The sequence below is a fragment of the Ruditapes philippinarum genome, unplaced genomic scaffold (assembly GCF_026571515.1).
Source record: "Ruditapes philippinarum isolate M1 unplaced genomic scaffold, ASM2657151v2 ctg5908_1_1_1_1, whole genome shotgun sequence".
Taxonomy (NCBI): Eukaryota; Metazoa; Mollusca; class Bivalvia; order Venerida; family Veneridae; genus Ruditapes; species Ruditapes philippinarum.
Genome location: NW_026866638.1, coordinates 5040 through 77128, shown reverse-complemented (window position 1 = coordinate 77128; position 72089 = coordinate 5040). Strand labels below are relative to the sequence as shown.

General features: G+C 32.4%; 7 protein-coding genes across 10 annotated transcripts; 4 read left to right on the top strand and 3 right to left on the bottom strand.

Annotated features, from left to right (window-relative positions):
• Nucleotides 1-2176: 2176 nt before the first annotated feature.
• On the bottom strand, nucleotides 2177-16065 carry LOC132733180 (alpha-tocopherol transfer protein-like). Of its 2 annotated transcripts, XM_060719778.1 has the most exons (8): nucleotides 15919-16065; nucleotides 15298-15441; nucleotides 5877-6116; nucleotides 5219-5295; nucleotides 4468-4584; nucleotides 3865-3975; nucleotides 3500-3601; nucleotides 2177-3190 (listed from the first exon to the last, which is right to left on the bottom strand). In XM_060719778.1, the coding sequence occupies exons 2-8, from the start codon at nucleotides 15434-15436 to the stop codon at nucleotides 3074-3076; spliced, it is 903 nt and encodes a 300-aa protein (XP_060575761.1). In that variant the 5' UTR covers nucleotides 15437-15441; nucleotides 15919-16065; the 3' UTR covers nucleotides 2177-3073. The 2 variants fall into 2 exon arrangements, with proteins under 2 accessions (XP_060575761.1, XP_060575762.1); XM_060719779.1 differs by lacking the exon at nucleotides 5877-6116.
• A 5763-nt stretch (nucleotides 16066-21828) lies between these two features.
• LOC132733170 (protein white-like) lies at nucleotides 21829-35138 on the top strand. Of its 2 annotated transcripts, XM_060719766.1 has the most exons (19): nucleotides 21830-21987; nucleotides 22525-22658; nucleotides 25086-25134; nucleotides 25345-25534; nucleotides 25975-26145; nucleotides 26411-26577; nucleotides 27106-27177; nucleotides 28120-28222; nucleotides 28434-28526; nucleotides 28810-28835; nucleotides 29689-29794; nucleotides 30311-30442; nucleotides 30807-30899; nucleotides 31535-31592; nucleotides 31909-31986; nucleotides 32268-32373; nucleotides 32674-32774; nucleotides 33110-33195; nucleotides 33405-35138. In XM_060719766.1, exons 1-19 carry the CDS (start codon nucleotides 21935-21937, stop codon nucleotides 33507-33509), a joined length of 1923 nt encoding a protein of 640 aa, XP_060575749.1. In that variant the 5' UTR covers nucleotides 21830-21934; the 3' UTR covers nucleotides 33510-35138. The 2 variants fall into 2 exon arrangements, with proteins under 2 accessions (XP_060575750.1, XP_060575749.1); XM_060719767.1 differs by lacking the exon at nucleotides 30311-30442 and having other exon boundaries at nucleotides 21829-21987.
• Nucleotides 35139-35757: 619 nt separating this feature from the next.
• Nucleotides 35758-39297, top strand: LOC132733171 (potassium voltage-gated channel protein Shaw-like). Its single transcript, XM_060719768.1, has 2 exons — nucleotides 35758-37545; nucleotides 37943-39297. Exons 1-2 carry the CDS (start codon nucleotides 37075-37077, stop codon nucleotides 38831-38833), a joined length of 1362 nt encoding a protein of 453 aa, XP_060575751.1. The 5' UTR covers nucleotides 35758-37074; the 3' UTR covers nucleotides 38834-39297.
• A 3924-nt stretch (nucleotides 39298-43221) lies between these two features.
• Nucleotides 43222-45701, bottom strand: LOC132733178 (potassium voltage-gated channel protein Shaw-like). The gene is made up of 2 exons (XM_060719775.1): nucleotides 44605-45701; nucleotides 43222-44401 (listed from the first exon to the last, which is right to left on the bottom strand). Exons 1-2 carry the CDS (start codon nucleotides 45073-45075, stop codon nucleotides 43583-43585), a joined length of 1290 nt encoding a protein of 429 aa, XP_060575758.1. The 5' UTR covers nucleotides 45076-45701; the 3' UTR covers nucleotides 43222-43582.
• Nucleotides 45702-51033: 5332 nt separating this feature from the next.
• On the top strand, nucleotides 51034-53940 carry LOC132733176 (potassium voltage-gated channel protein Shaw-like). The gene is made up of 2 exons (XM_060719773.1): nucleotides 51034-51736; nucleotides 52491-53940. The coding sequence occupies exons 1-2, from the start codon at nucleotides 51266-51268 to the stop codon at nucleotides 53388-53390; spliced, it is 1371 nt and encodes a 456-aa protein (XP_060575756.1). The 5' UTR covers nucleotides 51034-51265; the 3' UTR covers nucleotides 53391-53940.
• Nucleotides 53941-54892: 952 nt separating this feature from the next.
• Nucleotides 54893-58369, top strand: LOC132733174 (potassium voltage-gated channel protein Shaw-like). Of its 2 annotated transcripts, XM_060719772.1 has the most exons (3): nucleotides 54893-55786; nucleotides 55959-56454; nucleotides 57129-58369. In XM_060719772.1, exons 2-3 carry the CDS (start codon nucleotides 55978-55980, stop codon nucleotides 57960-57962), a joined length of 1311 nt encoding a protein of 436 aa, XP_060575755.1. In that variant the 5' UTR covers nucleotides 54893-55786; nucleotides 55959-55977; the 3' UTR covers nucleotides 57963-58369. The 2 variants fall into 2 exon arrangements, with proteins under 2 accessions (XP_060575755.1, XP_060575754.1); XM_060719771.1 differs by lacking the exon at nucleotides 54893-55786 and having other exon boundaries at nucleotides 55798-56454.
• A 4153-nt stretch (nucleotides 58370-62522) lies between these two features.
• Nucleotides 62523-65130, bottom strand: LOC132733172 (potassium voltage-gated channel protein Shaw-like). The gene is made up of 3 exons (XM_060719769.1): nucleotides 64626-65130; nucleotides 64516-64541; nucleotides 62523-64213 (listed from the first exon to the last, which is right to left on the bottom strand). Exons 1-3 carry the CDS (start codon nucleotides 65128-65130, stop codon nucleotides 63371-63373), a joined length of 1374 nt encoding a protein of 457 aa, XP_060575752.1. The 3' UTR covers nucleotides 62523-63370.
• Between the last annotated feature and the right edge of the window lie 6959 nt (nucleotides 65131-72089).

The following is a 72089-nucleotide window of genomic DNA, read 5'->3' as shown; positions in this document are numbered from 1 at the left end:
CGATACGCACCTGAACGTGACTATCTACGAAAAGTTTTCCTACAATTCGGACCAGCCGTGTAATTGTTCATCATGCAACATTAAAACGTGTTGCCACCTGTTAAGATTTTAACATTATGTACAGAATTTACATACCATAAACATAGTAGCTTTTTTCTGTTTCAGTTGAAGCATTTGCATCGTGTATATCAAGTTTTCCATATGTGCCGGGTACACAGAATATCAAAGTCCATAATGTAATATGTACTACATTTTTATTTAAGATACGACGAAACTTAAATGTCAGGTCGAAATTTATAGGAATGATCTTGAAATAAATTGCCAGGGAAATGTTTTGATGAGGTTTAAAGTATAATGTATCCGCAACCGTAATTCACCTCTTTCAGTTTGATGTAAATTAAAGATATTGGTTCATTTCCTTTCCGTGGTGCTCGTTTCGGCCATAGGATTGCACAATACTGCGTTATGTTTTACGATGCTTGCATTATAAGCACCAAACCGCGTGACTGCATTTTCAATGTCTTTAAAGGAAAAAAGAAACATTACTTTCTGACTATTTGGAAACAATGAAGAAAATAATACGTTAGCTAAAATGGGAATTCCATGGGCAGCAAAATCTTCTCGGACACCTTTAAAAACAAGAACACCAAAAGTTTTATGACAACTTCGTGTCACAACTGTGTTATTCATATTTTTATTCTCACTATGTGACACTTTAAACTCTATGCTGCCAAAGTGTTTAAAGCAATGTTTACATACCGTGCTACTGTTAAGTTATTCTGTGTGAACATTTGAAATGTTAAGTTTCAGTTTGTACACAGTGTTCACATTTGTACATCTTACTACAGTTAGTCATCTTGAAGTAGAGAAAAAGAGAATCAGGAATAACTGCTAATATAGCATAAACATTATCAAAAAGTTGATTTCTTTCTTCATAATTATACTCGTTGTACCAACATCCGAAAGGTCTTTTTCACCGAAAGCTTTTTGCGACGGATGCGCCCTCAGGCGCGTTCAGAGTTAAGTCATCTTCACATGGGATTTCGTCGGCTACAATCGCGCAAAGTGTCCTCAACCGATTAACAGCCCAAGAAATAGTACATGAATTTGATCCTTTAAAACTTCCATATTTAGCCTTTTCAATTTCAAATTAAGTTAACTAAGTTAAAATATGAACGTATATGATTGATAAAAACGTTGTAGTCCCGTAGTATCATTGCGCAATATGCAAAGTACTGCCGTAACGATTTACCGCTGTCGAAAAAGTAGGACAGCAAATTATACTATAATAAAGGTGTAAGCTCTGAGTTCCAAAGATCATTAGTAGGAAATAAATATTTCTACATTATACAAAACATTATTATTAACAAATCAATAGTTTTTCGTGACTCTAGAAAACTCGCGCATAAATAAAAGAAGACCTATTTTCGTGACTCATACTGCATATTCGTTGCCCATATCATTTTTGTTCCTCTTTTACATAGAACTATCTGCTGGCGACATGACTACCTATTTCAGGACAGAACTGCCTCTGAGTTTATGATAGATTGAAAAAACTATTTTAAGGATTTATTGTCGTGTAACATAATGAATCGTACTTTTATTCGACTAGACTATGCTTTGCTAAATTATGCTGTCCATGCGTTTTCTAGTTGATAGTTTCAGATAACCGATCTTTGGAAATAATCTCCTACATTTTACATATGAAGTGACAAACACTTAAATACAGTCATCAGCAGACTGGCAGGCACTAGATCTTTTCTTTAATAAAAACACGAGAGATCTCAGTCATTTCGGATAATCCATAAACTTTGAGTTTGCTAGCTTATACGTTTTAATAAGCCTTAAACAAACAGCACCATCCCGACATTTTCCGAATCATAATTGTACATATACATATAGTCGTACTTGACGCCAAACTAACTAAAATATAACATCAAAATAATAGATACATGGAGAAGTACAACACGTCAACATGTTATTTATTTTGTTTAAAACATAACATATCAATAATTTTTTAAAGATGTTATCCTAATCTCGGCAAATGCATGTTTTCCAAGCTAAACCAATGCTTCAAACAATATTTTACCTTAATATTGTTGCGTTCTATGGTATTCTATGTTCTTTAGATCTTTTCTATGGTATTTTAAGTAAACTAAAGAAAAACAATAACATATTAATTTTCATGTTTTATATTAACTAAATTTATTTAGGTTATCCCTTAACAATCATCTCTGAACATCTGTAACATTTGAGAACACGAAAAATTATCGCGATTTTCAATTAACGATCATGCTTGTATTTACAAAAAGGATCGCTTTAATTGAAATCGAGGCTGACGCTTGTGTAATGTTTATACAAATTTATTTTAGCTCGATTGTGTTGGAAGCTATATTTAGCTTATTGAAACATTCTCGAATCCGAATATGAATATATAAATGATGAATAAATTTTAGAACTGGAAAGTTTAAATGTAAAATTACCTTAACTCCCTTTTAACATAATTCACCTTGTAAAATATGAATCTTATGTAAGAATATAATAAGTTTAAGATGTTAGCTAAAGTTTTCTTAAATATATAGTCTGTCTTATAAAAGAGACATATTTTACTTTTGAATATAATATGTTCAAAACGTAAATTCGCTTAGTTTAATTCGTGAAGTTGAAATCGTGAATTCAAGAGGTTGAAATCATAAATTCATCAAGTTGAAATCGTGAATTCACGAAGATAAATCGAGAGTTCATGAAGTTGAAATGTCCCTACCGGTCTTTTTGTTCAAAGCTTCACCATGCACGACCATTCACAATAAATAAGTCAACTTCATTAAATTATTCGATTTTCGAAATTGAAAACGTTTCTTTCTTATCCCGGATAAGCTTGAAAAAACCCATTTTTTTCAGAGTCTATTAAGTAGAAAAAAACTTGCTTAACTACATGATATTTAACGAAGATACACAATACCTATGACAAAAATACGCACTAAGGATAACGTAAATCAAATGTTCTTTGAAGAAATGTTCTTTATAATAGTTAATTGAATTTTAAGGTATAGTTCATAAGCTAAGTGACGATCTAAGAATCTATTTTCCTGTATGTTCCTGTGGCATCTTTTGCAGGAACCTTAACAAGGCTATTTCGTGCTTCAGCATCAAACTCTGCGTCACAAGCCAAAAGAGTCTTCATCCATCGCTGTAAAGAAATTGACCAGTAATTTCGTTATATCAAGAGCTGAATATCAACACATGATTTAATATAAAGGAGATTAAAGACAATCGTACGTAAAATAAAAGAAAGATTTCATAATTACAAAACTTAATATCAAAAATAATTTTAACTAAGAGGCTATTAGTTCATCAAAATTGTCAAATAATGAATAAAACACCAAATCAACACCAACAGTAGCATTTTAAACACTATACGAAATATGTATCATAATACTTAGTATTTTTATAAGTACAATACTATTATCATATAATTTACAGTCACCGTGGTAAATACCTCATTGGAGTACTTTTGGCCTTTCCCTCCGTATTCCTCTGGTAAAAGTTCTACATCAAAATATTCAGCTAATTCTTCCAGGTTGTGTCCATGTACCTTTATCTAAAATTAAAAAGATGTATCTCTAATATATATGAAATATTATTATAATGATATCCTTATCAGTTTTTTTACTACTTGAAAAATAAAACCACCAACAACAACAATAGAATATATATTTTCTTAAACGCGTTTTTTTTATTTATAAATTTATTTATATGTGTTTTAAGAAACAATATTGTTAAATGTATAAAAATCTGCTGATTTATTCAAGGGTAGTTTTTAAGAATGTCATCTAAATTTAAAAGACAAACTACATCACTAACCTTATCAATCGTTTCTTTGCTCATAAACTGTTTGAGAATAGCAAATAAATAATCAAAAACTGCAGGCTCGTTAACGAAGTGCATAGCTTTCAATCTCATTGGAAAACTCTCCTGAAAATAGTCAATTAAATATTTACTGTACATATTCTAATATAAAGATAAAATCTGATGTTCTCGAAAGAAAAAAACAACTTGTCATCGTCTGGCTTAAAAGTTTGCGTTCTGAGTTATTCCAATACTGTTCTAGTGATAGGTCATCAAGAAATATCTCTTTTAATAATGAAAAAATACTCATTTTAAATCAGTGTCGTGATTGGACATATTTGGCTATCAAAATAATGCTAAAAATGAGAAATTCATCAATAGTAATACTTTGTGGCTCGAGTGTTGCATTGTAAACTTCGGCGCGGTATGGCCAGTAATTTGTAAATGTACTGTTAACCCAAAACAAACAAAGTAGTTGCATTGTTAAGATTATGTCACATATCCTAGTTTTTAACTCATATAACGTTTCCTGACTTTTAACGTAACAGAAATATTGTAAAAACAAATTAGATTCTTGGTTAATGTTCGTTCATGACATGTGAAATATTCCATACATACTTGTAATAAAGCCGTGATACGTTTTGCAAAGAATGGAGAAAGATGAGTCATCTGACCAAATCCTACACCATTCATGTCAAACAGCGCGACAACACCTTTTATCTGCGTCTCTTCTTCCTAAAGGTAAAAATTATTCTCATTATTATAAAGGATAAAATAAAATGTTAGTATATGGAAATCAAACACAAACAAACAAGTACACAAACAATAGCATTTTATGCGAACTATTTAATATTCTATTAATTACATTTTTCGAAATAAAGCAGATCGCCTGCATTTCTGTTTATGCAACATCCTGGATGCTTTGTATCAAAAATAATAAAAAAAAAGATATTTCTTATCTTGCTTCTTCTAATGGTGTATCAAAACTTTTCATATCTGGCTCTTTCTATAAACGTATTGAAACATTTCTTTATAATATGTGATTATTTCTATACAGTAGATGTATTAAAACATTTTTATCTGGTTATTTCTATAAATGTATAAAAAACATTTCTTTATAATATGTGATTTTTTCTATACAGTACATTTTGTGGATGTATTAAAACTTTTTTATCTGGTTCTTTCTATAAATGTATTAGAACATTTCTTTAAAATAATTATGTGAGTCTTTCTATACAGAAAATGTATTAAAACGTTTCTTATCTGGTTATTTCTATAGGTATACAATAGTTTTTCTTATCTGATTCTTTCAATCGTTGTATTATAACTTTTCTTATCTTATTAATTCTTTTAGTGTATTATTTCTAACCTCAACGAACTTGAAGAGTGTCATGAAGTTAGTTTTGAAAATGTCTGTAATTGAAAATTTACTGGTATCCCATTTCCCTGAAATAAATAATATCGATCAAAGCAATTAAAATAAACCGCTTATCATGAGATATACATATTTATCATATAATCATTTATATAGAAAAAACACTTACTCGATAGCTACAAACAAGAATGGTGTTTCTACTGGAATACTCGTTTATATATACTATAAAGCGCAAATATGAGGCATTTGTGGTCTTCTAAACGTGTTTCTAAGCAACCTGACATAACTTCACCAAACATATTGATACATATGTGTTAATAAGGTTAATGTCAATGATAGTTTCGTGTACATGTTCAAGTAAGTTTAATAACAAATGACATCTTTTATCAAACAACGATATTAGTAAAGAATCTGAAAATGTCTTTGAGTTGAGCGCAAGTTACATTCACTTATAACTTATAGTCATATACCGAAGGACACTCATTACGACAAGATTAACGCGAAACACAATTCCATCATTGCAAACCTGTTTCCTCATTCATCACTTTTCATCCATTAGATCAACTGCTTAACTTTCTAGGCGATAAAATACAAGCAAAGACAACAAAAACTGAACGTAATGAAGGTATTCATTTTAGTAAATTTGTCTGACCTGGTCTTATAACTATTACTCTTCTGCCAAGTTTATCACGATGATAATATTCTCCCGTTACACCTGCTTCAAGCACGTGCTTAATGGAACTAGGTCGCATATTGCTGAACAGTTGTTTGTTTCTCTCGTCTGCTTTCATCTCGAAATATTTATGAATAAGAGTAAATGCATTCTCGTGGTCAAAGCAGGAGGCTCTTAAAAAGCGTAAGAGATACGCATCATCTGTTTGGATTTTCAACTCTGAAAGAATGACACGGTCCTAAAATATTATTTTATACATTTTGTTTACATCTTATTTCTACTTCATGGAATTTGAACCAAATAAACATGATATTTTAAATTAAAAAATAGTTGTAGTGACTAAATGTAAATACTTGCCATGATTTCTATGAAAGAACCATGTTAAAATTAAGGCATTTTTGTCCAAAGAGGGAATAATTATCAAAAATGTATTTGTATCATATCCATAAAAAATGGAGTTCAATGGTATACCTATAAATGCACAGTGCTTTCACTGGAATGAATGTATTACTTACCTGCACTCCTGTCACCGCACTGTTTGTCGAGAAGACAGTGGGATATGTTTGTAGGTTGTCTATAGTTCTTCTTAGGTTAACTTATTGTGGCGACAGGGAAAAGGATAATTAATTACATAACGTATTACTTTCATTCAACAAATTAATTGCAAGGGAGATAAGTCCAGACATAATGTTATACATGCATCACAGAGTTATGCTGCTTTTTAAGTTACTTGCCGTTTCTGAAGTATCAAAGTGGCATCAAAAGATAACATTACACCATAGGTTAATATATGTTTATGAGACTAGTTGATTTATAAATGACTTCCTTCCAGAAATACCAGCTTTGTCACCTTCACCCTTCTTTATTTCTAAACCGTTTGTAAATTTTGAAGTTTAATTTGGACTTAAAGCGATGGTATTTATATCAGAAAACCATTACAAAAACGCTAACATAATAAAAAGCCACAATACATCCTTCAGTCGTAACTTTTACAAGAACTAAAGGAAAACATCGTTTTATTTTTAGAAAATTTAGTCTTATAAGAATTACCGACAAAAATCATTTGATACGAATGAATATTTGAATAAAAAGTTTTTGTTTTTCTACAAATCTTATGTTGGTATGTTGGTAAAGAGCATTTAATTTTACCGAGCCTGCAACATTTTCAATATTGCCATTTTAGACTTTCTTTAATGATTTTATTCTCTATTTTGTCGCCACATCGGCGTTGTTTGTGCAGTGTGGAGGCTGAAAAAAGTAGCCCCGTACATGCAATCAGAGATGTTATATTTCCAATCTTTAAAGATCGTTCGGCACGACATTATTGTTGTGTTTGTGGTACTTTAAGTTTTTACTTTCCGGCATTTTTTTAGAGTTAAATGGTTTCATTATTCCTACTTAAATAATGTTGAAACAACCCTAGGATGTGTGGCCTGCTTTTTAAATTTGTCTTTTGACGTTCAATCTGTGATATGTATGCTTCATAACCTCTGGTCCCCTTTCAAAATTCCATATTATTTAGTTCCGCCTATTGTTTTCTTGTTTAGGTACTTGGGGACCATACACCGCTTTTTATGGAATGACACGAAAGTGTCACATTGAAGGTGACATGGTAACCGCCGTATGAACACATCTGCGGATGTTACTTAATTCAAAATTTTGCCATTTTCATGTTTAATTGTTGAATTCTGCTAAAGCCTGTGCTTTGGGCGCGGACGGTAGTTTGCACTTTACTGTACCGTCCATGAACCGGCTCAATCAAACCGAGCCTGTTTTGGACGTTTTGGACTAATTTAGGAATTCTTATTTTCTTTATTTAGGTATGATATAGTGTATAGTATAATTATTTCATATAATTTACAAAATTCTATGTGTCTTTCAGCGGTATGCCCTTGTCCAAAAACGTGCTTTGATATTAAAATCACCGTTTTATAAATGTGCACCCTAACTAACTGCTCAAGTGTTTAGATAAGCATGTTATGAGATAACAAAGGGTTTGTGCAATTCTGTTCAGAAAGTCTCGAGAAACAAAATATGAAAGCATTATTTGCAGATAATCATAATGTTTTGCATTGTTAACTTAAAGGGACTTCACAGAGATAGTTTGAGTATGATAAAAAGGGCTGGACATAATTGTTGTCCAGGTGCATGTGCCATCTGATATAGGTTTGTAACAAATGAAATTATTTTCCAGAATAAACATCTCTTAAAACAAACCGTGTTATGAATCCCACAAAATACGATTTTCAATTTCAATATGTTTTATCGATTTCATATCATTCCGTTTTAAGTGTAAGAAATCTAATTTAAATTAAAAATTTAATGATTTTGTAGAGCAATGGCAAAAAGCCTATGACGAACTACAGTTGGAAAAATAATCATTGTATAATTTGAAATTGAAATCATAATCAAAATTAGGATTAAGTAATAAAAAAATACAAACAATACACGGATTATCCTGTCGGCGTCTTCGAATTTTATTTCTTAAATACTGCTTGATTCTAAACCCCGGCCTTAATAATATTATATAAGCATAGACGAATACTGTCACGTGTTTATGTAATTTATAAAACCGAAAGCCTTTAGTAATATCTTAAGTACGAGGATATCAGGTTGCCGAATGTTTTACTACTTTTTCTCGTTTGTAACATATGCAAAAATCAAAAAAAAACAAAAAAAACTTTCCTTGTCGTCACAAATGAAACCCTAGAATAAATGAGCCAATATAGGATCATCTGAAAGGGATTTTTCTATCATTATCTTCTTTTTAGGTAAACCACAGATACAAAATTTAGACAATCAACGAACATCAGAAAGACAAAGCTTTAACTTGAGTGCAGGTAACAAGAAATGGGTATCCAAACTATGATACAAGTCCTTATCATGATTATGTACGATAGCTTATCCAATGAATTAAAGCACAATTCAGTAAACCTAATTGGATAAACCTGTTTGTAAGTTTAAGGGTTTTAAAACTATATCCAATGAAATATTTTTCATACAATTTTTATTGTTGTTTCCATAATGATATGGAACATTTTGAAAGATATATCGCATGAAACATTTACAAGAATATAGGTTCGGTAATGCCTGTGTAATGTCAACGCACATTACAGGAATGTGTAGTTTTCACACATGGAACTCCTTACTCGGCATTTACAGATATTGTTTTAGGATAAGTGTTATGTGTGTTAAGGTTCGTTTACCCTCGTCACCCGAAAAAATTATCGTATTTTCGAGCAGAAAAATATCGTATTGGCGAGCAGAGGACTAGTAATTTTGTTGGCAGTAAAATATGACAAGATTTATTATCCTAACAAAGTGATATCATACATTTCCATTGAGCAGTATGTAAATTCAGTAAGAATTTAAACAAGAGGGCCATGATGGCCCTGGATCGCTCACCTGACACAACCGCATCCAAGCAATGTCTTAAACAAGCATCATGACCAAGTTTGATGCGACTGAGTCAAACATGTGACCTCTAGTGTGTTATAAAGATTTTTCCATATTTGGGCAATGTGACCTAATTTTTGACCGGACACGACCCATATTCAAACTTGACCTAGAACTCATCAAAACAACCTTCCTGACCAATTTTCAGGAAATTTTGATCAAAACTGCAGCCACTAGAGTGTTAAAAAGATTTTTCTATTTTTAGCTCCTGTGACCTAGTTTTTGACCGGACATGACCAATCTTAGCACTTGACCCAGAAAACATCAAAACAACATTCTTGACAAATTTCCAGAATATTTGAATCAAAACTGCAGCCACTAGAGTGTAAACAAGCTTTTTCTATTTTTAGCTCCTGTGACCTAGTTTTTGACCTGAGATTACCAATCTTCGAACTTGATCTAGACATCATCAAAACAATTTTCCTGACAAATATCCAGAATATTTGAATCAAAACTGCAGCTACTAGAGTGTTAACAAGCTTTTTCTATTTTTAGCTCCTGTGACCTAGTTTTTTGACTGGAGATAACCCATCTTTGAACTTGACCTAGAAATCATCAAAACAACCTTCCTGACAAATTTCAAAAATATTTGGATGAAAACTGCAGCCCCTAATGTGTTAACAAGCTTTTCTATTTTTAGCTCCTGTGACCTAGTTTTTGACCGGAGATGACCCATCTTCCAACTTGACTTAGATATCATCAAAACAACCTTCTTGACAAATTTCCAGAATATTTAGACGAAAACTGCAGCCATTAGAGTGTTAACAAGCTTTTTCTTTTTTTAGCTCCTGTGACCTAGTTTTCGACCAGACATGACCCATCTTCGAACTTGACCTAGAAATCATTAAAACAACCTTCCTGACAAATTTCCAGAATATTTTAATCAAAACTGCAGCCACTAGAGTGTTAACAAGCTTTTTCTATTTTTAGCTCCTGTGACCTAGTTTTTGACCGGAGATAACCCATCTTCAAACTTGACCTAAAAAACATCAAAACAACCTTCCTGACAAATTTCCAAAATATTTGGATGAAAACTGCAGCCCCTAGAGTGTTAACAAGCTTTTATTATTTTTAGCACCTGTGACCTAGTTTTGACCGGACATGACCCATCTTCGAACTTGATTTAGATCAAAACAACATTCTTGACAAATTTCCAGAATATTTAGATGAAAACAGCAGCCACTAGATTGTTACTAAGCTTTTTCTATTTTTAGCTCCTGTGACCTAGTTTTTGACCGGACATGACCCATTTTCCAATATGACCTAGATATCATCAAAACAACCTTCCTGACAAATTTTCAGAATATTTGGATGAAAACTGCAGCCACTAGAGTGTTACCAATGTTTTTCTATTTTTAGCTCCTGTGACCTTGTTTTTGACCGGAGATGACCCATCTTCAAACTTGACCTTTAGATCATCAAATTAATTTTCCTGACAAATTTTCAAAATATTTAGATGAAATCTGCAGCCACTAGAGTGTTAACAAGCTTTTTCTACTTTTAGCTCCTGTGACCTAGTTTTTTGACCGGACATGATCCATCTTCAAACTTGACCTAGATATCATCAAATCAACCTTCCTGACAAATTTCCAGAATATTTGGATGAAAACTGCAGTCTACAGAGTGTTAACAAGCTTTTTCTTTTTTTAGCTCCTGTGACCTAGTTTTTGACCTGAGATGACCCATCTTCGAACTTGACCTAGATATCATTAAAACAACCTTCCTGACAAATTTCCGAATATTTGGATGAAAACTGCAGCCTCTAGAGTGTTAACAAGGTTTTTCTATTTTTAGCTCCTGCGACCTAGTTTTTGACCCGAGATAACCCATCTTCGAACTCGATCTGTATTTCATTGAGACAAACGTTCTGACAAAGTTTGATGATGATCCAATCAAAACTGTGACTGCTAGACTGTTAACAACCCAATTGTTGACGACGCACGACGACGGACGCCGGACATAGCCCCATCACTATACCTCACCTTGACCACTTCGTGGTCAGGTGAGCTAAAAATGTTCTTTGTTCCTCAATGCCATTAAAGATCATTTATATTGTTACTGTGTGTATACCACACTTGCAAAAAATATATATGTATATAATTATGCAAATAAATTTTCAAACATCCAGGAATATGTAAAATGTGTACGGCAAATATGTGTGCACATTATATTTAATCAATACAAGCATTCATTTCTTATTGGAAATTTGACTAAGAATTTATAGAAAAAAATTGTGTTACAGGATCTTTAAAATATCACCGTGAAGCAACACGTCTTTCATGAATAAGAATACGTCAATAAAAACAATAAAATGGTTATGGAATTTATGAAATCTGGTCCTTTAAAAAGATAAAAATAAAAAAAGGCATTGACGGACATTAAAAGTCACTGACAACAACGGCTCGGAATGTATTATATGGCAAGCGGCCTTAACTGTTTCAATTTTTTTATTTTCTGATTGCAGATCAGGAAATACAATGCTGACACTGAATTTCACGACAAACCTAAAAACAATTAATTCTCAAAACAGACTAGAACTAGCGATGTAAAAGAAAGAAATATTTTTGTTTTGTTACAAGTATCCAACAAATTACAACGCATTCAATGTTTGAAAGTAGCGTTGGCTTATAGAATTGTCAAAAAATGCAAAATCACAAATTACGCGAATGAATATTATTTTAATCAATGAAAATGCTATTTTTAGCGATGTCAATTACCGAATACTTCAGAGCGTATTTCACAAATAAATCTGACTGTCGAGTAGTGGAATATATACATGTCGGGCTGTTTTGGCGAGAAGATTTGCGATAAATTATTTACATCATCGTTAAACAACCGGTTGATCGTAAACAAAATACCTCGAAATTAATAAGGATTACAAACCCGAAATGGAAATTCCAAATTTAGAATTATTTGATTTTATTCAGGCTTTCTTCGTATAACTTTTCCCTGGTGCAGGGGTCGCGCTCGTTTAGGGTGTGAGAGGTCTGGGGTTCCAAATCCCAGTCGAAGTCACTATTTTTTTCTAAGTGAAAACTGTGTTTTTTTTTTGTTTGTTTTTTTTTTAAAGGAAATAGCCACGATATGCAAGGATAAAGTGTGGCTGTCATTAAAAATGAACATAGATGATTTTTGATGCATTTTTACTCATGGAAAATTCCATATGTATCAAACCCAAACTGTTATAGTTAAAATCTAAACGCAGTCGCTGCATCTGGGTGCCCTTTAAGATAAATTATAGTATACAAAAACAAGCAAATTCGTTGAATTTATATCCCCCGCCGATTACTGGTTATTACTAACACAAGACACAAGGCTTTATTTGTATATTTATTATGACGTAAACAGTAATATTCTTTGTACATAATACATATTCAGGGCAATAACAGAGCCTTAATTAACTCGATGTTAAATAGTAATATCTGGACATGGCAATGCGATGTAAATTGCCTTTTTGTATCTATGGTTCCCATTAAGTTTTGTTGAAATCAATACAGCACTTACAAAGAAATAGCAATATTGCTCTAAATGCATACTACATAACTAATCAAGGGCCATAACTCTGTAATGAAGGGTCTGGTCTGAACAAGGCTGAACAACAAATTATGCACATCTCATCTTGGTATTAATGGCTCCCATAAAATTTTGGAATTCCAGCCAGTAGTTACAGATAAGTAGCGTTGAAACAATTATTGCTCTATATACATACTGCATAACTAATCAAGGTTAGTGTCTGACCAGAACAAGGCAATAATATGTGCATTGCCTCTTGGTATTGAATGTATCAAAAAGTTTGCCCTATATGCATACTGCATAACTAATCAAGGGCCATAACTCTGAGTTAAACTGTCTGACCGAAACAAGGCGTTGTTATGGGCATTTTCTCTTGGTATTGAAGGTTGCCATAAAGTTTCGTTTAATTCCAGCCAGTAGTTGCAGAGAAGAACGCGGAAATGATTATTGCTCTATATGCATACTGCATAACTAATCAAAGGCCATTACTCTGAGTTCAAGGGTCTTACCAGAACAAGCCGACGATATGCGCATTTCCTTTTGATATTGATGATTCCGATACAGTTTCGTTGAATTCCGGCTAGAAGTTGCAGAGAAGAAGCGCGGAAACGATTATTGCTCTATATGCATACTGCATAATTAATCAAGGGTCATAACTCTGCGTTGAAGTGTCTGACCGGAACAAGGCGACGTTATGCACCTCTCCTCTTGGACATCTCCTCTTGGTATTAATGTTTCCCATAAAGTTTCGTTGAATTCCTGCCAGTAGCTGCAGAGAAGTAGTGCGGAAACAAATATTGCTTATATGCATACGGCATAACTAATCAAGGCCATAACTGTGAGTTTAAGTGTCTGACCGGAACAAGCTGACGATATTCGCATCTCCTGTCGCTGTTGAGGGTTCCTATAAAGTTTCGTTGAATTCCAGCCAGAAGTTGCAGAGAAGTAGCACGGAAACGATTATTGCTCTTTATACATACTGCATAACTAACCAAGGGCCATAACTCTAAGGTATACTGTCTGACCGGAACAAGGCAACGATATGCGCATCTCCTCTTGGTATTGAGGGTTCCCATAAAGTTTCGTTGAATTGAATTCAAAACAAAAGTTGCAGAGAAGTAGCGCGGAAACGATTTTTCTTCTATATGCATAATGCATGACTAATCAAAGGCCATTACTCTGAGTTCAAGGGTCTTACCAGAACAAGCCGGCAATATGCGCATTTCCTTTTGATATTGATGATTCCCATAAAGTCCGGCTAGAAGTTGCAGAGAAGAAGCGCGGAAACGATTATTGCTCTATATGCATACTGCATAATTAATCAAGGGTCATAACTCTGAGTTGAAGTTTCTGACCGGAACAAGGCGACGTTATGCACATCTCCTCTTGGTATTGAGGGTTCCCATAATGTTTCGTTGAATTCCAGACAAAAGTTGCAGAGAAGTAGCGCGGAAACGATTTTTCCTCTATATGCATAATGCATAACTAATCAATGGCCATAACTAAAAGATCTGACTGAAACAAGCCGACGATATGCGCATCTCCTCTTGATATTGATGATTCCCATTAAGTTTCATTGAATTCCAGCCAGTAGTTGCAGAGAACTAGCAACGAAACGAAATTCGGACGGACGAATGGACGGACGGACAACTCCAAAACAATATCCCCCTCCCGATTCAATCGGCGGGGGATAATAAACTTATACAGGAAAATACATACGTATATACAGTCGATTAAGATTGCAAATATCAGAAAATACCACAGAGCTTGCAGTCCTTTGCTTCATAAAGAGAATAAATAAGCTTATAATTGGAGTGCCGATGACATTTCTTGACAGTAAAATTAAAAAGGGTATCACACATTCCCAGTAGCAAAAACAACATAGATGAATTCTCTGACATAGTTTAATTTTGTCTAGGGTTAACATTTGATACAACAAGGAAAGAACAAAAGAGAGGGAATGAACGTATTATTTTTTCTTTTATTTATGTAACAAAAATATGAACTCGGGTGTATTACCCTGGCTTGGCGACATCTCGTTATGTCTCTGCAAATAGAAAATCTTTGCAGAAACATCCTTCGATTCGCCTAAGCAAGTTTTATATCCTCGTAACAAACTCGTTTCATATACTAAAACTATTACTTAGATATCAATTAAGAGTCATTTCTATTTATTTTTATGCCGCTAAGCCGCACAATCTGTCTGGATTTCCAAATTATCTATTCCCTTACATTCGAATGCCCTGTTCTTAATTGAAAGGAGGAAAGCTGGAGAAACACTTTTCTCTCAATATATTTTATTATATTATATATCTTTGTTCTCTACAGTTACTAATTGTTTGGACTATATAATGCGTTAAATGTATTGAATGTCTTACATAATATAGTCAAGGGCATTTAAAAGTTAAACGATATCAATAAATAAACCAACCTGGGTGCAACTGAATTCTGTTTCTAAGTGTAAGTATGTCTTGTTGTCTTCTTTCAGGGTGTTCATTTACCTCGGCCCGTGCTAGTTCTACAAGTGCGTTATCTGTTGTTTTAACCCTTAACATTTCCTTGTAATCCATCTTAGCTTTATTATTGAAAATATTGAAACACAAATTGTATAATAATGTTCTGAATGGCGAAATAAAAAACCGAACAACAGTCAACAAACAAAAAGAATCAAGTAAACAAACAAACAGTATAAAAGCAAACACTCCACAAAAAAATAAATATGTAAATAAATGCATCAATAAAAATAAAACTAATAATTTAGTATCATAATTATTAATTGAAATATTGATATATTCTAACTAAAACAGCTTTATTTCCGTAAAATCAAATTGATAACAAAATGAAAGATGAAAACATATTTCTAATATTTGATTATCTCTGAAATGTTAACAGCAACGAATTGAGAAAAATTAGTTTAAAACACAGAAAAGTGACATTACGTTTGAAAATTTAAAATATATAATAAAAATATTTTGAAACACATATTTTGTTTTGCTGATCAGAAATTATGTAAATACTAATATGACATCAAACATTATAAAATATAACTTACCATACGTGCAATTTTCCAGATAAGAGTTTCCGTTTGTCCTTTAAAACTAGGAAGAGAAATTTGTCAGTGTAGTTAAGTGAACTTAATGTCTCATTTATCGAAGCATGTCCTTGCGTTACATCATGATTGTATCATAAATTAGATTAAATTTTTTTAGTGACTTTAACAATCAATAAAAAATTCGTTTGATTTTGATATAAAATGTCGAGTTGCACCAGTAAATTTATTATTCAGTAATACATGTATGATATATTTTCGTGCAAATTATGATCAATAAAGGTAGTTAAACATAACAAAATATAATATTATTTATTAAGAGATGATTTCAAAACATATTGAGAGATATAATTTTATTTTTGAATCTTAACATTATAGTTAATAATATATATTTATAGAATAATAGAAAATAATTTTGGTAGTTAAGGATGGGATTTGCACATGCAATAAAACAGGTCTCCAAAGAGTTTTTAACTATTTTGTGTATTATGTTTCTTAAAATAACACTGGTATTAGGTGAATTTTAGGAAATCTGTCGCTTTTCATCACAAAAGGTCTGTACAACAAGAATTACACAAAAAAACATGTCCTTTCTTGTAAATCTAGTATACAGCTTCGAACTCAAGAAATAGTTGCATATACACAAAAGATTTGCTTGTGATATACTTTGTATTTGTAAATCCTACCATCTACTGAGGTTTTTACGGTCCAATATATTTTGTTCCAAGGACGGGAAGTTAAATATATCATATCTTTTGAACCCATTTCGTTATCAGGAAGTTTTGAGTGCAATGCTTTTTTTTTTATTAAATTTGTAAATTCGCTTTGACAATGTTAACCGTAGGCGTTTATTAAAAAGCATTCAGTTGATTTGTAAACATGTTTATTGACAAAGAAGTATTTGGTCTGTATAAAACCCCACATTCAACGGCACCCGGAAGACATGGTGAATAAAACCTTTATTATATCAACTTATAAAACATGCCTTATTCAAAACTGTATTCATTGCAGGGATAATATCAATATTACAGAATATCAGTAAATATAAAAATCTTAATTCAAAGAAAGTAAACATTGACACTTTTAAAGTCATGAAACAATAATAAGATTACGTTGCTAAAATTGAAGGACGCTGTACATGTATAAAGAAGTTATTACTTATCACACCTGCATTATAAGTGTAGAATTTCTTTTTAATTTTCACATAGGTTTAATTACGATGGCCTAACAGTATCAAATTAAATAAGAAAAACCATTTGGAAAGGCATAATAAAGCGAATCAAAATGCGTAACTGCGCGAAATAAAAGGTATAATGGCAATAATTAAGGCGTAGTAACGTAAAATGAATGGTGTAAAACGCAGATAAATGGCCTAATTACTCGAATCAAAAGGCGCATTTGCAAAAAAAAAAAAACACAAAGTACGCAAAAACATAAAAATGCGATATGACGCGAATAACGCAAAAAACGCGGGGAAAAGAGTTAAATGCGGATCAAAGGGCGTTTCACCGCAAAACAGAAGACTTTATAACACGAACTAAAAGTCGTGATAACGCAAAACAAAAGGCGTTATTATGCCAATTTAAAACCATATTTGTGTTCATCAAATTTCCTGATAAAGTAAGAACGATAGAAAAATATTGATCTGAATAAATAGCTCAAGATATATGTGCGTCATATTTCAATTGTCTTCGTCTTTTTGTTTCGCGTTACTACGCCTTTATTTGCGTTACAACGCCTTTTGATTCGCGTAATAACGCATTTCTATTCACGTTATAACGCGTTTTGTTTCACGTTTTAACGCCTTTATTTGAGTTATAACGACTTTACATTTTTTTTATTTGATTTTATTCCACACTATAAGGTGTTCCTATTGATTTTCTGGAATCAGAATTATTACAATGACATCTTAATTTTGTGACGAACATGAGAATATGTCAATTACAGCCTTTATTTCATTTTAAACACAAATTTTTACAAAATAAAAGTTTTGCAAACGCTTGTTTTGAGTTTCACAAAACATCTATTGATTTAAATTGAAGTAAAATTATTCAAAATCAGAAACTAGAAATGTGCCCAAAGGTCCACACCCCAATGTTTTGTCAATCATCTAACTCTAACTCAAATTTGTTTTGGCTGCACGTGACACAAGTTGAAAACCGACAATCTTTTACTTAGTCAATGACATAGATTCTACAATTACTAAAAAATCCACAAGCAAACTCAAAGGTACATAACTACACATGCTGATAAACATTCTTGTATACTTTCACGACTACAGGTCAAATAATTTATGAGATATGCATGGAGAAATCTATAATTTATACTTAATCAAATACAGTTACTCTAACTAAATTGAAAAATATCTGGATGCAAATCTCCAGGTACACAGCTTCTCAGTGTTGTTGATGATCGGTTGATTCTAACTCAAGCATTTAAGGTACATTTAACATCTGGAATGGATTTTGCGAAGTCAAGTTTCACGAGTGTAGTAAGTCAAATACATCTTACGACACAACTTAAAATTGCAAATGTTTACTAATTCAAGGGCAATAACTCTATAAATACTGACTAAATCCACAACCGTAAACACTGGTACAAAACTACACATGCTGACCAACATACCTCCAAAGTTTCCTGACTCAAGGTCAAATACTTTTTGGGCTAAATGCAACACATATTGAAAATTGAAATTTTGTACTTAGTCAATGACAAAGCAGAATTAATTCACAACTAAAACACAGGTGCTCAACATCAAATGCTTGTCAACATTCCTGTAAAATATCATCACAATAAGTCATACAATTTTTGAGCTATGACACGAGATGAAAATTGAAAATTTTTACTAAGTCAAGCGTAATTATTCTACAAATACTGAAAAAATCTACAAGCATATCACAAGGCGCACAACTTTTGTCGTATTGGGCTTTGTTTAGGGACTCTGTTTTTCTCTATGTTTACATGCTGACCAACATTCCTCTTAAGTGTCATGACCAAAGTCAAATACCTTTTTAGCTAAGCACGACACAAATTTAAAATTGCAAATTTTACTAATTCAAGAGCCATAACTCTGACAAAACAAAAATTTACAAGCAAAACATAGGGTGTATATATCCTGAGCAACATTTCTGAACAATTGAATGACCCTAGGTCAAATACTTCTTGAGCTACGTGCAACACAAGTTGAAAATTGCAAAATTTACTAAATCAAGTGAAATAACTCTACGGATACTGAATAAATCCGCTCGAAAACACCCACGTGCACAACGACACATGTTGATCACCATTCCTGTAAAGTTTCATCACTATAGGTCAAATACTTTTTAGGTTACGCTAGACACAAATTGAAAATTGAAAATTTTACTAAGTGAAGGACCATAACTCTGATACAACAGAATAAATCTGCAAGCGAAACATCAGGTGTACATTTTCACATGCTAAAGAACATTCCTGAAAAGATTCATGACCCTAGGTACTACTTGAGTGCAACACAAGTTGAAAATTGCAAAGGTTTACTTATCTAAGTGCAAATCTCTATAAATACTTAATAATTCCACAACAGAAACCCCTGGTGCACAACTTCACATGCTGACCAGCATTTCTATTAAGTTTCATGACTCTAGATCAAATACTCTTTGAGCTACGTGCAGCACAAAAAGATTTTTTTTTATTTTTAACAAAGTCAAGGGCAATAACTCTGACAAAGCAGAATAAATTCACAAGGTACACAACGTTACATGCTGATTAACATTCCTGTGAAGTTTCATGACTTTAGTGAAACATTTTTGAGCTACGCGCGACACAATGTGAAAATTGTAAATTTTTATTTAGTCAAGGACAATTACTCTACAAAATTACTTAATAAATTCAAAAACAAACACCAGGTGCACAATTACACATGCTGATCAACATTCCTCTTCATGACTCTAAGTCAGACACTTTTTGAGACACGCAGGACACAAATTGAAAATTGCAAATTTTTACTAAGTCAAGGGCCATAACATTGACGAAACAGAATAAATCAATAAGTAAAAGATCAGGTGTACAACTTCACATGCTGAGCAACATGCCTGTTAACATTCATGACTCTAGGTCAAAAACATTTCGAGCTACATGACACACAAGTTCAACATTGCAAATTTTACTAAGTCAGAAGCCAGTAACTCTACAAAAACCGAATAAATCCACATGCAGACACCCAGGTGCACAAGTACACATCAACAAGTCCACAAGTCCACATACAGCCCTGCTTGGACGGACGAAAGGACGGACGGACACGGGTAAATCTAAATGCCCCCCCCCTTATAAGTGGGGGCACAAAACAACTGTAATCTATTTCGTAGACCTATGGAATATTAAAAAAATAAAGCAACACACTTTAAGGATCGCTCGATTATATTAAGTTTCAAACTGATTTTTGTAGTTTCCATTTGTTTCTCTTAGTGTGTGATGTACTTTATATGTTAAGTTTTATATATGATAAAAGCATATTGACAAGATAGAATAATTGGAAAGCAGATTTATAGCTTTAAAAACATTCTATCTTTTAAAGATCGTTTTATAAGCCATATGCATTCATTACAGTAATAATTATTCATTATTTGTTGATTTTAGTCAAGGCAGTTTTACAAAATTGATGTATCTACGACTCATGAACCATAAAACATCAAATAATAAAGATTAGAATTCTATTCAAATGACAGTCAATTTATGACATATTTCTCATTTACTGCACAATACCTCTTGTCGAGACAGGCGAAGATTTATTGATTTCCAGTGTAAATAACAAACATTTATACTGTTGTAAACTATACAAATAGTCATGCACCGAAAATTTATAAGCGTGCAATTGCAAAAAGAAGGACTTTGCAATAAAACCTACCTAAAAAGAAATTCTACATATGGCCGTTTTGCTTCTTTATTTTTTGGCTTTTGACAGAGGTTTGTAAGTATAAATATGCCCTGATGATAGTTTATCATGAAGATATATATTTTGTAAATTGATATGAGCCGTGTCACGACAAAACCAACATAATGCGTTTGCGACCAGCATGGATCCGTACCAGCCTGCGCATCCACGCAGTCTGATCAGGATCCATGCTGTTCGCTTACCAACTCTATTTTAAGTAGAGAAACTGATAGCGAACAGCATGGAGCCTGATCAGACTGCGCGGATGCGCAGGCTGGTCTGGATCCATGCTGGCCGCAAACCCACTATCTTGGTTTTGTCATGACACGGCTCATATTTATCCTAGTTTTACATTCTTTCAACCAGACGTTGTAAACAAAATTATGCGTTAATAACTCGCGGAGATTAATTATCTTGCCCATGTTACCAGCATTTACAAAGGCTTGTTATCTAATCCGTTGCAAGATTGAAGTATTTCAAGAATTTAGCTGTTCTTTATAAACGCAAGTCGAGGTCATAATAAGGGCAAAGGTTTATAGTAAAATTGAGTTGAAATCTTTTAAACAAAACTGATGGCCAGTCGTTAAGTCACTGGAGTCATGGGAAGGAGATATCTATTTGCCTTGCTGATATATTTAAGATACCTTGAAGTGTTTCTAGTTTTAAAATCTTAGAATGCAGCAGCTTCAAAGGGCTGACTTGATTGCCAGCATTTTACATACTTAAAACATTTTTTAATGATTAGATGAGAAGCTAAATTCGTATAAATGTAAAATACATATAATTTTAGATTATTTAATTACATTATTTTGTTGTCCTTTTTTTAAAGAACAAAAAGAACACTCCTAATATGATATATGTACATACAACAACACTTGGATATGGCAAAGAAAACATTAATAAGGATGTTTTGCAAATTCATCTGCATCACAGCTTACAATAAATCAAACAGACATGAGGCGAACGCTTTTAATGATTGCACGCTTCACAGAAAGCAGTTAGACGAGGTCGATATTACATAAGTTTTACACTGATCCAACACTTCCGGGTAGTCGTGCGCATAGCAATGAGGAATATGCAACATTAAATTGAAGCATAATAGAGTGGTATATGCTAAAATCAATGATGAAAAAGTGGCAGGATAGTGTTATCTGTATGACACGGTAAGTTTTTATTATTTGAAGCCTTACATTTTATTGATATTATTGTGATCCTTAGTTCTTTTTATTATAATCTTATTTTGAAACCTTACGTGGTTGTGATATATATATATATATATATTAACAAGCAAGCTATTGCCTTTATATAATAGATACTGTTTAAATTGGACGAGAAATACTTTAAACTAACTTAAGACCTTTCAACATATTTGAATGGTTATCTATCAAACAAAGGAATTATTTTCTTTAAAAATCACACGAAAGTGTATGACATGCCAAGTTAGTAAAGTCAAAGTGTCAAAATAAAAGTAAACAGTTTAAAACTTTGTACATCAGTCACTGCATATTTCAATTGATTTAAACTATGTTCAACAAAAGTAGGCTTATTCTATATCCAGATACGTTCTCGATTTCCGTTTACAGTAAAATAAGTTATGATCTCAATTGACTCGTTGAAAGTAAGCAAATAATAAAGCATCTTTTCAAATTAAAAAAATATTCAAAGAAACCTATAATTGTAAATATATATGATTTAAACAGGCGTAACGTGGAAGAAAAAGCAGATGGAGTGACGTTATCATGGGATAATATTAATGTTCATGTTAAACCAAAACGTCGTATATGCTGCAGACGACAAGACTCGATAGACCCTCCAAACCAAATTCTGAAAAATGGTGAGTATATTCGATGTCACAAATTCGTATTATCAAAATGTAACTCCGTGTTTCCCAGTCATTTGGATTTCACAGAGATTAATTTGTACTAAGTTATTTTTTAATTTCATTTTAATCACCGTGTTTATCCAGAAACGCCGGAATGTGGAAATAACGCACGATTCGTGCAATAAGTAACCCAGCATTGTGCAATAAATGGCGGATACCTGACAGGAATTTCAACGCGGTAAGTAAACTGGCCAATATATTTTTTACTTAACCGAACTGTAAAAACAGGAATAGCTGCATACGGCTGCGAGGACGATACTCTTTATTCCTCATCAGGAGTATTTCCGAAAAAAATGCTTATATTGCAAGATCATTCGTGAAATGATGGCTTGACCACCGTTTTGAGCAAGGTTTTGGCTTTTCGTCGATTGTTACAAGTACAAAAAGGCATATTGTACCGTATAATTTTTATTTTCGGTAGGCCGACATTAACTAAATTTCTGGTGATAAAGAAAATTTAAATAAGGTGATAAAATGTGAATCAAGCTGTTTTATGAGGTATTGCCGATGTGAGTGAAAAGTGCTTCACGGTAACGCCGGAAAATGTGTTTTTTTCATATATTGTACTGACTGTTACACAGGTTTAATGCCATTAATCACCGAGTATATTTTACTTTTCAAATATAATTTAATGCGGAAACTTTAATTCATTTTATACAGAATTTAATTTAGATTGATTGCGTAGAAAATAAAGACACAGTCTCGAATCCGTCCCTAAAACCACAGAGCTATAAGCTTCGTAATATAATTAATCTTTGTTGAAGTGAATACGAGGAATTTTTCATTGTTCTCACTCTTTAATTTTTAATTATTTGACGAAGTAAACACCGGGAATTCCACATTTAGACCTTCATGGCATGGATAGATAAAATATTCCCCAAACACATCTCTAGTAGCTCTCAATACACATGTACATTGAGTTAAGAGACCAAAATATATTCAACTTTGTCACAATTGACCTGGTGAATTTATGAAATGGTTTTGCTCAGCTGTGAATTTGGAACAGTTCATTCAAAGTCTGAGAGATTGGTATTAGATATTTAATGTATTTGTACAAATGAGTTACCTGAGTGAGCAAATGGTCACTCTGTATGCATGTTACCTGGCCCTGTACTGGTGGCCTCTTTAAGGGTCATTAGTCCTGTTAGTTTTGTAAACGTGTCTATATTAATGCCTAGCATAAGCTCCTGAGGCAGATTCATATGTTTTTTCCATACAAGTTAACAAATAATAAGAAACCCCAAGAGTAGGGTTAATCTTTACCTCAAGGGTTATAATTGATTTGACTTAAGCAGAGGACAGTAAGGTTATGCTTTTACAAGTTTTGGGTATTATAGTTTCTATGTAAAATATATTTTGAATACAAGTCACTTCCTTATATAAGAGAAAATATATTAGATAAATAATCCATTTTCAAAGAAGTAAACCAGCCAAAGTGCTACAGCCATATATTTGTTTTGGTTGGGTTTCAAATCACGCCAACACATTCATGGACATATGGAGACTTTAAGCTTTACAGGTGCATTATTTCAGGCATAAAATACACAGACACGTTTTCTCTTTATTTATTTATTATTTTTATATTCAACTTATTTGCAATGGAAGTTTATTGTTCTTATTTTCTTACAAGATTAGACGTGGGCAACATGTTTGCAAATATTAATTTATTTCAGGAAACAATTGTCAAGTTTGTCAAGATTTAATTATTATATATTTCTATATAAGTTACGAAGAAAATACATTGACTACGTCACAAATGACTTTATTATTTTCGCCGATAAAAGGCGTTCAACCTGTGTAGCAGTTCAGTGACATATATGAAAAAATCACATTTTCCGGCGTTACCGCGAAGCACAATTCACGTACATCGACGTTACCTCATAAAACAGCTTGAATCACATTTTATCAGCTTATTTTAATTTTTTTATATCACCCGTCGCTTAGTTAATGTCACTGGCCTACCGAAAATCGAAAGTATACGGTATAATATGCATTGTTGTACTTATAAGAGACGACAAAAGCCAAAAATACGCTCAAAACGGTGGTCATGCCATCATTTGCACGAATGATCTTGAAAAGTAAACAATTTCGTGGAAATAATCTTGATGAGGGATAAAGAGTAATGTCTTCGCAGCCTTATACGGCTATTCATTTTTTCAAGTTCGATTAAATAAAAAATATATTGGCCAGTTTACTTACCGCGTCGCAAATCCTGTCAGGTATCTGCCATTTATTGCACAATTCTGCATTACTTATTGAACGAATCGTGCGTTATTTTCTCATTCCGGCGTTACTGGATATACACGGTGTTAATAATAATTTAAAGCAAAACGTTTATTTTATTTCGATTCAAAGATACACATTTCTTACTTATTACAGTTTATGGAAGCATAAAGCCAGGAACGCTACTTGCTATCATTGGGGCGAGGTAATATTTGTTATACTTTCAAACTTCCGTATTGTACTGTTATTATTCAAGTTGTGTATGAATACATTATCGAAAAAAAAGAAAAACCAAAATGATATGCATTAGTTTATTGCAACAAAGAATGATTAAATAGAATACGATGGTTGAATTTACAGTACATTACAACGTAAAACCTTTATTTAGCATTTAGTTTATTTACTAATTTATTAGTGGTTCTGGAAAGACAACTTTGCTGAATACCCTGACAACAAGGGTGGACACAAACTCTCTATCAATCACAGGTGATATCAGAGTCAATGGAAAAGTTGCTGGTACAAATATAAGAGATATTTCTGCATACGTTCGTCAGGACGACATGTTTATTGCCACAATGACAGTAAAGGAACATCTCACATTTAGGGTAAGATAAAATCATTACATAAACAATACCCTAGGGGTCTCAAAACCATAAAACAATTTGATATTGCAGGAATATATATATATTTGTTCGGCAACAGGTGTTCATATGTACTGGATAATTATCCCTTCCCTGAAATAACAATGTAAGACAACACACCATTTCCAATCAAAATACCAATTTGCAAAATAGTTGAAATGTATAATACAGTTCCTTTACTGAAGAGCAAACATTTTGCAAACCTGTTTTATTTATCGCCAACATAAAAGTAAACAAATGAAAGCAATTTCTCTTTTTGAAATATTTTTAATTTTATACTTACTAGTATTGTGTTTTCACCATCTATCAATATCACCTTTTAATTTGTTTATTTCTGATAGATATATGAATCATTTTCTATAATTGTTAAATCAAAAAGCAGTTCGTCACCTAATGTTTTATAGGCCTTACTAAGGATGGATAGAACTTTGTCGAAGGATAAAAGGCTGGCTCGAGTACAAGAAGTTATTCATGAACTTGGTCTGCAGAAATGTATGAATAACATGATTGGGGATCCTGGCCGAATAAAAGGGATATCTGGAGGAGAAATGAGGCGACTCTCCTTTGCTTCAGAGGTTTGTTATAATAATTCAACCTTATGTTTTGATAATACATGTAGTTTGTTTCTAAAACAAAAAGTTAAGGACACTGACGGAAATACTTAGTATATTTATTTGTAATACAAACCTTGTTACAAATGAGTAAAAAAACAAATAACATTTTATGCTTACATTAAATACATTTAATTCGTGACAAGGCAACAAAACGAGTTGGCATGCATCAAAACGCCTTGTTGTGCTAAATGGGTAGTTAAGATTACCACAAATATTGTATTTTTAGATACTAAATGATCCACCACTATTATTTTGTGATGAACCAACATCTGGACTTGATTCATTCATGGCTGAAAGCATCGTTCAAAATCTGAGATCTATGACAAACAAAGGAAAAACGGTTATGTGTACAATTCACCAGCCTTCCTCGGAAGTTTTCTTTTTATTCAACCAGTAAGGGAAAATAATACATTTAAAAAACTGATTATTTTGTAAATAGAGAAATTTAAGTGAATACCAAGCTATGTACAGTTAGTAAAAGTGATGGTAACTCTCATCACAGTTGAAAATGAATAAGTATAATTGTAGATATGATGTAGAAATATTTTGAATTATTACATTATAGATGTTTTTATCTTTCTTTAATCTTTATCTATGTTGCCCTTTTGAAAGCTTTGCAATTCCATTCAGTGCAAATTGAAATTCTGTTCGATGTTGTAGGATATATATAATCCTAATTCGTGTATTTTTAGTGATATGGTTACATGTAAATTAATTTCATTTGCATGCGGTTGCACTTTTCCATCAGGAAAAACATATGGCGGGTTTCATGTGATGTAAATTTTAGGGACATATTGACTGCCTACAGTACTGTAAATGTACTTCTAATCCTCGTCGTCTAATCGTTCGCTGATTATTGGGTTTCCTTTCATCATACCTTACTTAATTTCTTAAAAGATTGTTCATGTTTTTTTTATCAAGAATTCTTATAATGGCTGAAGGAAGAGTCGCATTTCTCGGAGGTATAAATGATGCCCTCAACTTTTTCTCAAGGTAAGCAACTTTACTTTTTAAAACTAGAAGTACGACTGTACTACACCCGCTCGACATATTGTCCAGTTACAAGTCAACTCGGCCAACTTCGGCCAATTTTGACTTTTGTCGGTATCTGTTTGTAACATTGTGACACTGAAAATGCAATTATAAAGAGAATGAATATTTGTTCTGAATAACGTACAATGCCACTCAAAGAAGTATTATAAAATAAATCAACTTTGGTACCTAAAATATACGCATACAGCACATATTTTTTTCTCATTAAAACTTGTAAATCTCTCTTTCTATACACGTGTAATGAGCATTATTTTGTGAATACTTGGTGAAAATAGAAGAAAAAAATCATGCATCTTATTGTTGCCAGAAATACAATTATGAGTCAAGTTAAGGGCCAAGATGATTAGAGGGCCAATTTTGTTTTAGAGAGGACATGACAGTATTAATGGAGATTCAAGTTTATTGATGTTTTCATCTGGGTAAAACCATGGTATGAGAGATTATTTAAGAAAATTTTTGATATTTTAAGTTGATAACTCAATTACATATCGTAATTTCTGTTACAAAAGAAATCAGCTTGCTCTGCCCAAATAACATCTTTTTTATGTTATAAAATTATTTATTGAATTGGGCTGTCGCTTGTAAATACCGCCTTGGGTTTTAGTAGTTTATAAAATTTAAAGGAATTTTCTTTGAATGGGTGAGAAAAGGAATGCAGATATGCAGGGAAGGAAGTTAAAGGTCTACACGCAAACATGCATGTAGGTACAAAACAGTTTAGAGGTATGAGGAAATCAATCATACACAATAGGAGTAGTAACAGTCGCGAGATATCAAAGTGTGGACAGAATGGCCCAAGAAAAACATTCTAATCTCTCTATCTTTCAATCAGCTCGAATCTTTCATATCATAACACACGCTTTATTGTTTTTTAATTTGCAGTGTCGGTAAGCCCTGCCCACAGAATTACAACCCTTGTGATTTCTTTATAGCGTCTATGGCTGTGGTACCTGGTAATGAAGCTGAATGCAGAAGCAATGTAAAGGTATAAACATCTGCTCACAAGTTGAAATTCCTGAATGTTAATTACGTCAATCTTGTATAATTGTATTATTTAAGTTTTTCTCTGTTTGTTTAGCTTAATGATTTAACATTAATTAGTCTTAACTTAGAAAGAATTGATTTACCTATTTTGTAAGTGTGTTGCTGTTTCTTACTCGGCATGATATTTATAAAAAAAAATATATCTTTTGCAGACAATATGTGATGAATTTGAAAAGACGACAAATGCCATCGAAATGAAAAATGAAAATCATCCAAAGGAAATAAACAGTTCCTCCAGAAGTTCAGTGAGTAAATAAACAAAACAGCTCCACTCAAACATGCACGTCAAAAAGACATTGTATTCAACTGTAACGGCATTAACAAAATATACATGTGTTTTTTATAAATACAATAGTGATGGGACTCGGATATGATTATCTTATTTATTGTTATTCAAGTTTAGAAAATTTAAATATTCTAGTACGGAAAAACATTTAATCAATCAAAGTTAGAATCATGTTCAGAATCGTTAATTATCACCGTTGAAGTGTCGTGTAAAGTAATTTAAAATTAGTTTTATCTTTTCAGCTACTCGTCTCAGAAAGCTCGGATAGGTATTAAATTTTATATCATTTGAAATTCTGCAGAATATGTCAAATATCAATCATCTATTGCTTAATTCATAATTTATAAAAAAATAATAATCAAATACATAATTTATAATATGATAATAAGAAACAATCAAATATACAATAATTAAGTCATGTAACATTACAGAGGAGAGAATCAACAGTGTCATAAGTATTAATCATGCATGTATGTTTGTGTTTAAAAAGCTAAGAAAATAACAGTAAATGCTTACTTGAATATTTGCATATATCAGATATGGGTCACTTTTATATTTGTGTATATCAGATATGGGCCACCTTTATATTTGTGTATATCAGATATGTGTCATCTTTATATTTGTATATATATCAGATATGGGTCACCTTTATATTTGTATATATATCAGATATGGGTCATCTTTATATTTGTATATATCAGATATGGGTCACCTTTATATTTGTGTATATCAGATATGGGCCACCTTTATATTTGTGTATATCAGATATGTGTTATCTTTATATTTGTATATATCAGAATGGGTCACCTTTATATTTGTGTATATCAGATATGGGTCACCTTTATATTTGTGTATATCAGATATGGGTCATCTTTATATTTGTATATATATCAGATATGGGTCACCTTTATATTTGTATATATATCAGATATGGGTCATCTTTATATTTGTATATATCAGATATGGGTCATCTTTATATTTGTATATATCAGAATGGGTCACCTTTATATTTGTGTATATCAGATATGGGTCACCTTTATATTTGTGTATATCAGATATGGGTCATCTTTATATTTGTGTATATCAGATATGGGTCATCTTTATATTTGTATATATATCAGATATGGGTCACCTTGGTATGAACAATTTGCGGCAGTTTTAACACGATCATGGAAGACAACTCTAAGAGAACCTATGGTTATGAGAGTAAGACTAGTTCAGACAATCGTGAGTACTTACTGATGACTTTTTAATGACATTTTGTTAACATTAGTGTCATTAACTATTACCCATGTCTTTGATCTGACATGTAAATGAAATAAAGGAAAGATAGCATGTTCACTTTTAACAATTTTATTGATGTATTTAGTAAATACTTCCACTTTTTTAGACAGTCAAATGAGGTACAGCATTTAAGGTCTTATAACGTGGACAATTTGAAAAAAAACGTAGGCTCGGTTTGAGTTTGGTCTGTTCATGGACAGCAGGGACTGTGCAAGCTACTATCAACACCCGAGCCCAATACGTGTTGATATTTGACTTACCATCTTCCATATAAGAAATATTCAATATGTTTCAATTTCTTAAACATTTTTCATGCATCTCCACATTTTATTCAGTTTTAAATACAAATGAAATCTTCTTGTTTTAAGATCATTTAAATAGCAAGCATATGCCACAGTGTCATTGGATGTTTAAAAATGATCCATCAAATCCTTTTGTAAATGAATACGATGGTTTCAGGTATTATCCATAGTTCTCGGGCTGATCTATCTCCAGTTAAACCACGACCAAGAAGGTGTTATGAACATCAATGGGGTCATATTTCTTATACTTATAAATATGACTGTTACAAATATGCTTGGTGTACTAAATGTAAGTTTTAACGGTTTCGATATTTCAAAGTTTTGGCAGTACCTAAAAAACTATACTATTATTATTTGTTTACATGACCCCGGTTAATTTAGTCGGAGAACCGATAGTTGTTGCATTTGTTTAACTTCATGATTATGTGGTCCTCCAACGCCGCATTGACGTGTTGTCCTGCATTTGTGTATAATGTTACACGTTCCTATCTTTTATGATTCTTACTCGTTTAATTAGTTGCTAACTTTTGATTGAAGTTCTTCCTATTCCCTTGCCACTTGCATGCAAAGAAACCAAAATACGCAATGGTACGTAGCTGAACCAATACTTTTTTTTTTGATAGATAACAAGAAATGTTTTTTTTTTCCTACAGTCTTTCCCTTTAGAGACACCAATATTCAAACGAGAGTACGGCATTGGGCTGTACAGGGTGGACATTTACTTTATTAGCAAGACTCTAGCAGAGGTATAATAAATCTTCATTTTTGATATTCAAATATATCCAGAAATTATACTCACTTTGAATAAGGTAAAGAGTTTGAAATGTGATCAAGGTTCAAACCTTTAACACGATTAGATTAATATAAGTCATTAAAGATATCGTACCCATACAAATCATTTAAGTGTTCAATAATCATATAAAAATCTTACACCGGCTGCCGGTAGAGACTGAATTATATAGCTCGAGAGTAATTGTTTACGGTGGTAACGAGGCACTGTCGAGTTTCCGCTTAAGTTACCCGAGAACTAGATATTCCCGTCTGTACCGTCAGCCGGTGTTTGATTCTTTTTCTTGTATATTAGATATCAATTATTTTCAGAACAGAAATTACGAAAACTGATTCTCATTATGCACTTTTTTCTTATAGAAGCGTATGGACTTAATAACGGTAAAATGAAGACATCCTAAGAACGCAATTCATTCATAAAAGGCACGCGGAAATTACTTCATTTTAAGCACGCGAGGACAGGTTTTTCTAGCACAGGTGTAAACGGTAGATAATCCTGTGTGATGTGCTAGAAATATTTGTCTACAATACCCATTCTGTACGATATTATTACATTCTTTTGAAGAAATAAAATTCCCTTTTTTATTTACAGCTGCCTTCATACTTAATCATTCCAGTTATCTTCTCAGCTATTGCATACTGGATGATTGGTAAAGTATCATTTCACAGACTTTATATAACAGATTATTGTAGCAGCGAAATTATTACTTGTTATCACGACGACATTATATAACTTTGCCGTCTAAAAAGTATCCTTCAACCATTTAAACTGAGTATTCATCTTTTAAACATTTGGTAAGATGCAGATTTCTCACAGCTATTTGAAATTTGAATCATTCTTCCAAATTGTTTAGTTATATTTGAATTAATGATATTTTGACTCTGTCTCATAGCATGTTATACAATGAGAACATGCAGCAATATACATTGCACAAACTTGCTTATGTCATTTATTGTAAAATACAGGGTTATACAATACACTGGAAGCATTTCTTGTGTTTACTGCCGTGATTGTGCTTGTTTCAAATATATCAGTTTCATTTGGTAAGCATTTCATTTTCGCCATTTTATAAATCCATGTTTTGTATTTAACATCGGTTTACTGAAACTTAGATTTCATCATTACATATATTGATAAAAATTCCTTGAATAACTGACAGAATTGTATACACCAATTACTCAGCAAAAGCAATCTACATGTACACTATTTTATCCTTTTTTATAACGGTGTTTGCATTAAATCCCTTGATCATTAAAACAAGTTTCTAGTATATCAATCGATTCATGAAAACATTTTCATGTGAATTATTTATTTATTGTTTCAGGCTATATAGTGTCGGCGGGTACTAACTCCGTGACCACAGCATTGGCAATTGCTCCACCAACACTTATTCCACTAGTAATGTTTGGTGGATTTTTCTTAAATTCAGAGTATGTTTCCTTTCCCTAAATATTCTTTTAAACAGATTTTAGATTTTTGCTTATTATTATATGATATGGTTTACAAGTTATGAAATGGTCCGACATTAAAAAAGCACATTTAACGTATAAAATAAGTCGATATTTTAAGCAGATTGGTTATATAATATGTAACTTTAGCATTGCCCATTTTGCCACTGTTAAAGTAGCTAGTTTAAAATAATTTCAGAAAGCTATGTACAAAAATATTTTGTACACGAGAGACTTCATTGCTTCTTTTGCCTTAAAATAGATATAAAACTTTGTTTTCAGTTCCGTCCCAGTTTATTTTATTTGGCTGGAATATTTATCATGGTTCAAATATTCAAATGAGCTACTTATGGTAAACCAGTGGGATGATGTTGACATGTTATGTGGGTATATCTTTATTATAGATCTATTATTCCAATAATGTACTATACACGCGTGAACATTTACAGATGACAAAAGAAGATATCTGATCTAATTAATGTATTCATTTATTTAAAATAAGACATTACGCGATATTCCTCCATGTCCACTTTCTTGAACTTATCAGGTTTGATGGGGCAATATGGTCGTTCCCAAATCTTTGATCCCTAGATCAAGTTTTTAACCCTAGAACACAAAGAAATAAATAAGTGATAATATGTTCTATATTTTTTAAAAGAAAACAGTGTGGTTAAAAAGAACTATAATATTTCAAAAAAAAAATGGAATTGTTTTGTAGCTTGTGATAGTAACAGTACATCTCCTGTTGACAGCTGTCATTTTCACAACGGAAAGCAAGTTATACTGTATCTAAATTACAGCAAGGTACGACAAACATATTTGTATCCTTTTTATAGAATGCACGTAAAAGAATTTTTATTATTATATTGCCATTGTTATTAATAGTTTCAAAAATCTTTCAAACCGAAAAAATTGTAATTGAGGGCATCAACACTTATACAACATGTATAATTTGGCATTTTCAATATGCAACGAAATTGATTCCTAAATATCTTTTTTTTGTTTGATTACAGGACAATCTGTGGTTTAATATCGGTCTGCTGCTAGCAATGCTGATTGTTTACAGAATAATAGCCTTCATACTTTTACTTGTGAAGGCAAGGAGCTCTAAAACCTAGACAGTGTTATGCGACCTGTTGCTTTTATTGCTTTATTTATGGCAACAAGAAACTCTTTCTATGAATTCTTTTTTGTTTTTAATGTAATTTAGTTTTGGTTATGTTGTGTGTAGAGTAGCAAAGAAGCTTTAGAAATCTACAGTGCTGTCTACTGACGGTGAAAAGAATGAACAAAATTAATTATCATTTTTTATTGTATTTGTTTTGTGTCAATAATAGTTACAAGATCATCCTCTGTAAATATTAACTCATATGTGCTGTTTCTTATCGTTTTTGTCGAAAAATCAGAAGAGTAATTGTTTCGGCAATTAGATTGAGCGTTACAATTAGCACTATGAACATTACACGATACACCTTTCAGTCATTATATCAAAATAAGATGGTTTCTTATCAAGAAGTGGCTAAATCACTACACTGAAAGGATACAGAACAAGTGCATCATATTTTTCTTGCATAATTTTATTCAATTCTAAACAATGTTAAAAGTAAATTACATACAAGAACTGGATTACTAAGCAATAATAATAACGTTACTGATAACAACTAAAGTCATAAACGGTTCATGTTTCGAACTCTTATCGTAAACGACTTCCACCACTGGCTATAACAACCGTCCATATCCTTCTCATATACCCGCATAGTTTCGTAGAAGGTTACGTAAAAATCCTGTTACACCCACGCGAATAGCTGCTGGCAATTACTGTATGATTTGTGGCTGAATTTGTTTGACGTTTACGTACACATTGACTGATAAACAGTTATTAAAGTAATGTTTATTTCGACGTTTTATACCCGTCAACATTGAATAAATTAAATTGCAACTCGTTATTTAAACGACGATATTCCAACGATCGTGGGCATGGTAACGAATCCATAAAAAGACGTTTTTGACAGTGACGTTTTTTTTAGAACGACAGCGCGGTATGGTCTGAAGAATTATTTGCCTCGCTCTTATAAACACTTTTGATATAGTGTAAAGGTTTACCGCCACGATACGATTACCGACCACTAAATCAGAAGTTGATTCTGCCACATAAATGAAAATTAACGTTTGTAATTATAGTGCCTAATGGCTTTCAACCGAGACGCACTTGATCGTGACCTATCAATAAATGTTCCTGTGTCTCCTCCACGTCGAACGAGTCGCTTTATTATTGATCGTGCAACATTTAAACTTTTTGCCATCTGATTTGTACAAGGTTCACATTCGAACATGGTTAAATCGCAAGGTCTGTCTTTTACTTTTTTAGCCACTACATCATTGGTTATCTCTTCTTTTCGGCAGATTTATGACATACAGGTTGTGTTTTGACTTACACATGTACGCGAGTAATTTTACAAAATGAAACTGCGCGGAATTAGTGCACAGAGCGCATGAAAAATTCGTAGCGGTGGCTTTGGTTTGTACCAGTAATAATCATTATTTTACTGTTACTTGGTACCATGATATAAACAGTTTGGCTGGGTTTGCATGCTCAAAAGCGGTAGTTCGGGGTGAAGTGTTTCTTTGTCCAGTCAGTGCAAAATTGAAAACGTCCTCTGATGCAACACTGTAGTTACTAGAGATGTATGATTCTTATCAACTTGTCAGAGTCGATTCATGACGCATCGTTAACTTATATTATCTTACATGTATAATACCGTCAAACTGGTAAAGTACATTGTAAAAAGATAATCTATGTTTGGATATAACATTATTTATGTTTTAACATTCGCATATGGCTGAAACGTTTGAAAACCTAATCTTGCTGACAATACTCAAAAGGTTTTATCTAATCTTAATAAGACTTGGTATATTTCTTTAAGTCAATTTTCATACGCATTTTGTCAGAGGAATTTGCCTGAAAGAAAGACATGTATGTTTAACCTTCATATAACTTTAATGTATTGGAACGTTAAGTATATTTCTAATAAATAAGTTTGTGTGTGTCTCAATGTTTTCTTACATTGTTAATTTTCATAATTTAAAAGAACGTTTATCGAGACAATTGAATTGCTTAATGTATTGTTAGATTTCGTTACATACATAACTTTTACAGAGAATGGACAGATAAATGATAAAGATTCTTGATTCAGCCCTATTGAATTGTTGTATATTTTGTTATTTGTTTTATATTATAAAATAAATGAAAAGAATAATGGCAAAATTTGAAGGTTTTTTTACTTTTATTCATACATACATCAATTATACTTAGATATGAAAAATATCACCCTAATGTATAGGTTATGCTATATTTATTATAGTATATATACCTATTTTAAGGTTTCTAAAGTCATGTGCAGTTTTGATAAATGAATGGGAAACTGAAAAAAAAAACGAAGTAGTTTGTCACTACATATTTACGTCTCAAATATTTAACTATTGTAGATGGCAAGGCTTCGGCGCCAAATACACAATAACGCACGTATGTCCCCGGTGAATAATGCTACACTGGTTTTATCCCGCACCTGATTATATTGGCATTACTATGGGAGACAATTCATTTTGTACTTGCTGACTTAACCACTGGAAAAAGTAGATTCTTAACATTCTGCGTCATATGAGTAAAAAAAGCAAATGTTTATTTACTGTTCAAAACGAATTCTAACCGTAAGTTAGAACCGTAAGCGCATTTGAAACAATACAAAGCATCTTCAAAAAGTCAATACGATTATTGTTATTTTCTGTGAACGCATTTTCCCTGATGATTTAATTCGCTTATGGAAAACACTTACAAATGGATCGTAATAGGCTTTCACAATCACAAAACTTAAAGGCACATAAAGCCTCAGAAATACATATTATTTTATTTTCTAAAGAAATGATAAACGTGTGTTTACAATATTGTAATAATGGATTCCGGATATGTAAAATGCTATTCACTTGAAGAACATAGCACTGATATAATGTATATATGTAGTTATTTGTGAAAAAAACGTAAATATAAACAGAGTAGTATTTTGACTTTCATACAAAATACTAAACTAGTACATTGGTAGCTTATTGCCTAAACCTAATAGCAAAAATAATTTAACTATAAGGACGACGAGGTTCTTTTTGGAAATGCTACAATTCACAAATCATTAAAATTTTTGGAAAACGAAAAACACAACAAAAAAACAACAACATTTTATAGGCTAAGTGTGCCTTTAATATCAGTTTGAAACTGTTGTATCGTCCATGTTACATTTCTCCATTTTATGTATGTAGAAATAGCAATGTTAAGTACCTTTAATCGGATGCCAGGAGAAAATTATCTAAATAATTCAGAGGATAAGCAGCGCGAATGTTGTGTTTTTGACGCCGTATCTTCCCAAAGGAAATGTGTGTATATGTGTAGTATATATCCCAGACAGTTATTGATTAATGAAATAAGATCGTTTCTGTAGAGGGAACATTCATATCTCTTTGTTGCATATCGTGAAACAATCTAAAGTTCTATGGATAAACATAAGGAAACAAAGGAAATGTGTGTATATGTGTAGTATATATCCCAGACAGTTATTGATTAATGAAATAAGATCGTTTCTGTAGAGTGAACATTCATATCTCTTTGTTGCATATCGTGAAACAATCTAAAGTTCTATGGATAAACATACAATTAAAAACAAATTCACTCTGATAAATATCGGTGGAACAACTTACAAGTGCTATACAAAAACGCTTACTGCTTTCTCTACTTCGAAGTTGGCTAACTTAGACAAAGAAAACGACGAATATGACGACGAAAAAAATGAATATTTTTTCGATAGAAATCCAATACTGTTTGCATACATCCTGGATTCGTTCCGAAAAGGAGCAATACATTTGCCAAAGGATATATGTGGAACAACTTTCAGACAGGAGTTAGAATTCTGGGAAATACCTCCGCGCTATGTTGCTCCGTGTTGCTGGGAGGCACTTTATGGTAGCGAAGGTGATATAGAAATAGTGCACTTGCTGCTGGAAAATTTTCGTCAAGGTCAAAATTGGAGCCGTATTCACGACCGAAAATCGGGTCTTAGGACACGACTTTGGCTTTTTCTGGATGAGCCGAAATCTTCCAGATCAGCTTTTGTAAGAATAAAATTTATTGATTATTTTTGTAACATTGATTGTTTTCCTTTTATGGTATACTTTGTCTTTAACTTAATTATATATATAATATATCTACGGATGTCACAATTTGTAAATTCGGTGTGTTGTAATATACATATGTAAATAAGAACATGCTAGTATACTGTTTACATGTTAGATTATTATTATTATTATAAAGTCAGTGGCGATATGAATGTATGTTATTTTCCAACATGAAATTTCTTTCATATTTGTTATTTGTAAGATTCGTTATAGGATTAATATTAACATATTCATGCAGAACCCCGACTGCCTTGTTTCTTTTTTAATCAAAGAAGTGAATTGATGAACTTGTTATGCTTATAGGTGAATTTAATACATATTACATTGTTTTCAGGTATGGAACTTATTCATATCATTCCTTATTCTGGCTGCTTTGCTTGCTGATTCTCTATCCACTATCGATATATTTCAAGAAAACCACACTGAAGAGGATATGATGGTGTTTGCGAAATTTGCTGATTCCGTTCATTTCAGTAATGCAACAATGGAAAAGATTTCGGCCATGAAACCAAACGCATACCTGTTGTTTATCAGTGTAATGTTACATGCCATTCTAACATTAGAGCTTGTTATCGGATTTGTCGTCTGCCCGAATAAAAACAGTTATTTCAAATGCATTTCCCGAGTTATTGCTTGTTTTGGATATGTAGCTTATTGGATTTCATGCTGCATCTACTTAAATTTACGATATGTTACTTCCATATATGTTGTAACTATACAAGTTATATTTGGCTATCTCTCTATATTGAAGCTTTTTCGACTTTTTTATCTTTCTAGAAGTATCCCTGCATTTAGACTTATTACTCTAACATTCCGATCATGTAAGCAAGAAATGAAAATATTAGTTTTTTTGCTAAGTATATGTGTTTTTGTTTATGGATATTTCTTATTCGCTGCCGAATTCCTGCACAATCCTAATATAAACAATATTTTTAAAGCAATCTATTGGGCGTTAATAACTCTAACGACTGTTGGATATGGTAATTATGTGCCTGTTACCACTGTCGGTCATGTGATTGCTGGATCATGCGCAGTATGTGGTGTGATAGTTATTGCTCTACCTGTCGGAATTATTGCATCGAAATTTTACAAATATTACAACTATTGCTCATACATCAAGACAAACTCTATTACGGAGGTTAACATGCCGCAATCAGTTAATGGGGACCAAGCATCAAAGATAAGTTTAGATGAAAACAGCATTCTTGAATTAAATGATTTATAATACATATTAATTTTTTAAAGTTTACCTTGCACCTGTTTATTATTAATAACATTTATTCTGTGATTGTTGAAAAAACGTATATGTATAGTGCTTATGACAGTGACTTCGGTTGTATTATGCTATCTTAAGTAAAAAATTATGGGAGAAATCACTTGAAATACATGACGCAGTAACACATGTCTTTTTCGTAACATTTTCCAGCCCTCAAGAAAAACAAAAATAAAGTAGAAAGTTGACTTAGTTGATTAACTTTAGTACCTGCCATTCTTGAAATATGATATCTGTTCGACACTGTTTCAAGAAAATTAATAAAATAATGGGATATGGAAATGACTTTTGAATGTGCAATGTATTTGTTTTCTTTACATTCTTTTTTATTCAACAATTTCTTCGATACTTTTTATTAGGCGAATAGTTTATGCCTTTTTATATTTCACATTTTTATAATAAACGTTTTTACTATCTTTGTGGTATTGTTTTCACTGTTCTGATTAAAGATTGCCACTTTAATATTGTATTTTCCCATTGTCATTAAAACTGGACCTACACTACGCCTCAAAATACCGAGTTTATAAGAGACACACCAAAAGAACCGTGAAAGTGCTTCAGTTAATTAGACTGCCGGTAATAATAGTTACTAAGATGACTTTCTTCGTCAACAAATGATAAAATCTATCGCCTTATCCAAGGCGTCTTGCAATAACACAATATAACTTACTTCGGGAAAAGACTTCAATAAGAATTTAGTTGCTTCCAATCTAATCCATTTTTGTATTGAAAATGTCATATAAAATGTGTTTTTGTATATGACAAATAGAATATGATTAAACCATTTGTTATTACAGCTTCACTCTCATCATAATAAAATGATTATTATCATAACTTTAAGTCTTTTCTGCTTTGTCATCAACAAAATAATGACATACCAATTAACAACGTTATTTTCATATTTGATCTGATAATGTTTGTACAAAGAGAAACTAGATCATATGTATCTCTGTTTAATACAATGCTGAAAAATCTCTCCTGGTTGATTTCATTGTCATTCTAAGTAATGACTAGATATTATTGAATCCCGTTATTCAGTAGTTTCCCTAAACAAATATTGATTTAATTGATTATGTGGAATTTGCTATGATAAGGGCTCTCTTCAATATGATTTAATTGTTAAACTTTACAGAAGAGAAACAATGAGTGCTTTACGTTAATAACATTCCAAATTGTGTCAGGGGAGAATAATATTTAATACAATAGATGACCTGGAACGCGATCCTTTCATATATGATCAACGTAGGCTTCAATTTGGAAAATGTTAGTACATTATTCACAAAGAGAATTATATGACAGATATATATTTTTTAGATACATTCTGATAATAAGCTGGCTTTATGTCTGTAGTTGAGATGAACAAGTGGTGTTTTACACAAGCACAGATGACTGCAAAAGAATGGTGTGCACTACATACGTTGAGAAGGGCCGTATGAAGGAATACTTTGACGAATGACTGTGTAGATCTGCGCAGATGTTTGCATTAAACATAAAGGGGAAAACACCCATGACGTCCATATCAGTACTCGTTTTATACTGTGATAGGGCGTATACGCTTACGTCAATGGAATAGGTAAAGCTAACTAATAATTGTGCTAGGAATCTAACACAATTAGTCTTATTTACATAATAAAAACGGTGCTGACACGCTCGTATTGGATTTTGCATAAATAAAGTGCTACTATCTGATACGATATTAAACACGATATTTAAACTTTACTTTAATAAAAAAAACAGCAGCAATAAAATCCTAAATTTGAGCATAAACATACAGACATGTCTGATAGTTTAGCACTCCGCCGCCATCCTGACAATATGGTTAATACCGTGGTCCCGAGATGACCTTTAACATGTCTGATAGTTTAGCACTCCGCCGCCATCCTGACAATATGGTTAATACCGTAGTCCCGAGATGACCTCTAACATGTCTGATAGTTTAGCACTCCGCCGCCATCCTGACAATATGGTTAAAACCGTAGTCCCGAGATGACCTCTAACATGTCTGATAGTTTAGCACTCCGCCGCCATCCTGACAATATGGTTAATACCGTGGTCCCGAGATGACCTTTAACATGTCTGATAGTTTAGCACTCCGCCGCCATCCTGACAATATGGTTAATACCGTAGTCCCGAGATGACCTCTAACATGTCTGATAGTTTAGCACTCCGCCGCCATCCTGACAATATGGTTAAAACCGTAGTCCCGAGATGACCTCTAATATGTCTGATAGTTTAGCACTCCGCCGCCACCCTGACAATATGGTTAATACCGTAGTCCCGAGATGACCTTTAATATGTGGTAAATTGGCACACTAATTGGCATATGAGAAATAAATTATGTGATTTCTATCCAGTATTTATCTAAAAATAAATTATTTCTTTACATATTATAAAAAGTAAATTTACTTTATTTTGTTTTATTTCTATTTTCAATTAACCCAAAAGTATACATGTTTAATTTTATCTGTGGTTCGCGAGATATCGCGATGTTTCTAACTGTTGGGGTTGAAAAGAGTGTTTACTGCTGTATTGCCTAGAAGTAGGCAAACTATCAATGAAATATAGTCTTTATCCATTAATGCACATGATTTATTTATTATCAAGAATACAAAAACATTAAAGCTTTCGAAGCCAGAAGTACAGGACTATCCAAATCATCTCAGAAGAAACTACAAAACTTGAATGGTAATAATAATAATAATAATAATAATAGATCTAGTAATAAATCTTTCTTGAAAACTGTTCACTGTTTACGGGGGAATATGTTTAAGCGGCCGTAAAGCTCAGTCGGTAGAGCCGCGGTACGGTATTCCGGGTGTCCCGGGTTCGAGTCCCGGTCAGACTGCACATTTTTTATTGAGACTGACAATTACTAAAATTGACCTTTAAAGTTAAATATATCTGGTAAGAAAAATTCTCAATGACGTTGAATCAAGTGTTCTATAACAATTATCTGATGAACGATCGAATACAATCAACAAACTCATTGCAGTGGTTTTCCTTCTTGAAAGGATGTGAACATGTGACAAATAATTTTGCAAACCTTCCTAGACTATCATTTTCTATTATCTTTTAAAATCTGGAAACAAAGTGATCCCTCGAAAGCATTATTTACAACAAAATAACATGAAAATTGCAGACTCGGTTTGATTGAGTCTGTACATAAGGGATAATGAATAAGTGCAACATCCCTCACGCCCCCTAGCACCGGCTTAAGCGGTACTCAATTCCGAACACTTAATAGTGCTGGCATCAATGATCCAGAAGGACCAGAAAAACATAACAACACTGAAGTGAAGTATGGGGCAACTTTTTACAGCTGCCACACAGCACTTGACACCTGCTGTTGTGCAGTATAAAAATCTGGAAACAAAGTGAAAAAATGAACTTGGCAAAAATATTCCTTCAGACACGCGTTTGATCGAGAGTATTAATAATGTGACGAAAATGTCAACATTTTATAATATAAAATAAGTAAAACCTAATTTCAGATTGAAAAAATGATTTGTATGACTATACGATTCTTTTATTTATTGTATATCAGTATTGCTATGATCTGAAACATCTAAATGTTGGTCAGTTTGTTTAGCACGTTCAAAGTTATGTCCAAATTCATACGACTTATTATTTTGAATGACTTGTGAATAAGTGTAGTTTAATCTGAAATATCATCTTAACATTTTGAAACGTTTCAACATAATTATTGCAAGTCTCTAAACGAATCAATTTTAAACCTATATTAATGACGAAAGTGACGAGAGTGTGGTTGAAAATGATTACGAATCGAAAATTTGGCCGTAATAGTTAATTATCCAATGACTTAGAACAATTTCCAATTGATTTTGAATATTAGCCTGGATATTGTGTACTGTAGTTTTAGTCAAAAGTACAGCCAATAGGTCGCGTATTTGTATTTTTTTTTATATGACTCATTCTTTTGATGAGAAAAACAGATAATGATTTAGCAACAAATAAATGAAAGGAAGAATAAATTTATTATTACCTGGGAATAACTTTTATCTTTGTCCTGAAAGTCATGCAATGACCATTTATAACACAGAGAAGTCAACACACACTTTAGTTGAACATCTAAGATAAAGAAATAATCACAAAAGAACAATATGTTTTATATCAACACTTTTTTTTATTTCTATTACAAATATACATTAATACATCAACACAATGTCTATATAATAATAGAATTAAAAGAACTGAGTTAAAAGTTATAGTGTTATTTTTAAGGAACTTTCATCATTATAAAAATCATCCAACAAAAGTTTAATCGTTCATACTGATCAGAACAAACTCTACTCCGCTTGCATCTACGTATTTGCTTCTATATAAAGTATATAGGACTGTCGCTCTTATCAAATATATCATAGGAAACTTATCAAATAATCATAAGAAATTTTGTTGATATTTTTTTAACATTACGATGTTTTTGATATCATAATATTGTAAAGAAAAAATGATTGAAAACGTTTACTACGTGTAGTAGATAACGCTTATTCTATTGGATGATGACACTCAAATATACTCGTACACTTAAACTTAAAACCAATTATGAACACTTATACAAAAATATACACTTTGATGAAGTAAATGAGAGCTTTTAGCTCTATGTCTTTAAGGGAGATTTAGTTTTAATAATTCTATAATATACGTAAAAAATTTTAATAACTGTGAAATAAACTTGGCTTTTCAATTATGACGAACTTTAATGTGGTCGTAGTGTTTCGTGCCATATTTGTTGCAATTATAAAACGTATAGAAAGACGAAGCAATTACTCCAATAGGCAAAGCAAGAATCAATACGCCACATGATGCGCATGCTCCGGCAATCACGTGACCTGCGACTGATTGAGGAGTGTAATCACCATATCCAACTGTGGTAACAGTGATCAAAGCCCAGTACATACCAATGAATACGTTTGATATTTTTGAATTTGGATATTCTGCATAATAGATCAAGGTCCCAAAAACACATATTAAAATAGCAAGTATGGCCATAAGGATTTTCAGTTCTGTCTTTGAGGAGGACATTGTCAACCTTATGACATAAAATGCTGGAATATGCTTTGCTAGATAAAACAAACGCGCCAACTTAAGAACTGTCAAATAAGCAAACACTGTTATCATTTTTATAGCTATGTCTGATTTCAAACTTATTTCTTCAAGCTGAAGTATTAATTTCAACCAAAATGAAAAATATCCAATTATTAAACATATGCGTGAGAAATCAAACACATAAGTCATTTTATTGTGACACACAACAAGGGTTATAATGAATTCCAGAGTTATAATGCTATGACAAACAATATCTGCTAGTTTCAGATATGGTTGTGGTTTCATAGTCATCATTTTTTCATACGAAGATTCATCCCAGTTCAAGAATTCACTTGCCTTTTTAATAATTTTCTGTTCAGACTCGGTATAATTTACATGGAATATTGGCACTGACGTCATCGCTTCTGTTAATGTTGACACAACAATCAACACAGACACAAACGCAGCCCATGCCTGAAATAAAATGTTTTGAAATTAAATATCTTTGTTACCTCCTTACAGGGAAATAAATAATTAAAATATTTAATCTAAAAAAAAAATCTATGTTAAGAAATACAAAATAATTAAAAGCTGATAGCAACTGCATTGATATGCTTTAGAAAAGTGTATGACTTATGATGTTTTTCAACAGAATATTCTTATGTCGCAATATTTACCATAGCATATTTCGAGGATCTCGGCTCATCAAGAAACAACCATAATCTGTTTCTTATGCTTTGATCTTTTTGCTGCATCATTAGGAAGCTGGAGTTTTTCTCACAATCATTGATGAGTTTCTGCATGGTCAAAATATCCTCGTCACTTTTGTATAACGCTTCCCAACAACACGGAGCTACGTGTTCTTTTGACACTTCCCAGTATTCCATCTCCGCTTTAAAAGTAGTTCCACAGACATCTTTTGGCAGATGTATTGAACCTTTTCTAAAACCATCGAGAATGTACGCAAATATATGTGGATTTCTGTCAAAAAAGTATTCATCATTTTTATAGTTTGGCTCCTGTTTTTCAAGATTTGCAAGAAACGATTCGGGAAACGATTTAAAAATATGTGAATGACAAACGAAAATAGTTCCACCTACATTGATTCGCAGGTTATTTGTTCTGTCCATATTGCACAACTTTTCCATAATTATACTCAAAAAGGAGTTCTTTCAACTGAAATGTTAGAATACACGAATGATGTATATTTTTAGTTCACGTATCCTTTTCAAAATTTGTCCATCCTACTCTAAGTTTGTGCTTTTATGTACACATATTGAATAACAATCTGTTATCACTTCACTTATAGAAATATCGAATGAAATCAAAAAATCAATTACTCACATTAATTCTGATTCAAAAAGTATATTAAGTTTAAATGCAAAAAAATTTAAGTACATTTAGTGTCACAGCTTTTCATATTAGGCATTTTCTTATTTTTGACTGAAAAGTATATTTGAAGAGTGATACTACGTTACTTTGTGATAATATTTCTATCTCTCCTAAATATTCAATATTTCAATTACGTAAAATTGATTCAAGTATGATTCAAGCATGTATAAACTCATCTTGAAATATTTTAACATGTCATATAATATAAAACTATAAATGTTAAAACACAAATGTGTTGGATATTGTATTACTCAATTTGTCGTCGGTTTTTCACAAAGGTTAGGAAAAATGAATTAATATTCCGAATATAATTCTAACCACTCCATTGAAAGCAAGCATTAAATGTCATATAGTTATATTTGTGTGTTACATGTTCAATTATTCAACAAACAATGTCATGTAGTTATATCCATGTGTTATAAGTGTTATTACCACAAAAAAGCGATAATTGTCAGTCGCAAAAACAAAGTCCGTGATCGAAGCAATCCTTTTAACGATATTTTTTCATCAAAGTCAACTATTTTACTGTCATTGCAAAACGAATTGTCATATAGAAATACCCCAGATGATTACAATACCATTGAACAACATTTCATCTATAGTTTCATATCACCCTATTCTAACCATACAGAGGAAGCTCCTGCTAAAACGATTTTTTTGTTTCTTCTGTAAACTATCATAAAATAGATTGATATATTCATTTTTAACATTTGAAAATAACTATTTGTATGATAACTAGTTCCGTGACTACAAAATCTCAGAATAAACCTTAAACCAATTCCTGTTTAATTTTTGTCACGAAATGAAACTTTATGATATGTTTTCTAAAACCCTTTCATTATCAATCAAGGCTTAATTACCATTACAAACGCTGAGTGACTATAACAATACAGCAATATCAATATACTTCAACATGACTGAACTGTTATAATAACTCTCCCGAGACTTTGTTGTATCGATAAAAACTCACATCTAACCTTGTAAAATGGCTTGGAAATTATATTTCCTTTAAGCCATTAGTTAAACAAGAGCTATGCTTGGATAATGCCTCGAAGCGGAGTCGAAAGTGATTAATATAAGTTCTTGATTCGCATTTGAGCTTAAATACATATGTTTAAGCCAATGCATTTGCAAAATATATCGCATTAGAGCTGTGTTGCTAAATAATATTGCATGATAATGAAAAGCAATTTTACTATAACACAGTTAAAATGACAAAATGCGTAAACATTATCTAAGTCAGTTCACTGCACAAAGACACTTATCTATAGCTACAAGAACGGTCTGTATCGTATAAAAAACCCTCACAATTATTGTACTACTGTTTTCTTTACATTTTTTGAAATCCCCCTATATTTATCATAAAACAAATAATCGTCTCGGCTTAAACGGACTAGCATCCTCACTTAAAATAATTCAAAGTTCCTCACAGGAGTCGAGGACAAGTTGTTTAAGGTCAATGAACTGAACCACTTGGCCACAGACACCTAATCCCGCCCCTGCCACCTCTTTAAAACTTTAAGTACACGATTATATTAGTACACGCAAATATTCGTTATGCAAAGAAAATAAAACACTGCAAATAGTGTTTTGATTTTGAAGTACAAAGCTACAAGACAGGTCCTATTACAGGCGCTAGTCACAAAATCACATATTTTACATAATCAGCCTATAGTTGTATTTTAAGATATAAAGGTATGGACGTCGAGAATGACATGAATTGAAAATAATGTTTTTTGTGAATTTTTTCCTCTTTGTTTTGCTATTTGAGGGATTTTCATGAAATAAAAAGCGGTAACACTTGGAAAGATGCTTTCAAATGGCGACCACAAACAGGTAACCATGATCTGGTCGATTCTTTCAGCAGTGTTCTTGTTTGTTCCGCATGGTGTTTTTGTTCCTTTGGAGACCATACATCTTATTATAGTATATAGCCAATATAGAACATAAAAAGTATGTTTCAAGCACCTGTGGGTCCTATTTATTCACCTAATATTTAATCATAATAAAACACGTTAGCAGAATTCTATAAAGCCCTGTTTTTGGTACGAGAGTAACATAAGTCTAAGCTTAATTGGCAGACTTGAGGAAACAGAGCTATGACAGAGATAATATAATAAAGGTTGCATAATAATGCTACAAAGAGTGTTTGTATCATAGTTTGGGGACCTTTCTGTTGAAAATGTGTCAGGGTTAAATCGTATACATATACATGCACAGTGCGTTAACTGGAGTGCGGGTATTAGTTACCCGCACTCCAGAGCATGCCCATTGATTGGTTCATTTTTGCTGGGGTTTACATATTGTGACGGCAGAGAAAGGGAAATCGACAGAAATATCATATTCAGATGTTCGATCATTGGTTCATTTTTGCCGGGGTTTCATATTGTGACAACAGGGAACGTGCTTTTATGTTTGAATATGATACAAAAGAGAAAGAACACCGAAACACTCGGCAATCTGATTAACAGCCTCGTGTTTCGGTGCTCTTTCTATTACTTAATTATACTAAAGCAAATATCGATGGGGGAGGAAGTGTTACACGAGGAGGAGTTCTTATGATACCTGGTCAAGGAGTTCTTGTGATAACTGTCATGGAGTTCGTCGGAAAACATTTGCATATAGGCAAGTTTAATCATTAAAGTTTAATTTAGCATATAAAACTCACTTTTAAAGATGAAATTATCATTTTTGACGAGTGTTGTTTTAGTATATACAAATATTTTCCGACGAACTTTGTGACAGTTAATCACAAGAACTTCTTGACAAGTTATCATAAGAACTCAATCCTTCGTGTAATAGTTCTTCCCCGTGAAATCCGCGTAATAAAAAAAGCATCAATACACGAGGCTATCTGATTTGTTCTGATTTTGATGTTCTTTCTCTTTTGTATCATAGGCCAAAATAATACACGTTCCCTGTTATTACAATATAAATCCCAGAAAAATGAAACCACTGAACTGGCATCTGAATATGATATTTCTATCAATATCCCTTTCTCTGCCGTCACAATAAATATAACCCAGAACACGGGGGAAGAACTGTTACATGAAGGATGGAGTTCTTATGATAACTTGTCAGGAGTTCTTGTGATAACTGTCACAAAGTTTGTCGGAAAACTTTTGTGATTTAGCGCAAGAAACACACTGGCAGTAACAAAAGTTATCATTTACCATAAGAACTTAAGGACGTCTTCAAAGTTATCACAAGAACTCCAGGATATTTGAAATATCGGGTATAAATTTGTTAACCGGGGCTTAATGCTGGCAATTTTGCATTATAATTAGGTAATTATATATGGCAAGGATGAAGACCAGAAATAAACAGGTCAATGCAAGCGAATTGGCAAATAATTTGGAAATTTTATTCAAAATTTTACTTTCCTAAGTCTTAATTCCTTTTCTTTTTTTGAGTTGTGTTTATGTAATTGCATAATTGCAGAAACAGTACAGACAAGAAATTGTACTTAAAAATGGGTTTCTTTTTGTATAAAGTGTCCCTTGTTTAAAACACATTGGACTAAAAGTTTGGATAGATGGTCGCATGAATATTATGTACATCAGTTTTAATTTGTCTGGTTCGAAGAAAAGTGGAGTTGATATGATCGCTGGGCGTCATTGTTGTTGTTGTCGTGTAAAATCTTAAATATCGCCAATCAGTCACTGGAATGCTTCCTTATAATGATAAGAGGCAGTTGTATGTCAAGTATGGAACATGGAACACTTGATGAATATGACAAGGAAAAGTTGATAAAGAAGGGTCATTATTTTGAAATCAATATATATTAGAGTTATGACCCATTTTAATCTAGAATTTTTGTCCAAATTACCTATCAAGTATAATGTTTTCGAAAGTATGAAACATGAATCTTTGAATTCTTGTTTGTCAAAGCAAGGCACAGTTGAAAGATAATGGGCATTATTCTGAAAGCTATAGTTTTGAAGATATGTCACTTTTTAACATAAAATTGCTTATTATTCGTAGGGTGATTTCTATATAACAAAGCTATAAACTTGTAACTTGATTGTGAGACAAAGCACAGTTGTAAGACAATGAACATTATTCTGAAACCTATACTTTCAAAAGTTATCCCCCTTTTAAAGTTATAATATTTTCAAAAAAATGCTTATAATTGATAGTATTGGCCCTTTACAGATGAGCCTTAACACCTCATGCGGTTGTCTTGTTTTTTTTTTCCTTCCCATGTTAAATATCTGGTTGCCATGACAACAATTAGACTTAAAATATTGCAATAGTAGCAATACATCTGTTAGACATTAATTAGGGAGATTACTGACATACTTCCTTGGGAGTTCTAATCGTTAGGGGACTTTTTTATTGCATGCAGTTCTTTGAAAATTGCTTGTTATAATCGTATGTTTGAAGTCACTTCCTACACATATTGACAAGTCCACTTTACTTGCATTTAAACATTATTGGTTCAATAAGCACATGATCAATAACAGTTTACTATTTTAATTGATTATTGTATAAGATGAAACAATTGAGTACGAAAACGTGAGTCCCCCTCATCGCCAAGAAAATTTTGAACTTGTAAGAAGCTAAAAATGACACCGGATCGATCATAAGGTAACGTGTAACCAACGCTGAAAAACATTTGACTCTATTCAAATCAAATGAGAAGTTGCAGCACTTTGAAATCAATTTTGATGGAAAAAAATCAAAGCAAAATAGTGATTTTTGGCAATTTTGAGATGTCCCCTCATTGCCATGGTAACAGGAAATTTAAGCCTGAGCATATTGTTGCAAAAGCAATGGTCCAGTCAACATTTGTGCCAAGTTTGATTAGTATTGAAGCATTTTTTATAGTTTTATAGCAATTTGATTTTGTAACGGGAGACTTTTTAGTGAAAACAGCCATTTTTCACAAAATGCTCATGAAGCAATGGGTTAAGAGACATACTTTTAAAATATCGTCATTACAAAAAAAATTAAGACTTTAGTTAAAAAAAGTTGGATGCACCTGTATTATCGTAAGTACTTACGAATGTGAAAATAAGAAACATAACGAGCATAAACATCATCATATAAATGTCAACTTCAATTGTTTCAGTCAAGCAGAGTTAACAGCTTTTACCGTCTAATGTGTGTTCTTACTGCCCTTAAGAATTCAGCCATTTAGGAGCCTTTCATTCAAACCAGGAAAGGTGATAGGTGGACCAAAGGCATGTGTTATTGTTTCAAGGTGGTTTTAATACAAGATATGTTTAAAGAATTAAAACAAAATATTAACCAACAATAAAAATAATAAAAAACGGCCATAAAAAAATTAAATGAATTAAAAGAATCATAAATTCACTGGATATAAAGTTAAAGGATAAAAATGTTTATAGTTAGCATATTTCTGACATGTATCATTTGAGCCGTGTCACGACAAAACCAGCATAATTGGTTTGCGACCAGCATGGATCCAGACTAGTCTGCGCATCCGCGCAGTCTGATCAGGATCCATGCTGTTCGCTTACAAACCCTATAACAAGTAGAGAAACTGATAGCGAACAGCATGGATCCTGATCAGACTGCGCGGATGCGCAGGCTGGTCTAGATCCATGCTGGTCGCAAACTCATTATGTTGTTTTTGTCGTGACGCGCTTCATTTTATGACAATATTTAAAAAAATACCAGACGGATATTGATTATCTGTCGAGGTGGCTGAAATTGTTTACAGTTATATAAATAATATATTTTACTTGGAATCACTTCTGTTGTATTTCCCAGCAGAAATAAATATTGAAATCGTTTGAATTATGTATGCTCTTATCATTCATGATGCATAAGAGCAACTGTCACAGAATATAGTCATAATAAAGCTATATTCTTTGGGGAATTAAGTGTGAACTATGAACATAATAAGACAAAACATTATATATTTGCCTGTTTCAGTTGCTAAACCATATATTGTAGAAGAACGGTATTTGGAACAAAATGGAACAATTTATAAATAATAAGAAAATCGTTCGATTTAATATTGGGGGTAATACATTTAAGTGCTATGAGAGAACGCTTTCAACATTTCCGGAATCAAAACTTGCAAATCTTGACAAAGAACAGGATTCATTTGATTCTGAAGAAAACGAATACTTTTTTGACAGAAATCCAATCTTATTCTCTTTCATTGTCGATTCATTCCGGAAAAAGGCTGTTCATTTGCCAAAGGATATTTGCGGAACTTCTTTCAAAGAAGAACTGGATTTTTGGGAAATTCCTCCGCACCATGTTGCTCCGTGTTGCTGGGAGGCGCTTTATGGAAGTGAAGATGTCATTGAAACAGTGGACTTACTAAATAAACGTTTTAAGCAATCACCAATCTCAACCTTGAGAGCTCAAGACAAAAGAGACTTCAGAACAAAAGTGTGGTTGTTTTTAGAAGAGCCGAAATCTTCTAGATCTGCTTTGGTAAGGAAATGCACGATCTGGTGTGAAAACATGCTTCAAATGTTACACTTTGTCAACCAAAATTATTGATTTATACTAACAGTTAATTCATCAAAATAAGTAACCTGCTTTTGGTTTTGTAAAGAATACCAGTATCACGATATTTAAATGTTTCAAAAGATTTCCATACATAAATAAGAATGAATTAATTGAAACGGGCTTCACCCTTGTGTCCGCTCCGGGTTTTTGTTTGGTGCCTTCTGCGTGCCATGCTTGGGTGTGTCGGGGGCCGCGTCCTGTGAACGTTGCCTTTGCTTTGTTGATTTTTATTCTTGTTTTTTTTGCTAGTCAGCATCCAAAATAAACAATTTTATCACATAAACCGCGGCGCAGGAGTGTAATAAAGCCATTTAATAAAAACGATATTACACTAGTGTAATAACACTTTGGCGTGACGTCATTTGCGCTATATAGAAACATAGCATGTTAGCGTTACACTACTGTATAAGCGCGTCATTGAAAAATTACTCATTTTAACATTTTATTGTCCTTATCTAATATATGTGATAAGTAGAATATTATATTCGTGTAGATTCAATACTAAATTTATTGAACTCGTTGAATACAACAATATTATGCTCGCCAGAGGCTCGCATAATATAATTTTATTCAACTCGTTCAATAAATTTAGTATTAAACTACACTCATTCAATATCCTCTATATACATAACGTTTTTATTGACGTTTGTTCTACAGTAAACATCAATTATTTCAGGTTTGGAGTATATTCATATCTGTTATCATACTGGCAGCCTTGTTTGCAGATTGCCTGTCAACAGTGAAAATGTTTCAAGAAAATTTCTCGGAGAAACAGATGAAACTTCTGACAAAGTTTGCAGACGCATTGAACTTCAAAAACTCAACAATAGAGAAACTAGCATCTATTAAACCACTTACATTTCTTTTATACACAAATGCAATATTCCATACTATCTTGACAGTCGAACTTGTGCTGAGCTTTGTCGTCTGCCGAAACAAAAGGGCATTTGTTTGCTTTATGCGACTTGTGAGCTGCTTTGGATATATGTCTTATTGGATTTCTTTTACAATTTATTTTAATGTAAAATATATTGGATCTGTCAATGTGTTAATGATACAGCTGATGTTTGGCTACCTATCCATTTTCAAAATTGCTCGACTATTCTATCTCACAAAAAGAGTACCTGCTTTCCGACTAATATGTTTAACATTTGCTTCGTCTAAACAAGAGCTGACAATTTTAGTTTTCCTCCTTGGAATTCTCGTTTGCGTGTTTGGCTATACTCTATTTGCCGCTGAACTGTTGCATGATTCTAATATAGACAACATATTTACTGCCATCTACTGGGCGTTGATTACATTGACGACGGTTGGCTATGGTAATTATGTTCCAAGTACAGTTGTTGGTCATGTGGTTGCTGGAGCATGCGCAGTGTGTGGAGTGCTTGTTATCGCCTTGCCTGTTGGAATAATCGTATCGAAATTTTACAAGTACTATAACTTTTATAAGTACATAAAGATGCATTCACGATATAAAGAACTATTGCCTGCACAATTAAAGGAATTCAAAACTGTTCCATCGGAATCCAACAGTCTGCTTGAAGAAGTAGGTTTGAAACCAATGAAAACTATTTAACAAGAGGGCACCTATGTCGTATTTTTGAATTTTAGACTAACAGAAAAAGCTTATAAATACAATATTTTACCTTTACGTGTCTTGCAAATACATTACATGTTGCGTTGTTGTTAATTGTATAGTAACAAACAATTGTTTTATTGTAAATCATTACAATTAGAAATAATTATAAAAAAAAGTATTTTTGGATTAAGCATGTGTTTAAATAAAGGGGAAACATGCCTGTTCATGTGCATGCCTGTAAAGACTATGTTAAAAGCTAAAATATTTCATTGTAACTTAAATGAAATTGAAGATGTACAAATCTGAACCGAATAGACTTCACAGGGGCAACATATTATATCGCAGTGGACATCCGTTTCAAATAACTTGCACTTGAGGGGAGTTCATACAAATTACATTGTGGGTGGTCTACGTACGTGGCAGAGTTGATTAAGTTGCCGGCTTCAAACCACTTGCTCCTCATAATTATTAGAGGGAATCTTGGCTATAGTAACTAAGTCGGTGTAGTTATTGTAACGCTGATTTCGTATTTACAATATATTCTTAAATCTACTGTGTTTTTCTTTCTCACACACGGTTTACAAGTCACTAAATATTTCCATTACTATGTGCCGAAAGTTAAAACCTGAATCCCCCTTAAAATATTTTGCACCAGTATTTATAGCAAATGCCTTATGTCTACATTTGGATGTTACTGTAGTGGTACTAAATGGTAGCCTCCCATATTTATGACAAGTGTTGACTGAGTTACCATACCAGAATCAAACACACTGATTCCTCAATATTTATTATGGAAATCGTTAATTGAATTACCTTGAATTACATCAACACAACAATTGCAGTCCTTCCCTACAAGAGGAGCGGTGGCCTAGTGGTTAAGGTGTCTGCCTCGCAACCCAGAGATCATATGTTCGAGCCCTACTCGGGTCACGACCATGTTTCTTCATATGACACCAGTACTGGCAGGAAGCGGACTCAAACGTGATTAATATAAGTTGCAAGAACTTGTTTCGCAATCGAGCTTAAATAAATACATGTATGTTTAAATCAATTGCATTCCTTCTGTACAGAATTTAGGAGGGTAACCGTTGACTAGTTAACTGTACTAAAATTCACACAAACTCTTACACAATGAAGTCCCAAAAGATTAATATCAATGAATAAATACAACAAATGCAGTCTGAATTTTCCAATAAAACAAAGCTTAACGAGGTGTATTTCTAAAGCTTCAAAACTTGTATCGCTTAATATTTGATATGTATATATTAAGAATGATCTGTTTCTTTTAACTACTTTGTCAGATAACTACAATAAAGTAGATCTGAGCCAAACGCATCTTTGAGTCATGAGTCACCTTAAATTCTCTAGGTAATTGTGGAATTTCGAAACTAATTATCTGAAGTAGATTATATTACATGAACCTAAAAATCGATTTACTAATTCTTATCTGTAAAATATTAACATTACTTTAGACCACCATGAACATTCATTAAACAAAGTGGACATTTTTTGGTACGCACAAGGCAACGAATGGTCTTTTATAAAAGGCAATTATTTTATTTCAAATATGCTTTGATATAATATAAATTTCCTGCGAGACTGGTAAAACTAACTGAATTAATTGATATAATCAAGAGAGAACATGAATATTACGTTGAACTGAGAGTGCAAGTTAAACAGAAGCGTTAATCTTATTTATTTGAATTAACTTAGTTACCAATAATGTCATACGTTTGAAAATAGTTATTGGTTTTTCATCCTTAACATTTTTTACACAAGGAAACGTAACATAGAACAAATAAGTGCTTCAATCTAATAAAAGCTGTTGTGTTTTTCGTTATAGTACTGTAAGATCACATTTGACGAGGAATAGAAAGTAAGTGTCTATTTTTTATAATTATCATTTTGCGGCGTAAATGATATGCTCGTTTAGGATGTCTGTGGTATAAACATATATACTGAAGTTACATGTTTTATTTCCATTTTAGAAAACAAATCAACAACAACATAAAAAAACAAAAAACCACACAAGATTAATCACGCAAACGCACGCGCGCACTGACTGTAAAGAATGATTTCGTTCAAAGTACAAAACTTGGATACAATGATACGTTTTAGCACGTTTGTATTGAATCATCCTCCGGATATTTCTGTGATATCACTTCAGGTTTGATTGATAAGCGTTGAATATTTAATTTATTTTATCAGGCAAAATTCATTTCACACTCATATATATTTATATTATTCAAGTGACAGAAGGAAAGAAAACCAACACTCAAATGCAATGAATGTGTCTCAATGCCCTCGGGATTTACAATCTGATACATATAGAAATGCAATATGTAATGACATTTAAAATAATTTCACGTGATTGTTTCACATCACAAGTCTAGGTAACATTTCTTCTTTTCAGTTTCAGAACATACAATTCATTACGTATTGTTAGAAAGTATAAATTTAACAAGATTTGTTGCTATCATTGTGAAGTTTTCATTAAAAAAATTAATTCGGTGGAATACTAATAGCTATATAAATACGTAACTTATTTTCATGCAATTTGCACAGGTTGACACAACACGGTAACATGGAGCAGGCTGTCAGTTTTAATTCTAAAGGAATAATCAAATTGAATGTAGGAGGGACTATTTTCCAATGTTATGCTGGAACACTTAAAACATTTCCAGATTCTGTTCTTGCACATCTTGACGAAAATGCCGACCATTATGTGGCAGACACAAATGAGTATTTCTTCGACAGAGACCCATTAACGTTTTACCATATTCTTAACGCATCAAGAAAAGGGTCGATACATTTACCTAAAGATATGTGTGGAACAACATTCAGAGAAGAGCTTGAATTTTGGAAGATTTCTCCGCGTTTTGTTGCTCCGTGTTGTTGGGAAGCCTTACATAAATCAGAGGAAGACGTATCAACAATGCAGAAGTTGATTCAAAATATCAAACAAAACACGAATACATGCCTTCTACTTAAACCGGACGTGGACTTAAAGCAGAGGATATGGCTTTTTCTTGACGAACCAGATTCATCCAAATATGCTTATGTAAGTTACTACTATTTGACTTATAATGTATAGTCAAACCTGTGAACAAAGGAGTGACTAAACATGTCCCTTATAGATAAGTGGTCATTATTTGGAGGTAACAATGTTTTGTTTGATCGATTAAGGGTAGTTGTAGAGTTGCATTTATTTACAATGTGATCTTTATTCGGAAGTCATCTTCAACTGTATTTTTATTCTACAAGAATGGAAAATGTTTACATTCAAATCATTAAACCTTTCGTGTACATTTTAGTAAACGCCTTTTTTTATTCTAGGACGGACGAGAGGACCTAAATCTAGGTTTAACATATTTTTTGAATTTTATACATGACAAAAGCTTGCTTACACCGAGATAATTTACACATAATAATCTTAATGTACACTATATAAAAGCAGAAATCAGAAAATATTTTAGGTGGAAAATACATGCTATTCTATTAGAAGTTTATTTTTTTTACATGATCCATATTAATGACATGTCTGTACATTTTACCATTTTCTTCAAGCAAAGACACTACCTTGCAAAGATTTTATGTATCACTTACATATAAAGCGCTCACTTAAAAAAGGCTTGGTTAATTTAGAAATAATAAGTCGTGAATTTCTGAAATAATAAACTTTTGAAATCACTTGTCTGTACACATACTTTATGCTTTTTTTTTTAATTTTTGCAGGTATGGGGAGTATTTGTTTCACTTCTAATAGTGTTATCAACTATATCCATGGCAATGTCTACTTTGAAACAATTTTGTGCTGAATTTACGGAATCAGAAATGGAGGTAATCAAGAGCATGTCTAGTGTCTTCAAATTGAGCAACGCAACTTTCGACAAGATTGCAAAACGAAGTCCAATTTTTGTTTACACAGATTTTATAATTCACTTCATACTCACTTTCGAGTTATTGGTAACTTTTGTCGTCTGCCCGGAAAAAAAGTCATTCAGCAAGTGTTTCACGCGCCTTTCTGTCGCAATTGGCTATATGGCATTTTGGATTTCCTTTATAATGGAATTGAATCTATCCAAACTAGATACTGTTGTAAAAATGATATCGTATATTGTGATCAAACACTTGGTTATATTGATGTTAGCACGTCTGTTTTACTTGTCAAAGTGTGTCCCAGCTTTCAATATCATGGGCTTGACATTCCGATCTTCAATTCCCGAATTCAAAGTTCTACTCTTTATGCTATGTTTGTTAGTTTGTATTTTCGGCACTGTAATGTACGTTGTCGAATTTACTCAAAATTCTCAATTCAATAATATGTTCACCGCAATGTACTGGGCATTGATTACGTTGACCACTGTCGGGTATGGCCATTATATCCCAAACTCTGATTTTGGTCATGTGATCGCAGCAACATGTGCTGTTTGTGGAGTTGTTTCTCTTGCTCTACCAATAGGTATAATTGCGTCGTCGTTTCACACATTTTATCACTATCAAAAGTACGCCCGGAAACATGTTAATCTTTTCGGCAAGGTTACTATTTGTCCACATGGTAAATCATAGATTATTGATAATATATGATTTGTATAAAATCATAACTCTTAAATAACAGTGAGACACGTTCTACCTGAATAATGTATAACACAGCTAAATTTTTTGTTTGATTGAACCTGTAATAACATGTATAATTGTGCAAGTCAAAAATAAAGTACCTGTTCTGTTCTATTCTGATAACAACATTCAACCAGAGGCATTCGGTTGCAGTGATTTAAACACATTTAGAATTTAGAATAATTGACAATTTTGATACAACCACGGATATGATCAGTTGATCACATGACAATATAAGTATGTTTGTCATTTTGGTATTCAAAATAACGTGCCCGATTAACTGGGTCTTACTGAAGAAGAGCAAACATGTGCTAGTTGTATATAGCGCTGAATAATAAACATTTGGTTTTACAAATATTTTATTTGTTTATTTTTATTTTAAATCTTTTTCAAACTTTGTTTGGCTCGGAGTGTATGACCACGTAGAACTGGGCGATGTGTTATCATTTATCTACTTTAGATAGTATTTAACGATTTAAAAATTTTGAATCAAAATAAAGAATTGAAACCAAAAATTTTCATTTTTTTTTAAATTAAAAAACCCCTTTTAGCAAATAAACAAATTTACTGTACAACTTTTCACTTGAATCGCTAATTTATAGCACTTTATTTCGAAATGGATTTAAAAAATCTTCTACATTTAAAATTTAAAGTGTTCCCCAAAATTTACCCGGAAGAACATTATTTACCATTGGGGACTTTCCCATGAAAATTATGGTTCCCCAAAATTAGGAAACTTATAGTTCCCACCCCACCCATTCCATTCTTTCCGAGACCCTTTTTTTCTACTTAGGGGCCTTCCCCCTTCTTATACCCAAAGAGGCCGGTTTCAAAGCCCCTATAAAAAAGAGGGACGATAAAAAAATGAAAACCCGTTTTTTGTTTAAACCCTTTAAAATACATAACTTTTATTTAATATTATCTATTGTTCCAAATAATATAAAAAAAATTATTTTTAAAACCTTATCCCTTACAAAGGGAACATGGGATACTAAATTGTAAATACAAAAAAAGAAAGAAAAAAATTGACCCTTCCCGGGGCTTAGAAACCTGCCCTTCATTTTCATTGTATTTAAAGGGGTCTGCCTATTTAATACTCTTCCCGGGGGAAAGCTTAGGGCTAATTACCAAATCCCGGTTTTTTTGCCGGCAAAAGTAGGGTTTCCCAATTAAGGTTTTTTTTGAAAAATAATTTTGTGAAGCGAAAAAACTATCCCTTGTGATATCCGAAAAGCCCCGGTTGAAATTTAAATTTTTTATTCCACCCGGGAGCGAGTGCCCGGGGTTGGGTATGATTAAACCAAAAGGACTTAAGTCTTGTAAGTTTTTGGTTCCCTTTCCCCATACCAGGCTAAACGGGGCTTTGGGGGGCTTGCCATGTAAAGTTTGGACTTTTTTAAAGTTAGGTGGAATAAATTCGTATTTTAAAATGTTTGCTTTTCAACCAAGGATCTTAGGTTTACCAAAGATTTCAAAACTTTAAAAATAGAAATAGGATAAATGGCCAAAAATTTCAAAAAAAAAGTTTGTTTTTAAAAAATCCTTTAATCCATTGTTCTAGAAAGAAAGAAATTTGCTGTTTTATATTATATTCAAAAATTTACCTGGGTTTTATTAAATAAAAAAATGTTTGCGAAAAGGCATTAAAATCAAGAATGCTTTTTTAAAATTAAAAGATTACCTACCAAAAATTACCTTACTTTAGAAGGGTTTTTCATTATTATTACTATTGTAATTTTCCGGAGTTTGAAAATTTAAATTTAAATTTGAAACTTTACTTTTGGGGTTTTGAAATGTCTTTTTGGGAAAGAGGGCCCAAATTATGTTTACTTGATGCTTATTGGTAATGGAAAATTAATAAAAAAGATCTACAAACCTTGCTTTAAATGTAATGTGAAATGAAAGATGTCCCAACATGGTTCTTTTTTCAATTATTGCTAACCATTTAAAGACAGAAGATTTAAAATTCAAAAAAAAATTAAAGATACTTTTCTTTTTTATAAAAAAATATAAAATTTTTTTAATATTTAATAAATACCAAACTATAGTTTTAGAAATTATTTTTACATAGTTCCTATAAATGGGGTTTTTTTGAATAATTATTTAAATTTTTTAAAATTGAAGATTTCCAAGTTTTTTGTCCGGTAATTTCTTTGGTACCGACAAAAACGTATTGATTTTTATTTTGGGTCAAATCAACTTTTTTTTTTGAATTTCTTAAAAAAACTCTTCTGCCCAACAAACCCACCAGTTTTTTAATTCCTTACAAAATAAACCATTTTAAAACTCTTAACGGGACGAAATTTTGTTTTTCAAATTAAAATTATTAAAAAATTTAAACATTTAAAATCAAACTACCAATTTAAACGTTGTTTTTTTTCATTTAAAAAGCAAATTTTCGGAAATTGGGTCCCATTTTGGTAACAAAAAACTTCAAAAACAAGTTAGGTTTTAATATTATATTAATGTTTAAACTGTAAACATAAAAACGACTTTTAAAAAGTTGAACAAAACTGTTCGTTCTTTTCTGACGGGTTAAAAATGGCCAAAAAAATGAAAGCCAGGGACATACAAGGAAACCAAGAAAACCAAAAACAAAAGGGGACAAATGTTAATATTGGATGTGATACTATGATATAACAATTCGTAAAAATGGCCTATCTATTTTTTAAGTGCAATTTATTGTTTGAATATGTTTGCATTTCATTTCCTGGAAAATTTTCCAGTTCGTTTTTTACACGAATAACAGTTTCATTAATTATATAACCTACTTCTTTAAATAGATTTTCGGACTTTTGCAATGTTAAGGTCATTATTTTATTCATGGCTTTCGAATTCATGTACATCATTTAAATACATAATAACCCACTGTGTACTTCAAAATAATTAATAATTTTCTGTAGAAGATACAAATGTAAAAAATAAATTACCGAATTTGAGTTTATTTGTTTGTTTTGTCTTTTATACTGCCGTCCCAGCGGTGGAGTCGTAAAATTTGTTCCCATTCTAATTCATAAATAAGACATACTGCGAATCTCCGAAGGGTAAACCAATATATGAATAGAAATCGGAAGGAATTTTTTATTCCAAATTTATTTTCAACTGTTAATCGAAGGAATTAATTGATAAAAATCGGGTCAATTGACGATAAATTGTAAATACAAATAGCGCGGAGCAACAAAAACGGCCATAACCGTGTTTTATTTCACAACATTTCAGTCGCTGTTCTCATTGCCTTCTCCGTGTATTACGCATTTTTGTTACTTAACAGTGCAGCGCAGATTAATACATAGGCTTACTGCAATCGTCATTTAATGTATATTAATGCGCATCTGAATTACATACTGTACACTATTATTCAACACCCAAGATCTTTTATAGCACGCGAAATAGTTTGCATGTCTAGAATTGTCCTAAACTAAAGCATTTAAATGAACATAGTAGCTGTAGAAAGGAACAAAACAGGACAAAGTCACGATTATACTGCATGTACTATTTTATTTACGTCATCACGTGAAACATTAAATAAAACTACAACAGTAACAAAAAAGGTCAATCACAGGTACCTTACATTGCAAAAAGCAAACAAAACAATATATTACATTAGTTTCATTATTTGTTTACATATGACAAGGGATGAAGATATATACTTTAATTATGTATTTCATAACATATTTTACATTCAATGGAACCTTACTGATAATCAATAATGTGATAAAGACCGATCAATTTCACAGCAGAACATATAGAGGTTATTCAAATTATCAAGTTTTTTCTATAAATACAAAATTCATTTTCATCGAGTGGAATGAAAATAAATAATTCACTAGACTAAGTGTGAAATATGATAATTTTCAAAAGGGTGAAAATAAATCCCGCAGCAATCGAAAAAAAACTTTCATGTTCATTATATACCTTTTCTCTTTTTAAACATTATAATTTGAAAAAATCCTTTTTAACTTTGTGTATTGGCAGAATTTAGAAGAAAGTAGTCCGCCAAGACACCAGTGAAAATACGGAAAATATGAAAACAAAATGTTTACAATGAAAATACGAACATAAATGAATAATTTAAAATCATCAATGTTTTTTAAAATATTTCATATTTTAAGTTAAAGTTTATTTTTAAATAATCAATGTTTTATTATTTCAAAAAAATTAAAACGTCATAAAAATTTTTATAAACTTGTTGGAAACTTTAAAAATTTTTATAATTTATAATTGGAATTCAAATTTCATTTTATTTTTCAATATACTTTAAATTCATTATTTCTGAATTTATGACAAAAATACACGCCACTCAATTTTTTGTAAAAATCAATTATAAAAATTATAAAAAATAAAAATTTGGAAAAAAAAGGGCAAACCCAATTTAAAATCTTTTCTTATTACCTGGATCTATAAAGAATATCTAAAGATATATAAATATGTTTTCCATTTTCATCAGGTTTAAGTGATATTATTTGTAGTTATTGATCGACTCTGTTGCTTAATATTATTTCCGTTTTCTGTGAATTTAAACTCACAATCAATAATAATTATTGTTTTTTTTTTCCATTATCAATATATATGCCAAATGTAAATCAATGTGCACATAGCTATGAGAGAAAATAATCGAAAGATTGACAACTATCATTTGGTTAAATTGCTAATGGTAAGATCAACTTAATGCGTTACTATATAGCAGAAATTTGTAGGTATGTTTCAATAATTTAGTACATCAAGAGAAATGGCAACAAAATTAGCCTCCAGGCAGATATATATCCAATTCGCTAGAGACACCCATGATGCTATTGTTGATGAGACTTTTACAATATCAATATATATCATTGTCCTAATAGAAACAGTACTTTTTCCCTTGGGAAAACCACTGAACTTGAAAAGGAACATGAAACTAATTCAATACAAAATTTTATTTAACAATTATATAACGTACTATCAAAATGCACAATTTCTCAATGCACAAAATCTGTTGATTTAGTAATCTTCATTAAATTGCAACTTCTAAACCGTTACTGGCAAAATCGATGAAAAACATAGCTGCCCGAGGCACAGACTTAACACCTGACGGTATAGTGTCACAAATTTATATTTAACTATCAATTTTTCTCGGGATTATTTACACTTGATTTTGTTCTCAAGTTCCTGCATAAGTTAAAAACTATATGTTGTTACTTCCATGGTTTTTTAATAAAAAAGAAAAATAATATAGCTGCAAAATTTTGAATTAATCTTTTCAGACTGGACCGAAAATGGCGTTTTTATTTCGTAATCAATATGTGTAGCGTTGGAATGGTTCTGCAAAACTGTTATGACGAAAGTAATCAAACACAAGTTTAGCTACTAGGATAAGTTATTGATTACAGTCGTGTTAAATTTTTGTCGGAATGGTTTTCCCTCATAGCTTCTATGTGCTTCTTAGAGTACCCATGATAGTTGTAGAATTTGTAGAAATTGGAAGCTATTATACCAACGGGCAGTGCAAGAACCAGTATACCAACCACTGCGCAGGCAGAGGCAATCACGTGACCGAAAGCAGTTTTCGGAACGTAGTCACCGTATCCCACGGTCGTCACAGTAATCAAAGCCCAATAAATTCCTTCAAGTATGCTAGACATTTTAGGATTATAAAAGACCTCGGCTGCATAGAAGAAGTAGCCGAAAATAGTAACTAGAATACCCAATAAGAACGCCAGAATCTTAAATTCATGAATAGACGACCTAAAGGTTAACCCCATAATTGCAAATGCTGGTATACGTTTGGTAAAATAAAACAATCTTGCGATTTTTGCGATTTGTAAATAAGAGAGGAATAAGTAAACTGTAATAACGATCCACGATTCAATGTATGCGAGGTTAATATAGAGAGCATACATAATCCAGAATGAAGTATACCCAACTAAGGTGCTCATACGTATGAAACAAAGCATGTAAGACCTTTTATTTTTACATGCTATGAAACACAGCAAAAACTCTAACGTTAAAACTACATGACATGCAACAATGATGTAGAAGAGATAATCTTTTGGTTTCATTGTTACAAGCTTCTCCATTGTTTTGTTACCCTGACTTAGTAGACCTGAAACTTTCTCTAAAGACCTGATTTCAGCCTCTGTGAAATTTTGTTGAAACGCTGATACTGTTGATAGCACATCTATGAATGTAGATACAACAACAAGTAGAGACATAACTGTATTCCATACCTGTTTAAAAGATAGTAACACTATTTATTCTACTGAAAATGTAAAACAAGGGATAAACATTTTTGTTGCTAATTAATAGTTAAAAGTTTAGTAAATACTTGCAAAATGAGAAAGAAAAATAAATGCCTCTATAAACCGACATTAATAACAAAATACCTGTAACTCGATCATCCGCCTAACTTAAGTTTCAATACAAAAATCTATTGTATTGGTGCATGTATCATGAAAAGATCATTATCACCGCATTTATTATCAGCATGGCATACAACAAGCACATTGATTAAAAATTTTAAAATACAAACTCGCTGTTTGCGTTTTTTGTCTGAACCTATAGTATATCACACAACAAAAAATAAAAAGATTGTATTTTATTGGTAAGTTAAAAACGACAGGCATAAAGTGCTAGTTTAACCTGTTATAAAGAAATCACACAGTGCAACGTATAATACCTGCGCCAATTTTGACGAACTTGGATCATCCAGAAACAACCAAAGTCTCGTTTGAAAACTTATTTTCTCTCGCTCTTGTTTTAATTCAATTACAGACGTCTGTTCCTCGTGTGTTATCAACGTTTCAATTGTGTCGATGTCATCTTTGCTTCGATATAAAGTTTCTAGACAACAAGGAGCAACTTTGTCTAGTGGAATATTCCAAAATTCCAGTTCCTGTTTAAAAGTAGTCCCGCAAATGTCTTTTGGTAGATGAATAGCTCCTTTACGACAGGCATCAATAATATAGGCAAACAACAAAGGATTTCGGTCAAAATAAAATTCATTGTGTTCACTATCAAAATCATCTTTGTCTTTATCAAGGTTATGCAGCTTTGATTCTTGAAATGTACTTAAAGTTTTCCTGTAACATTTGAATATTGTGCCTCCAATATTCAGTCTTATATATTCAATCTCAACCTTCTCCATTGCTGTCCAAGGAAACAATACACCTGTACATAATGCCCAATTTACTGCCACAACCGAATCAAATAGGAATGCGATATAGACGGTCGATTTCTTACTCAATCCCCATGGGTATTGTTGACTAATGGTTGTTTAATAAACATCTAACATTGATTTACAAATAGAACAATTGTGGAATTTGCCCTTAATAAGCAATCGAAGACAATGTGTACTTAATAAATGCAGATTTATCTATGGCATGACAAACCTCATTAGTAAAGGTTCACCGAGAATAATGGAAAGCCTTGACCGTCTTATGATTATTAAAATGAACGCTGTTGTGTCACTCTTTCTTTATACAATGTGCACAACTCGTGAATATATTATGTGGATGCATCCTTATATGAAATCCACTGAACAATATATGATGTCAACGTGTCTTTATATGATGTCGACCAATCATTATACAATGTTATATGAATATATTATGTGGTAGCATCATTTTATAATATCATCTTATCAATATATTATGTCAATCTTTCATTATACGATGTATATTTATTATCATACGATGTGCATTTATGAGAATGCTATGTGGTAGCATCATTATATACAGTCAACTTATCAATATATGATGTCCATCTTTCATTATACGATGTGAATCTATTATTATACGATGTGCATTTATGAATATATTACGTGCTAGCATCATAACATAGAGTCAACTTATCAACATATGATGCCAAACTTTCATTATACGTGAATCTATTATTATACGATGTGCATTGATGAATATATTAATGTGTTAGCATCATTATATAGAGTCAACTTTATATCAATATATTGTCAATCTTTCATTATACGATGTAAATCTATTATTATATGACCGCTGTCATTATACTGATGGGGTTAAATTTACCGGGTTATATCTCACAGTGCAACGTTCGTGGCGGGGACTGTCTATATACCAACAGTTGAAGTACACGTGATAAAATCTCAAGACTTGAGGGAACCCCGGGCGGTTCTAAACTGCTGACGAATTGTTAAGTTGACTATATATAAAGACGATAGTGTTGTTTTGACTGTATATAAAAATAGTTCCACATAATATATTCGTAATTGCACATCATATAATTTAAGACTGACATCATATAAAAACAGATCAACATAATATACTTTTGTTTTGACTCTATATAAGAATGGTTCTACATAATATATCTATTAATGCACATCGTATAATGAAAGATTGACATGATATAAGGACACATTTACATGATATATTGTTAAGTTGACTCTATGTAAAGACGATTCTACATAATATAGTGTTGTTTTGACTGTATATAAGTCATCGACTCTAACACCTCGACCACGGATACCATTAAATTGTATACAATGTATACAATTATATGACATAACACCAGTTCCTGTGGGATTATTTAGTCAAAGATCAAATCTTAAAGTTCCAGATACCATGTAACTTAATAATATTCTATGGAACGCCATAGCTGCCTTATATAAACACTTCTTAAGTGGTCATGTCCTTTTGACAGATAGTGTTGTGGTTCTGATAAATGGTTATGTGGTTTTAATAAATGGTGATGTAGTTGTGATAGATGGTCCTGTAGTTTAAGTAAATGGTGCTGTGGTTTTGATAAATGGTGATGTCGTTTTTGACAGATGTGTTGTAGTTTAAATAATGGTGCTGTGGATTTAATAAACGGTGCTGTGGTTTTGATAAATGGTGGATGTCGTTTTTGACAGATGGTGCTGTAGTTTAAGTAAATGGGGCTGTGGTTTTGATAAAGGTGATATCGTTTTGACCGATGGTGCTGTAGTTTAAAAAAAATGGTGCTGTGGATTTAATAAATGGTGCTGTGGTTTTTGATAAATGGTGATGTCGTTTTGACAGATGGTGCTGTAGTTTGAGTAAATGGTGCTGTGGTTTTTGAATAAATGGTGATGTCGTTTTGACAGATGGTGCTTGTGTTTAAGTAAATGGTGCTGTGGTTTTGATAAATGGTGATGTCTTTTTTGACAGATTGTGTGCTGTAGTTTAAATAAATGGTGCTGTGGATTTAATAAATGTGTGCTGTGGTTTTGATAGATGGTGATGTCGTTTTGACAGATGGTGCTGTAGTTTAAGTAAATAGTGCTGTGGTTTTTGATTAAATGGTGATGTCGTTTTGACAGGTGGTACTGTAGTTTAAATAAATGCTGCTGTTGGATTTAATAAATGGTGCTGTGGTTTTGATAAATGGTGATGTCGTTTTGACAGATGGGGGCTGTGGTTTTGTTAGCTGGTTTTGTGTCATTTTGATTATTGGTGATGTTATTATATATATGGTGCTGTTGTTTTGATACATTGGTGCTCAGTAATGATAAATGGTGTGAAGCTCGTTTTGATATATGGGTGGTGTCACTTTGGTACCTGCTGTGGTGTCATTTTATATATGGTGCTGTTGTTTTTTATAAATGGTGCTGTAATTTTGCCATATTTAAAGGGTGATGGTTGTTTTTTTATAATGGTGTGATACTATTTTGATTGTATGGTGATGTTGTTTTTATAAATGGTTAATACTATTTTGATATATGGTGATGTTCTTTTTATAAATGGTTATACTATTTTGCTATGTGGTGATGTTCTTTTTATACATGGTGATACTATTTTTGATGCCATGGTTCTGTGATTTTTATTACGATGATGATGAACTATTTATAGATGACCTGTTTGTTTATCAGAACATTTCGATTGGTTATTTTAAAAAAATGGAGACGATTTTTCGCCAAATTCTATACACTTCTTATCTGAAGCTTCATCAAATCTTGACTGTTTTTATTTATCCCAAGTATTTCATTGCCTGCATAGATAATTTGCAGACAAAATCAGGCGGGATTTTTTTCATTTTCAAAACATTGTCCACAAGTTACCCATTCCAAGGTTTTTTTCAAAAATGCTTCCCTTGTTTTCCACCAGTTAAACATTTAAAAACTTTAATTTTTTTTTATTTAATCTCAGAGAAAAACATTTAACCCTTTTCTTGAAGAGGAAAATTGTCCCAAAAATGGCCCGTTTTCATTGAAAAGCCTCCTGTTAAAAGTTCAAATTGCTATGGAACTATGAAAAATGCTGCGATACTGATGAAAATTGCACAAATGTTGACTGGACAATAAGCCTCTGTACATGTAACAGCATTTGCTTCAATCTTAAATTCCTGTAAATTGGCAAAGGGGAACGTCTCAAAATTGCCAAAAATCACTAATTTGCATTTGTTTTTTTTCCCCATCAAACTGATTTCAAAGTGCTTGCAACTTCTCAATGGATTGAGATAGAGCAAAAGGCTTTTTCAGCGTTGGTTACACGTTACCTTACGATCTCGACCTGAGGCCATTTAAGCCTGTACACATGTCCAAACTTTTCTTTGGTGATGAGGGGGGAAGCTGCCCGCCCTTTTCAACCCGCCGCCCCCCCCCCAAACAGAAGGGGGCACACCCCCTTTCTGACAACCCCTTGATGTACCATTTTGATGGGGCGGCGCCGAAAATATGGTCACTTTTTAAAAACATTTCTCAAACGAAAAACAGTGTCTATGGCTTAAATAGGGCATTTTGTATGGAACGCCATAGCTGCCTTATATTCACTCTTATCAAGTCGTGATGTCCTTTGGATAAATGGTGATGTCGTTTTATAGATGGTGTAAAGGATTTCGGATAACAACTAGACTTTTCGAGTATGCGCTTCTATATATCTTTTATTTTTACACATCAGCATAAACAAAGCGATTCTCTGAAACAAATGATAAAGTAATTAACTAATACATTCATTTCTGATATAAACTTAACAAATAAATAATAGAATAGAATAATTAAATAATTATTTCCTATGACGAAGAAATCTTAGTAAACAGAAGTACAGTTAAAATCCATAAAGATAAATAATCGTAACAATTGATTAAAATTAATAAATACTTCATTAGAAAATTCTTTATATCGTTTAACAAATAAATAAATCAAAATACTTTAAGCAGCTATCATACCGACTATAATGTCTTTTCACATGAAAACCGTTTAAAAATAGGTTATCAGCTTAACGTTTAACGGCTGCTACATATAACGGAAGTTACCTTTAAAAATTCAATAACAACAATTTCGTCAAAATGACGCGCTAAACTATTCAGCGCGTAACGTTAAATAAGTTGGCGCCAAACAACGCTTAACGTAAGATATATATTATATTTTAATTAGAATCGGTAATAAAATTCTTACAGTGCCCTCCATGGACAATATTTAAGTTTCATCAAAATCATGTTATGTTCTAATTAACAATTATATTATTCGATACAAAAATGTAAATTGCATACGCAACTTCACATGTTCATTAGAATGATATAATTGCAAATAAATATGCATTTATTAAGTACTTGCTAATGTTAAAAACAATCATTCTATAACACAGTAATGTAGATCCTTTAAACCATTAACATTAAAATCTTGTGGGAAATATTTTCAGCGTAATACAATAATTAAGTCTGAACAGTTTCTAAAAGGCAACAACTTTGTGATTGGCCTTATCATAGCTGAGTCCCTTTTTAAAATTTTACTTTTAAAGGGTTTATGCCCCCCCCCCCCCTTTAAACTTCGGTTCCCCTTTCGCCTGGGGCCCCATTTGCCTCTTGGGAACACTATTGCCCTACCAAAAGGGCAAAATGTCATCTACATTACGCTCTTTTTTTTGCCTTTTCTCCCTGGCTTGTGGGGTTGGTAAAAAACTTTTTTACCCATCTTTTTCCAAATAGTGCAAAATTGGATTTTTTCCCCCACCATCTTACTAAAATTTGTCTTTTTTAAAAAAATCCCCGATTTGGTAAAAAAGGGAAAATTAGACTTCTTTAAAAAAAACATTTTTTGGCGTGAGTGGGGTGGGTCCCTCGGATCACTGCTTACATTAGTTATGGGTCTATCGTTGATTTTTTCTTTCAGTTTGGGCAACAGGGTAAATTTAAACTTTTCGTCTGAAAGGATTTTCTCTCAAAACAACTTTGAGAATAGTACGCGTTGACCTTATCAAGCTTTCCCAGGGACCCGCCCAGTGGTGGCATGGGGTGGGTTAAATGCCAGTCTACATAAGGGTTGCAAAAGGAAGTTGTCCGATTTTAGACGGGCCCATTGTTTTTTTGAGTTTTTAACTTTTTGTCTCCGCTAACAAGATTCGTTCCTTTTATCGCTAAAATATTTTTCTGGTTCCCCTCGACGATTTGAAAAGCTTGATAAACAGCTATGAAAGAATCATTTTTTGGGACTTGTGCTTTTTCCCGATGGGACTGCTTTGGTAGTTGGGACAGCAAAAGAGACACCCGTATCTTTTTAAAAAAGTTCCCCTTTGATTTCACTATCAAAGGGCCAAAAGTAGTCTTACCCCCAAACTTTAGGAAGGGGGGGGTTTATGGGGGGGCGTCTGTTCTTGTTTCGGGGGCCCATCTTTTGTCTAAGAGGTGGGACTGTTTTTTTTTTCCCCTTTAAATAAAAAAACAATCTCTAATAACTTTCTTTATAGTACGGGGCCCTTTTTTAAAACCCCAGTATTTGTCCGTGTTTCAGCAAGTACTGTTTTTTTACCAACATGCCCGTTTAAAATTAGGGTTAATGACGAAAACAATTTAATGTCACGGACATCGTGCGGAAGGTTTAAGGGGCACGAAAATCTTTATTCTTTTTGAGAAATTTCTTTCCATATACACGGAAATTATCCTTTAACAATTTATGGGGTTTTTAATGAAAGAAAAAATTACTGTCTTTTTTTACGGGATTTCCTTTTTAAAAATCTTTCCAGTTCCTGTTTTGGGTTATTGATTTTTGTCAAGGGTTCCGTTACTTTTTTAACGTAAGTTGCGTTCTTTATCTCGGAAAACGGGTAAGTTTTTTTCCCTTCGTTTTTTGCCGTTGTTCATTTCAAAAGGTTCAAGAAAAGTTCGCTGCAATATGTTATGAAATTTTTCCCAATTAAACCAAGAAACTGCCTCAAAAGGGCCAAACTTTGGCCCCCAAACGGGATAAAAAAGTTAATTTTGGGGTCTTTTTTTTTTATATGAGGTCCTGTTTTTTACAATCCCCAGTGGTTTTAAACAATTTAATTTCTCTCTCTTCCCCTTGGGGAACCCTCCCTGCAATTTGTTAGTTTAAAGGGTTGGGGTTTAACCAAAAGAAAATTTTTTTGTTAAGTATTTTGTCCCTCAAACCCATATTTTAACGCCCCAACGGAATTTTATTTGGGGGTTTTTTTGCCCCCTCGAAAAAATTTTTTCCCAGGGGGTTTTCAACCAAAAATTTCAAACCAAAACCGCCACTTCTAAAGGGGAATGTTAGTTGGTTTTTTGACTGTAGTTTGTTTCCCTATTTCAAGGGAAGGGTCTTAAATCTTTTCTGTTAATTTTTTTTTATTTTTATCCAAGTTTAAATTTTTATAGTTTTTTCCTTTTCCAGTTTTCTTAACTTTTGCCCCGCCCTTTTAAAAGTTCAAGGGGTTCTTCCTAAACAACAAGAAATTTAAAAGGCGAAAAAGGGGGTTAACTCAGCCCGAACAGCTCTAAATTCTTAAAATGGTTTTTTTTTTTGCTTTTTTTCCCCCGGGGCTAATTTTTTAGATTTAAACCAAAAAAACAAAATTTCCCTTTTAAATTCCTTTTCTGTTTAAACCCTTCCAAACCCGTTAAGTTGCGCTTTTTGCGCCCAAAACCTTTGTTTTTAAACCCACCCTTTTTTAAAACCCCTGCAGTTTGTCCCGTTTTTCAATTTACGGGGTTTTTAATTTTTTGGGACGGAAACAACGGTCAAAAAACTAATTTTTTTTTTTAAAACCGTTTGGAAAAATTTCCCTTTTTCCAACTTTTTTCCCCAATCTTCTATTTCTTTTCTGCAAAGGGTTTTTATCCCCCCTATTTCTTCCTACATAGGTTTCTGTAAAAATTTGGGGGCCCTTTCCCCACCGC

What these genes read in the sequence shown, in the direction of transcription:
- LOC132733174 (XM_060719772.1), top strand. Translation starts at nt 55,978, where the DNA reads ATGGAGCAGGCTGTCAGTTTTAATTCTAAAGGAATAATCAAATTGAAT. An exon ending in ATTCATCCAAATATGCTTAT is followed by an intron (nt 56,455 to 57,128) that starts GTAAGTTACTAC and finishes TAATTTTTGCAG; the next exon opens with GTATGGGGAGTATTTGTTTC.
- LOC132733176 (XM_060719773.1), top strand. Translation starts at nt 51,266, where the DNA reads ATGGAACAATTTATAAATAATAAGAAAATCGTTCGATTTAATATTGGG. An exon ending in AATCTTCTAGATCTGCTTTG is followed by an intron (nt 51,737 to 52,490) that starts GTAAGGAAATGC and finishes CAATTATTTCAG; the next exon opens with GTTTGGAGTATATTCATATC.
- LOC132733180 (XM_060719778.1), bottom strand. Translation starts at nt 15,436, where the DNA reads ATGGATTACAAGGAAATGTTAAGGGTTAAAACAACAGATAACGCACTT. An exon ending in AGTAATAGTTATAAGACCAG is followed by an intron (nt 5,296 to 5,876) that starts GTCAGACAAATT and finishes TATTTATTTCAG; the next exon opens with GGAAATGGGATACCAGTAAA. An exon ending in GCAAAGAAACGATTGATAAG is followed by an intron (nt 3,602 to 3,864) that starts GTTAGTGATGTA and finishes TTTTAATTTTAG; the next exon opens with ATAAAGGTACATGGACACAA.
- LOC132733172 (XM_060719769.1), bottom strand. Translation starts at nt 65,130, where the DNA reads ATGGAGAAGGTTGAGATTGAATATATAAGACTGAATATTGGAGGCACA. An exon ending in GTGTGATTTCTTTATAACAG is followed by an intron (nt 64,542 to 64,625) that starts GTTAAACTAGCA and finishes GATATACTATAG; the next exon opens with GTTCAGACAAAAAACGCAAA. An exon ending in ACAAAAAACGCAAACAGCGA is followed by an intron (nt 64,214 to 64,515) that starts GTTTGTATTTTA and finishes TCTTTTAAACAG; the next exon opens with GTATGGAATACAGTTATGTC.
- LOC132733170 (XM_060719766.1), top strand. Translation starts at nt 21,935, where the DNA reads ATGCTAAAATCAATGATGAAAAAGTGGCAGGATAGTGTTATCTGTATG. An exon ending in GTCTCAGAAAGCTCGGATAG is followed by an intron (nt 28,836 to 29,688) that starts GTATTAAATTTT and finishes TATATATATCAG; the next exon opens with ATATGGGTCACCTTGGTATG. An exon ending in ATATGCTTGGTGTACTAAAT is followed by an intron (nt 30,443 to 30,806) that starts GTAAGTTTTAAC and finishes TTTTTCCTACAG; the next exon opens with TCTTTCCCTTTAGAGACACC.
- LOC132733178 (XM_060719775.1), bottom strand. Translation starts at nt 45,075, where the DNA reads ATGGAAAAGTTGTGCAATATGGACAGAACAAATAACCTGCGAATCAAT. An exon ending in GATCCTCGAAATATGCTATG is followed by an intron (nt 44,402 to 44,604) that starts GTAAATATTGCG and finishes ATTTTATTTCAG; the next exon opens with GCATGGGCTGCGTTTGTGTC.
- LOC132733171 (XM_060719768.1), top strand. Translation starts at nt 37,075, where the DNA reads ATGGATAAACATACAATTAAAAACAAATTCACTCTGATAAATATCGGT. An exon ending in AATCTTCCAGATCAGCTTTT is followed by an intron (nt 37,546 to 37,942) that starts GTAAGAATAAAA and finishes CATTGTTTTCAG; the next exon opens with GTATGGAACTTATTCATATC.